The 66,298-nt window shown below is 57.6% G+C and overlaps 6 protein-coding genes across 27 annotated transcripts; 4 read left to right on the top strand and 2 right to left on the bottom strand.

The window, feature by feature from the left end:
* Positions 1–8,559: 8,559 nt before the first annotated feature.
* On the top strand, positions 8,560–11,460 carry Use1 (unconventional SNARE in the ER 1). Of its 3 annotated transcripts, none has more exons than XM_040742149.1 (8): positions 8,560–8,708; positions 9,105–9,154; positions 9,225–9,300; positions 9,538–9,690; positions 10,102–10,114; positions 10,481–10,508; positions 10,724–10,895; positions 11,061–11,460. In XM_040742149.1, exons 1-8 carry the CDS (start codon positions 8,574–8,576, stop codon positions 11,241–11,243), a joined length of 810 nt encoding a protein of 269 aa, XP_040598083.1. In that variant the 5' UTR covers positions 8,560–8,573; the 3' UTR covers positions 11,244–11,460. The 3 variants fall into 3 exon arrangements, with proteins under 3 accessions (XP_040598083.1, XP_040598084.1, XP_040598082.1); XM_040742150.1 differs by having other exon boundaries at positions 9,222–9,300; positions 10,739–10,895; XM_040742148.1 differs by having other exon boundaries at positions 9,222–9,300.
* Positions 11,461–12,182: 722 nt separating this feature from the next.
* Ocel1 (occludin/ELL domain containing 1) lies at positions 12,183–13,945 on the top strand. The gene is made up of 5 exons (XM_040742151.1): positions 12,183–12,771; positions 12,848–13,035; positions 13,279–13,444; positions 13,565–13,618; positions 13,747–13,945. The coding sequence occupies exons 1-5, from the start codon at positions 12,574–12,576 to the stop codon at positions 13,873–13,875; spliced, it is 735 nt and encodes a 244-aa protein (XP_040598085.1). The 5' UTR covers positions 12,183–12,573; the 3' UTR covers positions 13,876–13,945.
* A 2,671-nt stretch (positions 13,946–16,616) lies between these two features.
* Nr2f6 (nuclear receptor subfamily 2 group F member 6) lies at positions 16,617–24,073 on the bottom strand. The gene is made up of 4 exons (XM_040742147.1): positions 23,303–24,073; positions 20,488–20,582; positions 18,040–18,564; positions 16,617–17,200 (listed from the first exon to the last, which is right to left on the bottom strand). Exons 1-4 carry the CDS (start codon positions 23,581–23,583, stop codon positions 16,929–16,931), a joined length of 1,173 nt encoding a protein of 390 aa, XP_040598081.1. The 5' UTR covers positions 23,584–24,073; the 3' UTR covers positions 16,617–16,928.
* Positions 24,074–27,461: 3,388 nt separating this feature from the next.
* Ushbp1 (USH1 protein network component harmonin binding protein 1) lies at positions 27,462–37,297 on the bottom strand. Of its 10 annotated transcripts, none has more exons than XM_021223594.2 (13): positions 37,180–37,297; positions 36,841–36,976; positions 36,626–36,747; positions 36,021–36,525; positions 33,831–33,956; positions 32,494–32,588; positions 32,223–32,363; positions 31,754–31,912; positions 30,616–30,865; positions 29,220–29,442; positions 28,200–28,285; positions 27,969–28,091; positions 27,462–27,885 (listed from the first exon to the last, which is right to left on the bottom strand). In XM_021223594.2, exons 2-13 carry the CDS (start codon positions 36,892–36,894, stop codon positions 27,685–27,687), a joined length of 2,085 nt encoding a protein of 694 aa, XP_021079253.1. In that variant the 5' UTR covers positions 36,895–36,976; positions 37,180–37,297; the 3' UTR covers positions 27,462–27,684. The 10 variants fall into 10 exon arrangements, with proteins under 10 accessions (XP_021079253.1, XP_021079256.1, XP_021079255.1 ...); XM_021223597.2 differs by having other exon boundaries at positions 37,160–37,289; XM_021223596.2 differs by having other exon boundaries at positions 37,140–37,255.
* A 1,152-nt stretch (positions 37,298–38,449) lies between these two features.
* Positions 38,450–46,863, top strand: Babam1 (BRISC and BRCA1 A complex member 1). 3 transcript variants are annotated; one of them, XM_040742144.1, is made up of 9 exons: positions 38,450–38,807; positions 39,786–40,104; positions 40,616–40,674; positions 42,202–42,322; positions 42,397–42,475; positions 43,628–43,652; positions 44,121–44,232; positions 44,338–44,421; positions 46,542–46,863. In XM_040742144.1, exons 2-9 carry the CDS (start codon positions 39,832–39,834, stop codon positions 46,740–46,742), a joined length of 954 nt encoding a protein of 317 aa, XP_040598078.1. In that variant the 5' UTR covers positions 38,450–38,807; positions 39,786–39,831; the 3' UTR covers positions 46,743–46,863. The 3 variants fall into 3 exon arrangements, with proteins under 3 accessions (XP_040598078.1, XP_040598077.1, XP_040598076.1); XM_040742143.1 differs by having other exon boundaries at positions 38,455–38,807; positions 39,783–40,104; positions 44,121–44,250; XM_040742142.1 differs by having other exon boundaries at positions 38,456–38,807; positions 44,121–44,250.
* A 1,484-nt stretch (positions 46,864–48,347) lies between these two features.
* Ankle1 (ankyrin repeat and LEM domain containing 1) lies at positions 48,348–54,735 on the top strand. Of its 9 annotated transcripts, none has more exons than XM_040742133.1 (10): positions 48,353–49,029; positions 49,110–49,262; positions 49,505–49,610; positions 49,684–49,786; positions 49,978–50,787; positions 50,900–51,062; positions 51,615–51,991; positions 52,288–52,469; positions 52,719–52,824; positions 52,979–54,735. In XM_040742133.1, the coding sequence occupies exons 1-8, from the start codon at positions 48,908–48,910 to the stop codon at positions 52,458–52,460; spliced, it is 2,007 nt and encodes a 668-aa protein (XP_040598067.1). In that variant the 5' UTR covers positions 48,353–48,907; the 3' UTR covers positions 52,461–52,469; positions 52,719–52,824; positions 52,979–54,735. The 9 variants fall into 9 exon arrangements, with proteins under 9 accessions (XP_040598075.1, XP_040598073.1, XP_040598074.1 ...); XM_040742134.1 differs by having other exon boundaries at positions 52,288–52,494; XM_040742138.1 differs by having other exon boundaries at positions 48,355–49,029; positions 51,615–51,774; positions 51,862–51,991; positions 52,288–52,824.
* Positions 54,736–66,298: the final 11,563 nt, after the last annotated feature.

The raw sequence follows: 66,298 nt of genomic DNA, 5'->3' as shown, positions 1-66,298 counted from the left end.
CCTACACCTAGAGGAACAATCACCAGAGCTGTGTTCGCACCTTCACCTTGAGAAACGATCAACCGAGCCTTGGGTCCACTTCCACCAGGAGAAGCAATCAGCCGAGACTCTGCTCTGCTTGCACCTGAAGGAGTGGTCAATGGAGCTGGAGGCCCCAGCTACACCAATTAAAGAAAGACCCCCTGAAACACACTCCACCTATCCTGGTTGGAGGAAGAGATACATAGACAACAAGGTAAGAGCACACTCAGCATATAAAGAGTATTGCGGCACCACTAGAAATGTGCTTCAGCAGCAAGACCTGAACATCCCAACACAGATGAAGCAGAAGTAAGCAACAGTAAAAATAATTTTATGAGGATGATTGAGACCCTTAAAGAGGAAATAAAAAATTCCCTTAAAAAGTGGAGAAGACAAAAAAATTGGAAGATATCAACAAATCCCTTAAAGAAAAATTTTTTAAAAAGCAATCTAACAAGTGAAGGAAAAGATTCAAGATTTGAAATCTGAAATAGAGGCAATAAAACACAAACTGAGGGAATTTTGGGAATGGAAAATCTGGGATCAGGAACCACAAATGCAAACATAAACAACAAGAGATGGAAGAATGAGTTTCAGGCATTGAAGATACGATAGAGGAAATAGTCACAGAAAATGTTAAATCCAAGAAATTCTTCACACAGCACTCAGGAAATCTGGGACACCATGAAAAGACCGAACCTAAGAATAATAGGTATAGAAGAAGGAGAAGTCCAACTCAAAGGCACAGAAAATACATTCAACAAAATCATAGAGGAAAACTGCCCATCTAAAAGAGGATATGCCTATGAAAGTACAAGAAGCTTATAGAACACCAAATAGTCTGGAAAAAAAAAAGTCCCCTCACCACATAAAATCAATACAATAAACATAGAATACAGAAAGAATATTAAGAACTGCAAAGGAAAAAGGTCAGGTAACATATAAAGGAGACCTATTAGAATTCCACCTGACTTTTCAATGGAAACAATGAAAGTAAAAAGGTCCTGGTCAGAGGTTACGCAGACACTAAGGGAACAGAGACGTCAGACCAGACTACTATACCCAACAATGCCTTCAGCAACCATAAATGGGGAAAACAAGATATTCCATGATAAAACCAAATTGAAACAATACCTATCCACAAACCCAGCCCTACAGGAAGTACTAGAAGGCAAACGCCAGCACAAGGAAATCAATTACGTCAACAAAAACAAAGGAAATAGATGAGCTTACAGCAACAAACCCCAAAAAAGGGAATTGAACATGCAATGCCATCACCAACAACAAAAATAACAGGAACTAGCAATCTCTGGTCATTAATATAAAAGGATTCAACTAAACTATAATAAGTCAGAGGCTAATAGATTGGATACAAAAACATTACCTTAGAGTAAAGGGTTGAGAAAATTTTTCCAATCAAGGTGGACCTAAGAAACAAGCTGGTGAAACCCCGTCTCGTAAAAACCAAAAAAAGAAACAAGCTGGTGTAGCTATCCTAATATCTAGCAACGTAGATTTCAAACTAAAATCAATCAAAAAAGATTAAAACATTTCATGTTCATCACAGGAAAAAATCCATCAAGAGGAAATCTGAATTCTGAACATCTGTGCCACAAACACAAGGGCTCTTGTATTTGCAAGAGAAATGTTACTAAAGCTTACATCAAAAATCAGGCCCCACACACTAACAGTGGGGGACTTAAACACCCTACTGTCACCACTGAACAGGTCTTCCAGACAGAGGTTTAACAGAGAAATAAGGGAACTAACAGAGGTTATGACTCAGATGGACTTGACAGACATCTATAGAACATTCCACCGAAATAAGAGAATACACCTTCTTCTCAGCACTTCATGGATCCTTCTCTAAAATAGACCACATACTCGGGAACAAAGCAAGCCTAAAACAGATATGAAAGAATTGTAATAAACCCCTGTACCCTATTGGATCACCACAGCTTAAAGTTACAATTCAACACAAACATTAATCTCAGAAAGCACACAAACACATGGAAATTGAGCAATGATTAACTGAACCACCCCTGGATAAAGGAAGAAATAAAGGAAGAAATTAAAGACTTCCTAAGATTTAATGAAAATGACTTCACAACATACCCACATTTATGGAACACTTATGGAAAAATCCCACACCAGTGAATTAACAGAACAACTGAAAGCACTAGAACAAAAAGAAGCAAACTCACTCAGAAGGGTAGACGGCAAGAAATAGTCAAATTGTGGGCTGAGATCAATAAAATAGAAACAGAAAAGAATGCAAAGAATCAATGAGAGACAAAGAATTGGTTCTTTGAGAAATTCAACAGAATAGACAATCCTTTATCCAAACTAACCAAAAGACAGAGAGAGAATATCCAAATTAACAAAATCAGAAATGAAAAGGGGGAGGGGGCTGGAGAGAGGGCTCAGCGGTTAAGAGCACTGACTGTTCTTCCAGAGGTCCTGAGTTCAATTCCTGGCAACCACATGGTAGCTCACAACCACCTTGGATGAGATCTGGTGCCCTCTGCTGGCCCGCAGGCAGAAAGCTGTATACACAATAAATAAACTATTAAAAAAAAAGGGGGGGCATAACAACAGACACTGAGGAAATTCAGGACATTCTTCAAAAACCTGTACTCCACAAAACTGGAAAACTTATTATTATTTTTTTTTTTTTGGTTTTTCGAGACAGGGTTTCTCTGTATTGTTTTGGAGCCTGCCCTGGAACCCTGGAACTCACTCGGTAGACCAGGCTGGTCTCAAACTCACAGTGATCCGCCTGTCTCTGCCTCCCGAGTGCTGGGATTAAAGGCATGCGCCACCAACGCCCGGCAAAACTGGAAAACTTTAAGGAGATGAACAATTTTCTAGATAAGTACCATATACCAAAAGTCAATCAATAGCAGATAACTTAAATGCACCTGTAACCCCTAGGAAATAGAAACAGTTATCAATAGTCTCCTAACCAAAAAAAGCCCAGAACCAGATGGTTTTGGTGCAGAATTCTATCAGATGATCAAAGAAGAACTAATACCTATATTCCTCAAATTACTCCACACAGTAGAAATAGAAGGAACATTGCCAAACTCTTTTTTATGAGGCTACAGTTACCCTGATACCCAAACCACACAAAGACACAATTAAGAAAGAGAATTACAAACCAATTTCCCTCATGAACAAAAATACTCAATAAGATACTGGCAGCCCCAATCCAACACATCAGAAAAGTCATCCACCATGACCAAGTAGAATTCATTCCAGAGATGCAGAGATGGTTCAACACATGAAAATCTGTCAGTGTAACCCACCAAAGAAAAAAAAACACATGATCACCTCATTAGATGCTGAAAGAGCCTTCTACAAAATTCAATACCCTTTCATGATACAGGTCTTGGAGAGATCAAGGGCAAGAGGGACATATCTAAACATAATAAAAGCAATATGCAGTAAGCCAATAGCCAATATCAAACTAAATGAAGAGAAACTCAAATCGATCCCACTGAAATCAGGAATAAGACAAGGCTGTCCACTCTCCCCATATCTATTCAACACAGTACTCGAAGTTCTAGCTAGAGCAGTAAGAAACACTAGGAGATCAAGGGGATACAAATCAGAAGTGAAACTCGCACTATTAGCTGATGATGTGATAGCTTAAATAAGTGACCCCAAAAATTCTACCAGAGAACGTGTACAGCTAAAAAAAAGCATATTCAGTAATGTGGCAGGATAATGGGCTACGAAAGAAACCAGACAGACACCACCCTTTACCATAGCCACAGACAACATAAAATAAAGAAATCAAACACCACCCTTTACCATAGCCACAGACAACATAAAATAAATCAGAAAAGCACTACCCTTTACCATAGCCACAAACAACATAAAATACCTTGGGGTAACTAAACCAAACAGGTGGAAGACCTGTATGACAAGAACTTTAAGTCTTTAAAGAAAGAAACTGAAGAAGATACCAGAAAATGGAAAGATCTCCCATGCTCTTGGATAGGTAGGACCAACATAGTAAAAATGGCAATCTTGCCCACAGCAGTCTACAGATTCAATGCAATCCCCATCAAAATACCAGCACAATTCTTCACAGACCTTGAAAGAACAATAATCAACTTCATATGGAAAAACAAAAAAACCCAGGATAGTCAAAACAACACTGTACAATATAGGAACTTCCGGAGGCATCACCATCCCTGACTTCAAGCTATATTATGAAAACAGATTGGTATTGGCATAAAAACAGACAGGTGGACCAATGGAATCGAATTGAAGACCCTGATATCAATCCAAACACCTATGAACACCTATTTTTGACAAAGAAGCTAAAAATACAAAATAGAAAAAAAAAGAAAGTATATTCAACAAATGATGTTGATCTAACTGGATGTCAATATGTAGAGGAATGCAAATAAATTCATATCTATTGCCATACACAAAACTCAAATCCAAATGGATCAAAGACCTCAATATAAATCCATCCACACTTAACCTCATAGAAGAGAAAGTGGGAAATACATTTAAACTCATAGGCACAGGAGACCACTTCCTAAACATCAGTAGCACAGACACTGAGAACAACAATGAACAAATGGGACCTCCTGAAACTGAGAAGCTTCTGTAAAGCAAAGGACACAGTCAACAAGACAAAACAGCTGCCTATAGAATGTGAAAAGATCTTCACCAACCCCACATCTGACAGAGGGATGATCTCCAAAATATGCAAAGAACTCAAGAAACTGGCTATCAAACTACCAAATAATCCAATTAAAAAATAGGGTACAGATCTAAACAGAGAATTCTCAACAGAACAATCCCAAATCTTGAAAAGACACTTAAGAAAATGCTCAACATCCTTAGTCATCAGGGAAATGCAAATCAAAACTAACTCTGAGATTCCATCTTGCACTGATCAGAACGGCTAAGATCAAAAACACCAATGACAGCTTATGCTGGAAAGGATGTGGAGTAAGGATAACACTCCTCTATTGCTGGTGGGTGATGGGGGAAGTCCTTCTGTGTATATGTTGTTTTATTGGTTGATTAAATAAAGCACTGTTGACCAATATGGAAGCAAGATAGGTGGGACTAGGAGTCAAGGAGGATTCTGGGAAACAGGCATGGTCAGTCACGATGTAGGATGCCAGAGGAGTAAGAGGTCCTGACTCTTTCCGGTAAGAGAATACCACGTGGAAATATTCAGATTAGCAGTTATGGGTTAATAATTAAGTCAGCGCTAGCTGATAAGAAACCAAGCAAATGGCTAACAGCTTCATAATTAATATAGTGTCCTGTGTGTTATTTGGGGGCTGAGACATTACAGGTGGGAGTGCAAACTTGTACAGCTGCTGTGGAAATCACTATGGTGATTTCTCAAAATTGGGAACCAACCCACCTCAAGACCCTGCAATACCACTTTTGGGCATATACCCAAAGGAGGCACACTCACACCACAAGGACATTTGCTCAACTATGTTCATAGCAACAATATTCATAATAGCCAGAACTTGGAAACAGCCTAGATGCCCCTCAACCGAAGAATGGATAAAGAAAATGTGGTACATTTACACAATGGAGTACTACTCACTGGTGAGAAACAATGACATCCTGAAATTTCAAGCAAATAGATGGAACACACACACACACACACACACACACACACACACACACCATCCTGAGTGAGGTAACCCAGACCCAGAAAGACAGATATAGTGTGTTCTCACTCATAAGTGGATAACAGACATAAAGATACCCAGCCTACAATCCACGACCCCAGAGAAGCTAGAACCCTCTTCCAGAAACAGATGGAAGCAGATGCAGAAATTCACAACTAACCATTGGGCCAACCTCCTGGAATATAATCAGAGTGAGGGAGGAGCAATAATAAGAACAAAGGAGTCAAGATGGTGATGGGGAAACCCACAGAATCAGGTGACCCGAGCTAGTGAGAGATCACTGACCCAGGTCTGACAAATGGGGAAGCTGTTAAGCTGGAACTAGACTCTCTGAATACAGGTGACATTGGCGCAGATGGGGCAATTTGTGAGGCCACTGGCAGTGGGTCCAAGATCTAAGTCTAATTCACAAACTGACTTAGTGGAGCCCATTCTCTATGGAGAGATACCTTGCTTAGCCTAAGCACAAGGGATGGGAGGGGAGTCTTGGTCCTGCCTCAAGGAGATGATGGGACAGACTTTGTAGACTTCCTAGGGGAGGCCTCACCCTCTCCAAGAAGCAGATGGCAGGTGCAGGAGGGGGAAGTGGGGGGAGAACTGGGATTGCAATGTAATAGACACATAGACAGACAGAGAGACAGACAGATAAATAGAGCTCGGCATACAAATACCAACACTCCTGAGGCAGAGGTAGGAGAACACAACACTTGAGTTTGAGGCCAGCCCAGTCTAGGTAACAAGTTCCAGGGCTATACAATGTGCTCTATCACAGGAACTGGCTGCTTCAGTCTTGTATGGAACCCCATGCCATTACATCATAGGGAGGCAAAGGAGGGCATCGCCAAGCCGTCTGTGAAAAGTGGGCAGAGGACAGGCTTATCTTGCCAGGAAGGTTTGGCCAGGGTGTTGTGCGGTCACAGCCCTCCACGCACATGAGGGCTGTGTGTGTTCCGGGAGAGCCTGCTGTGCCCGCTCTGCTGGTGTGGCATGGCTGCTGCACTTTTGCTTCTCAGGCCTGCTGGTGCTCATACAACAAGTCTTCCTGCTTCAGCTTTTGAGGCTGGGGACTGGGGGTGTCTGCTGGGAGCAGTACAGCAGTCAGCCATAGCTGCTTGCCTTCTGGTTTTGTGTTGGATGGCTAATGTTAGCTTGCTCTTGGTAGTTTAAAATTGCCTTAATTTATCTCTGTGTTCCTGTGTGGAGCAGAGGTCAATGTGGTGTCTTCCTCTGGGGCTCTCCACCTCATCTTTTTGAGACAGCTCTGACCTGAGCTGTCTGGCTTGGCTCCATTCAATGTTGAGATTGTAGGACCAGGCCACTTGCTACACCTGCCTTTTTTTTTTTTTTGATAAAGATTTTAATACTGTAAGATAGTCTTTATTAAAAACCAAAGGGTACACATGGTGACACACACTTGTAGTCACAAAACTTGGAAGGCAGAGGCAGATGGATCTCTGGCTGAGGCCAGCCTGCTCAACATAGTGAGTTTCAATCCAGCCAAGGCTACACAGCAAAACCTCGCCCACCCCTAAAAGCCAAGGACCCCTGAGGAAACCGCACAGGAGTCTTCTCAGGGTTAGGTGCATCTGACCCCAGTGGGGTCAGCCCCAAAGCCATGCAGATAAATGGGAGTGACATGTGCTGCATCAGGCCTTTAGCCCCAGAGAGGGTCTGTGAGTTTGAGACCAGTCAGGACTCAGGAATGAGCGCTGTATCCAAGTAAACTTCGAGAGCTGGGGAGGGACTCCCAGCACTCAGGAGGCAGAGGCCGGCATCTCCAAGAGTTCGAGGCCGGGCTGGACCGACAGTCTCCAAAACAATACAAAGAAACCCTGTCTCGTAAAACAAAAAAACAAGTTAAGTGTGCTCACTGTTCTTTCAGAGGATGCAGGCTCAGGTCCCAGAACCACGTGAACCTCACAGCCAGGGGATCCGATATTTTTAAGATTTAAATATATACTTATTCATATTTAAAAATAAATATATACATTTTTTGAGACAGGGCTTTCTGTGTGGTCCTGGCTGTCCTGGCACTCACTTTGTAGACTAAGTTGGATGAGGCTAGGGAGATGGTTCAGCAGTTAAGAGCTCTGGGTTCAGTTCCCAGCTCCCACATGGTGGGTCACAAGCATCCGTAATGAGATCTGGTCCCTCCTCTGGCCTGCAGGCATATGTGCAGGCAGAACACTGTATACATAATAATTTTAAAAAGAAAAAAGGAGGCAGAAATACCTGCCATGTTTTGTAACCTACATGACGGTCCCTGTCCCCTGGATTGCCTATTGGCTAAGTTCTTCAGGGAGGTACAATCTTCTGCTATCCAGCACAGGCTCCACTCCAGATTCTCCACCCTCCGCCGCAAAATCACGTAGCAGACTAAGTTCAACCCGAGATGAACTGGTGTTGCCGTCAGGCCCGATTCCTCGTGCAGCCTGTGAGTCGCTGGCGAGCTCCATCTCCACAAAACGGGCCGCGATTTACTCCAGAAGGGCTGGGAACCAGCCGGCCTGCCCGACGGAAGCGCGCACCCGACGCGTCGGTAGGCGAGGGCCGGGAGTGCTGGCCGAGGCCCCCGACGGCGGAGGCGGTGACGGACTGTGGAGCCCAGGGGAGCGCAAGCGGAACGCAGGGACCCGGGAGCGCCCTTCCGGCCCACAGGCGTGATCGGCGCCCGGCCTCGGAAGCCGGCAAAAGACCAAACAGCAAAACCACAGGTAAAAAAGACGCTCTCCTGGGCGACAGGTGACGACTCCCGTTGGAGAAGCACGCACGGCACAAACTACTTCCGCCCGAGCCTAGCAGGGCGGACCTCCAAGGGGGGGACCACCGCCCAAAGGAAACACCCCGCAGGCACTTCCGCCCTTTCCTAAGATGGCGCAGGCGGAAGGGGCCGCTCACCGCTCGCTGGCGACGTCGCGGCTGGAGTTGAACCTGGTGCGGTTGCTGTGTCGCTGCGAATCGATGGCGGCAGAAAAGCGGGGACCGAACGAGTGGCGTCTGGAGAAGGTGAGGAACTCCCACGCCGCCGCAGAGGCCTCGAGCCCCGGAGGCCGACGACCCACCCGCTGGCCACGCCCCTTCCGGCTGGCGCCGTGCTGTCCAGTGCGGCTCCGCCCCCTGGCGCTCAGGCCCGGGACGTCCGGGCTCCTGTCCCAGGGTCGTTCCCTCTGTAGCCCGTGTCCTCACTGCGTCCGTTAGCGCCCGCTCCCCGCCCCGGCCCCGCCTCCTCGGGCCCCGCCCCCGGCCGTCACTCCCCGCCCCCCTCGGCCACGCCCCCGCCCCGCCCCCGGCCCCCAGTCCCCGCCCCGCCCCCTCGGCCACGCCCCACCCGTCACTCCCCGCCCGGCCCCGCCTCCTCGGCCACGCCCCCGGCCGCGCTGACAGCGGTCTCCCGCCCCGCAGTACGTGGGAGCCCTGGAGGACATGCTGCAGGCCCTGAAGGTGCAGGCCAGGTGAGAGTGGGCACGGGACGCGCCCAGGCCGCCGCAGCGGCGGGCTGACCCCCTCGCTGCCTCCCAGCAGGCCCGCCTCCGAGGTCATCGGCGAGTACTCCCGCAAGGTGGACTTCCTGAAGGGTCTGCTGCGGGCCGAGCGGCTGGTGAGCCTGCCCCCTGCCCCCTGCCCCGCCTGCCCCCTGCCCCCTGCCCCGGCTGCCCCCTGCCCCCTGCCCCGCCTGCCCCCTGCCCCCTGCCCCGCCTGCCCCCTGCCCCGGCTGCCCCCTGCCCCGGCTGCCCCTGCCCCCGCCTGCCCCCTGCCCCAGCTGCCCCGGCTGCCCCGGCTGCCCCGCTGCAGGGCGCGGACGCGGCCCTCGGTGACGCCTCCCCCGTGTCCCCAGCCCTCCTCCTCTGAGAAGGCCCTGGCTAACCAGTTCCTGGCCCCCGGCCGCGTGCCCACCACAGCTGCGGAGCGCGTGCCCGCCACCAAGACCGTCCATTTGCAGTCCCGGGCGCGCTACACCAGTGAGATGCGGAGCGAGCTGCTGGGCACGGTAGGCGCCTCCCTGTCCCCGGGACGGCCCTGGGGACGGCAGCAGCATTCTGTGAGGGACGGCAAGGCGTCCCCAGACGGGTCGAGCTCAACACATGGCTAAAGGGATAGGATCCGGCTCGTGGAAGGTGTGCGCCCAGGGCTGGCCACGCCTTCAGTCCCAGCACTCGGGAGGCAGAGGCGGGTTTATCCATGTGGGTTCAGCCCAGCCTGGCCTAGAGCGAGTTCCAGGACAGCCAGGGCTGCGTAAGGGACCCCGTCTCAGACGCCAAAGAGAAAAAGGGGACGATGTTTGCTAAGCCCCAGAGTTACCCCAGCAGAGCACGGTGCGTGGGTCGGCCCCGAGCAGAGAGCCAGGTAGGGAGGGCACCCGAGTTCATCGCCTCACGCCCGCCCTCCCCTCTCTCCACAGGACTCGTCTGGAGGTGAGTCTCGCCGGCTGCCCCTCCCTGTCCCTGCCGCCCTGCCGTCCCCATGAAGCTGCCTCCCAGGACCACCCGGGTCAGCTGAGTCACGCTTGAGGGAGGCTGAGACAGGTGTCCCCGGAGACACAGCAACAAGCTCCGAGCTAGGCCACTGACAGGGACCTGGGGGTAGGAAAGATGCCCTTCGGGGACACCCTGCAAGGGCTCTGAAGTGTGACGAGTCCAGCGCACGGCAGCCCATGGGCAGGGCAGCACACTGGTTAGCGCAGCACACTGGTTAGCGCACGGCAGCCCACGGGCAGGGCAGCACACTGGCTACTTGGGAACAGAAAAGCACACTTTGTCCTTGGCCTCTTGTGCTTCCAGAGCTAGAGATGGACGTGAGGAAGCGCACGTGAGTATGTTAGCCACCGAGTGGTAGGGAGGCTGGGCTGGGTGGCGCTGGGGCCCCCGGGTGCTGCCACAAGGGCCCACTGCCCAATGGGAGACTCTGGGGCTGCGGAGCCGAGCAGAGCAGAACATGCAGTGATTGCACGGGCCCTGGGCGTCTGCGTGTGGTGTCTGCGTGTCTGCCGTCACCCCTGGCACCGCTCCATGTGGCGTCAGCAGAGCAAATGGGTCCAGACCCGCAGATGAGAAGCACTCGGCGTCCGAGCTCGACCTCGTGCTCCAGAGGCACCAGGGCCTCCAGGAGAAGCTGGCGGAGGAGATGCTGGGCCTGGCGCGCAGCCTCAAGACCCACACACTGGCCGCCCAGAGCGTCATCAAGAAGGACAACCAGGTAGGGAGACAGACGGCTGACAGCTCTGCGGAACAGGGCTGTGGTCGGTGTTTGTAGGGTTAGCAGGAGCTTGGTGCAGCCCAAGGAGGGGATGGCTGAGGCAGGCCCAGCAGAGGGAGGCCAAGCTTGGTCTCGTCCTGCTGACACCGTCCGCGTCTCCCACAGACCCTGTCACACTCCCTCAAGATGGCTGACCAGAACCTGGAGAAGCTGAAGGTGGAGTCGGAGCGGCTGGAGCAGCACGCGCAGAAGTCGGTGAACTGGCTGCTGTGGGCCATGCTCATCGTCGTCTGCTTCGTGTTCATCAGCATGATCCTGTTCATCAGAATCGTGCCCAGGCTGAAGTAAAGTCACCGCCCTCGCGCCCTCAGCGCTGCTGGAGTGGCGTCGCCAGCACAGTGCGGCCCCAACCCTGTCCTCCAAAACGGCAAAGAAAGGCTTGTGCGACAGTTCACCCAGTGAAGGCGCTGCCGCAGCCCGAGTGCCCTCGGGAACACACTGGAAGGAGCTCACACAAACGAAATACATAATAATAAATACGAAACTCAAGTTCCAGGGAATCAGACACCGGCCTCTGAGCAGCTGCCCTCACTGCAAGCACACACACCCCTAATTAACACAGTAAGTCTAAACGTTGTTTTTCCAGACAGGGTTTCTCTGTCCTGGAACTCACTCTGTAGACCAGGCTGGCCTTGAACTCACAGAGATCCGCTGCCTCTGCCTCCCGAGCGCTGGGACTAAAGGCGTGCGCCGCCACCGCCCGGCTTTAATTTTTTTTCTTTTTTAGAGGCTAGGGCAACGACTCGTAAAAGTGCTTGTTGCGGGGTGGTGGGCTGTGGGTTTGAGCCCCATGTTGGGTGCCAAGTGAAGGCAGGGCAGGGAAATCCACGGACGCCCAGATAAAGGGTGACAGATATCTCACATAATGGAGGTAAACAGACGCTGGAGACGCAGGGTGCCCGGACCGCAACCCAAAGGGATCATGTCCCCACCCCGCATCTATCGGTGGAGCAAGCGTCCGCATGCAGACCTGGGTTCAGATCCTCAGTGTGCCGGGTGGGGTGTACGAGCCTGTGATCCCGGCCTCGTCAAACAAGACGCGGAAGCAGAGGAAGAGCCAGAGGCCTGAGCTGGCCCAGTGGGTGAAACTCCATTTTCCCCACCAAACAGATCTGGGGAGGTGACAGCGGCCCTGGAGGCCTAACTCAGACCCGGCATCGGCATCCCGCAGCCCCGCCCCGGCGGTCTCAGCCCCGCCCGGCGGCCGCAGCCCCGCCCCGGCGGTCTCAGCCCCGCCCCGGCCAGCGGATCGGCACGCAGTTCCTGCGCAGCCGCGTCCCGGCCTCACAGCCCGGCGCGGGTCCGCGACTCTGGAGCGGTGACGCCGAGGGAGGCCCGGAAGGCCGGCAGGCGGACGGACGGAGCTGGGAACCGGCGGGGCCGGGGCCGCGGCGGTAGGCGCGGGGGTCGCGTGGACCCGCCCGGGGCCCGAGGCGTCAGGATCCGCTCGCGCCCTTCCGGCTCGGGGCGGGGGCGGGGCCGGGCCGCGGGCAGCCAACCGCGGGCCTTCACGCAAATGAGGGCGTGGTGACCCTTGGCGCCTCCTCAGCGCCCCCTTCCGGGGTCCGCGGCTAAGGGGCGGAGTCTGGGGTGCGCGGCCAGCCAACGGCGCCCGTGTATGCAAATACCTGCAGGCCCCGCCTCCAGGCGCGGCCCGCGCCGCCCTCCGGCCGCCTGCAGACCCAGCGCCCGGGGCGCAGCCCGCAACACTGCTTGCAGCCCGCGCCCCGCCGCCGGGGGGCGCCCGAACGCCGCGGCCCCGCGCATGCCCACCCGGGAGCGCCCGCAGCCGCACCCGGCCGGCCCCGAGCCCCGGGTGAGTGGCACACTTGGAGCCCCCGGGTAGGGCACCCCGCTGTTGACACCTCTTAACCATCCACGCTGCCTCGCAGACGCTGGTGTCTCGAGGCCCGGCGTCCGGTGCTCGTGGGCCGCAGTGCCAGCCCGGGCTTGGGGAGCTCCGCACGAGGCCCCGGAAGATCGTGTTTGCGGATGAGCTACGCCCCCGGGCCGCCGTGCACACGGAGGAGCCTCCCAAAGCTCTGGGGCCCTGCCCCGCCCCAGTGCCTGACTATGAGCTGTGAGTGCCCCACTGTGGCTTTTTGTTGTAAAGCCGGGGTTTGCCTTTGTAGCCCAGGCTAGCCTCTGAAAGTCTCGAACCTTGTGCTTCTTGGTGCCTGGGGACTAGGGCGGGTCGGTGCCAAGTTAGGGAATGAGGGCGTGTGAGTTGGGGTCCCCGCATGCGCAAAGAAAGGCCAGTAGCCTCGACGGAGAGGAAAGGCGCGCGCCCTTCCACCCACACACTGACCCCCTCCATCCGTAGTAAGTACCCGCCAGTGAGCAGCGCCAGGGACCGGAGTCGCTATGCCGCAGTGTTCCGGGACCAGCACGGAGAGCTCTCGGAGCTCCAGCACGACGTGGGGGCCACGCAGGCCAAGCTGCGGCAGCTGGAGGCCCTACTGGTGTCGCTGCCCCCGCCGCGAAGCCGGGTCAGTCCCGGGCCTCTGGAGTCCCCAGCTCCCGCGTCTGTGCTGCCTCTGCCGGGTGGGGGGCACTGCTGTCACAGCCACGTCCTCCCTCCTGAGCCCCTCCACACCCTGCCCTTTCAGAAGGAGGCTCTCGTGGCAGCTCGTGTCCGGGAAGAGCTCGAGAAGAAGCGGGCGGTGAGTGCACTTGGTCTGGTGGCCCCTGGTCCTGTCCTGAGGCTGGGGCCCTGTAATGAAAAGAGCTGAACATCTTGAGGGCCTCCGGTTAGAGTGCCAAGAGGACTCCCTCAGCTCTTTCCCCCCAGGATCCTGGCTTCCTGGATAAGCAGGCTCGCTGTCACTACCTGAAGGGTAAACTGAGGCACCTCAAGGCCCAGATCCGAAAATTCGATGAGCAAGGGGTCATCGATAGTGAGGACTCGGTGTACTTCTGAGTGTCCTGGAGACGTGGTGGCTCCTCCCAAGTCCTGCTGAGAATCCCAGAGAATAAACATGGATTAGGCACCTGCTGTGTGCCGTTGTCTATTCTGTTGAATTTCTCAAAGAACCAATTCTTTGTCTCTCATTGATTCTTTGCATTCTTTTGTTTCTATTTTATTGATCTCAGCCCACAATTTGACTATTTCTTGCCGTCTACCCTTCTGAGTGAGTTTGCTTCTTTTTGTTCTAGTGCTTTCAGTTGTTCTGTTAATTCACTGGTGTGGGATTTTTCCAGGATCTTTGTGTGGGCATTTAGTGCTATGAACTTTCCTCTCAGCACTGCTTTCACTGTGTTCCACAAGTGTGGGTATGTTGTGAGGTCATTTTCATTAAATCTTAGGAAGTCTTTAATTTCTTCCTTTATTTCTTCCTTTATCCAGGGGTGGTTCAGTTAATCATTGCTCAATTTCCATGTGTTTGTGTGCTTTCTGAGATTAATGTTTGTGTTGAATTGTAACTTTAAGCTGTGGTGATCCAATAGGGTACAGGGGTTTATTACAATTCTTTCATATCTGTTTTAGGCTTGCTTTGTTCCCGAGTATGTGGTCTATTTTAGAGAAGGATCCATGAGGTGCTGAGAAGAAGGTGTATTCTCTTATTTCGGTGGAATGTTCTATAGATGTCTGTCAAGTCCATCTGAGTGTTCAGCTGTCTAAAAGCATCCCTTCCTTTTACTGAGGGGGAAATGAGGTTCAGAGGCAGAACCTGTCCTGGGGATATAGACAGAAGGCATAAGTTGGGGACAGCCTGGGCTACATGGCAACTGTCCCAAACCAATCATTTCCGTAAGCCTTATGAATGGAGACATACCAGGAGGGTTAGACCCAAGCCCTGTGCCTGAGGCTTCCTGGGCAGTGCTTGGGAGCTGTCTCCAGGGGTCCACCCTGGCCTCCACATCAGGCTTCCCTTTACCTGGCCTTGGTGGGGTAAGAGGGTCAGAGGGGTGCTGCACAGAAGCTAGGCTGCACAGTGGGACCCTAACCCCGCCATAGAGGACAGCAGCAACGGCAGGCCAGGGCCAGGACAGCAGCAGCAGGAGGCCAGGGCCAGGACAGCAGCAGCAGCAGGCCAGGGCCAGGACAGCAGCAGCAGCAGGCCAGGGCCAGGACAGCAGCAGCAGCAGCAGCAGGCCAGGGCCAGGACAGCAGCAGCAGCAGGCCAGGGCCAGGGCCAGGGCCAGGGCCAGGACAGCAGCAGCAGCAGGCCAGGGCCAGGGCCAGGGCCAGGGCCAGGGCCAGGATAGCAGCAGCAGCAGCAGGCCAGGGCCAGAGCCAGAGCCAGGGCCAGAGCCAGAGCCAGGGCAGCAGCAGCAGCAGCAGGCCAGGGCCAGGGCCAGGATAGCAGCAGCAGCAGCAGGCCAGGGCCAGAGCCAGAGCCAGGGCCAGAGCCAGAGCCAGGGCAGCAGCAGCAGCAGCAGGCCAGGGCCAGAGCCAGAGCCAGGGCCAGGGCCAGGGCAGCAGCAGCAGCAGCAGCAGCAGCAGGCCAGAGCCAGAGCCAGGGCCAGGGCCAGGGCCAGGGCAGCAGCAGCAGCAGCAGCAGCAGGCCAGGGCCAGGGCAGCAGCAGCAGCAGCAGCAGGCCAGGGCCAGGGCCAGGGCCAGGGCAGCAGCAGCAGTAGCGGCAGCAGCAGCAGCAGCAGGCCAGGGCCAGGGCCAGGGCAGCAGCAGCAGTAGCGGCAGGCCAGGTCTGGTCCTGGCCACCAGGGTAGTCAGTCACCCCTGGCCCTGGAATGCCGGTAAGCCCCAAGCCAGCGAGCCCCAGATGTCTTCCAGCAGAAAGGGCAACATGCGTGGGTTTGTAGGAAAAGCAGGTCAGCTGGAGACTGAACACGCGGCCGCCAAGCATAGACCTGGTGCCCAATCCCACTCTCAAGTTGGACCCCTAACTCCCGGATACTTCTCTCTTGTTGTGCTTTCTGTGTAGCTCTGGCTGCCTAGGAACTCACTCTGTAGACCAGGCTGGCCTCGAACTCCCAGAGACCCATGTGCCTCTGCCTCCCGAGTGCTGGGATTTAAAGTGTGCACCACTACTCCCCAGTTCGACACTACATCACCACAGCTAAGTTTACATTTCAAGGCCGGTCCCCACCTTCTTTGTGGCCAGTTTAGAAACAGTGATTTGTGACTTGAGAGAAGAAACTGAACTCAAATTGACCCTGCCATAAAAGGGTAGGTTGAAGCCGGGCGGTGGTGGCGCACGCCTTTAATCCCAGCACTTGGGAGGCAGAGGCAGGCGGATCTCTGTGAGTTCGAGGCCGGGCTGGACCGATAGCCTCCAAAACAATACAGAGAAACCCTGTCTCGTAAAAACCAAAAAAAAAAAAAAAAAAAAAAAAAAAAAAGGGTAGGTTGAAGCCAGACACGGTGGTGCACACCTTTAATTCGGAGGCAGAGGCAGGTGGATCTGTGAGTTCGCGGCCAGCCTGGTCTACGGAGCAAGTTCCAGGACAGCCAGGGCTACAGAGAGAAACCCTGTCTCAAAAAAACCCAAAAAATAAAAAGGCAGGTTGATATTTGAAACACCCAAGGCTGTGGCGTGACTCGATTCAGCAGGTGCAAAGATGTCTTGGGAAAGCCTCTACCACGGGCTTTGACTTCTCCATGGGATGAGGCTTCTACCCCACTGGAGCCTGCTGAGCACAGGTTAGACGCGGGGGTTGCTTCCCGGCACAGCAGAAGAAAAGGTAGGCCGAGCAAGTAAGGGAATATCTTTATTATTGGCCGTGATTGGTCACAGTGCCCATCATGGGCCACGTATCCAGGGACTCTCCCGGCACACAGTGGTCCTTCCCCACCACACGGGCTCCTCGGCCCCACTGAGCAGCAGCTGCTGGGAGGACAGGGCTGGGGCCTGTGAGAGTAAATTCTTTTTGGTTTCATGATTATTATAAAAACAAAACAGACAAACATTTCAGTCTTTATAAAAGAAGCAGTCTCGGGAGAGAAGCTGGGGCCCTGGCCCAGGGTCTCACAAGGTCCTAGCATCCGTGTGTCCTGGAGGTGGCCATCACTAGCCCGAGCCGTAGGGCCAGTTGAAGGTGCTCCCCGACAGCAGCATGTCCCGGATGAGCGTCTCTATGGGCGTCTTGCCAACCAGGCGCATGAAGAAAAGCTGGGAGATGAGGGACGCCGGCACAGCACGCAGGGCGGGCAGCCGCAGCAGCAGGCGCCCGAAGCGCTGAGGCTGCGACGGGTACTGGGCGCGCACGTACTCGGTGAGGGCCACCTGCGCCTTCTCCTGCAGGCTCTCCACGTGGGCGGGGTCAGAGAGGCCGCAGGCATCTGCAGAGGCAGCGACCACAAGTCACGTTAGGGGAGAGGCAGGGACGCCCCCGAGGAGGGGCGAGCAGAGGCGGGTCCCCAGGCACAGGGGAACATCTACGCCAGGGCCCGCCAGGCAACCACGCAGAACCGAGGGCACAGGCTGGGGCGCCCGAGCGCAGCACCTCTGCACCTCCTCATGGGTGGGCCCCAACAGTGCCAGCCCCGCCCCGTGGGAGGGGCCTCTCCTAAGCCACGCCCCGAGGAGCAGGCTCGGGCGGGCCCCAGACTCTACCGTCCTGCCCTGGCAGCCACCAAAGGGCTGAGGCGACTTGTAGAGCCCTGGGGGCAGCCACGGTCCCTCCCAAGGACGGGAAAGGCATGCCACGAGCTGCGGCCTCGGGGACGCGGCAGTAGAGGCAGAGGGGCCCTGTGGGGCGTGGCCGGGGCAGAGGCGGGAGCCCAAGGGCTGCCCCATGGGTGTGGCCTGGAGTTTGGCTGCACTGTAGCTTCCAGAATGCCCGAGTCCAGCAGGGTAGTCTGGATAAGCTGGGGCGCGATGGGGCCACAGGAGGAGGACAAGCAGCAAGGTCTGGGGCAGCTGGGGCGAGGCCGGTGGCAGGTGCAGGGATGTCACCTGTGTCACCTGTCTCTCGGCCTGCTTGGGGACTGCCTGGCCCGGACCGGCCGGGGTTACCTAGGGGGAGGGCGTGCGGTGTGTTCCCTGCCGGCGGGGCGGGGCGGGGCCTGGGTCAGCGCCGGGGCGATATCCGCGAGGGGGCGTGGCCTGTCGGAGGGGCAGCCTGGGGGCGGGGCCCTGGCCGGGATCGGGTCGCCGCGAGCAGGCGGGGCGGGCTCACCAGGCGTGAAGAGCGCGATGGCCTTGAGGCAGCCGTACTCGGCGGCGTCCACCTGCAGGCGGCCCAGCTTGTCCACCTGCTCCTGGAAGGCGCGCACCTGGTCCATGAAGGCCACGGCGCGCTCGGCGGCCATGGGCGCGGCGTGCAGCCCCGCGGCGGCCAGCAGCGGCGCCGTGTGCAGCGGCAGCGCCGCCTGCGCCGCGTTCAGCACGAACAGCTCACTCCAGCTGAGCCGCAGCAGCGCCACCTGGTCGGCGGCCGGCAGCTCGGGGAAGAAGGGCGCGTGGCGGGCCCACTCGACCGTGCTGAACAGCAGGCGCGCCGCCAGCTCGCACACGTTGTCGATGCCCAGCACGGCGCCGCCGCCGCCGAAGCGCCCGGCCGCGGGGTAGGGCTCGGCGCGCAGCAGTTGCACGATCAGCTCGGACACCGGTGGCCCCGCGAACGGCTCGACGCCCGCCGCGCCCGGGGGACTGCAGGCCGCGGGGCCCGGGAGCGCGTGCGGGATGCGGCCTCGCTGCACGGCTGCGAAGACAGGGCGGCATCAGGCATCGGCGCGGGAGGGACCCCCCCCGTGTGGCCGCGCAGGGGACCGGGCACGTGCTGGCCACTAGGGCCCTGCCTGCTCGCGTCCCGGGCCCACCCCAGGATCTCCGCCAGCGGGACCCCCTCCTGCACTGTGGAGCCCGCAGCTGTCAGTCACCGGGGACTGGATGTGTCTGGCCTCTCCCACCACTCACAGCTCCCCCGTGGTCCCCGAGGGCAGGGGCTGCCATCGCTACCTTTGCCCAGAGAGGTGCATACTAGTCATCCCAGCCCTGGAGCATGGAAACGGGAAGGTCAGGAGTTCAAGGCCAGCCCCAGTACAAAATGAGTTTGAGGCCAGCCTGGGCTACATAAGACCCTGTTTCAGAAAATAACTGAAAAGAGAAGACAATACTTATCTGAATTCTCGTCATGGATGGCGTGAAAGGGAAACTGAGGCACTGAGGAGCACAGGTTTTAGCTTGGGGAAGGCAGTCTGGGCATGGAGCCAGGAGGCCGCTAATGAGTATGCTTTAACGACCCGACAGCTGTCTCGCTGGTGGGTGAACTCCAGGTCAACCCAGACGGAGCCCAAATGTCAGACACACGGGGAGTGTCCGCCACCTGTAGCTGGACACCGTCCCAAGTGGTCCCCAGTCCTTGGGAGCCTTTGGCTCACAGGATGTGAACCCACCCGCACCATTGCTCCCTCATCCTGCCTACCCCGGGGCCTTTGCACAGGGTGTTCCAAGGCTCCAGACCCCACTCTTCCCTCTTTCTCTAGACTGCTGGAATTCAAACCCAGCGCCCATCTGCTCTCTGTGCCTCAGTTTCTCCCCATGTCAAATGCAGCACATGGCCACTAAGCTATGTGAGAATCTACATAACTTTGTTTCTAACAGTGCCTGTCTGGCCTGAAGGGTGTGGGATGGTAAATCCAGCCAACAGCCATTTACTGATCACCTACTGTGTACCAGACCCTGGAGCAGGAGGTGTCCGTTTCTGAGCAAGGCAGACACAATGGGTGACCTCAGGGCCTAACCCTAGGGTGAGGGAGGAAACAGCTGGCAAAGGCCCTGGAGCAGGAGTCCCGGGACAGAAGAGAGATCCGGGGTCTGATTAGAGACCTATCGGGCCTCTCCATCTAACAGACAAGTTGAGACAGAAATCCAGGCTGAGCAAAGACAGGGCAGAAGTCACCTTCAAACTTAAAGGGACCAAGAGTCACCAAGGAAGGCTGACGGTTTCAACTGTGTGAATGTGTGCGTCGTTTTTTCCTCACCAGGCTTTGCTATGGAGCCCAAGTTGACTTCAAACTAGAGATCCTCCTGCCTCAGCTCTAAGTACTGGGATAACAAGCCTGCCCCACTACGCCTGACTACGCAGTGGCCATTCTCGGGTCCACAAAGCCCCCACAAAAGTGACCAGTATCAAGCAAGCAGCAGTTAGGGGACCAACCCCAGAACCTCCCCTCCCCCACCAGCCCAGGCTCTCAACCCTCAGGGCTCCAGGTGGCTGCCCCTGAATTCTAAGGTGACGATAGAATGAGGCCCAGGTGACCAGCGTGTCTGTCCACCCAAGTCCCCGGGGCATCGACAGGCAGCTGGGCCTCCCTCCCCCTGGCAGCCTTTGGCTATAATCTGGCTGAGTCCTGCCTCCAGCAAACACACAGAGCAGAGAGTAAACACATTAAAAAAGTAATAATAATCCCAGCCGGGAAAGGGAGGTCTCCAAGGGAAAGGGCATGACCCCTGAAGACAGATCAGGCAGGGTCTGAGGAGGAGCTCACAGGGCCGCACCCCACAACCAGGCATCCAGTATCCTATCTCCAGCCCCACAGCCTGGGGCCCCAGAGGCAGCCACCTAGCTCACTCTCAGACTCCAGCGGGAGCCCAGCTGCGGCCACACCCCGTGGCTACTCACCCTCCTTGCGCATGCCCACCCGGAAGCACTTCTTGAGGCGACAGTATTGACACTGGTTCCGGTGGTGCTGGTCAATCTGGCAGTCCCGGTTAGACCTGGAGACAGAGGCCAGGGTTCCCCGTGACACCACATCCTCTGCCTGTGAACCCTTGAGAAACACCCCACCGGGGCTCCCTGGACTTGGATGGTAGCCCCAAGGCATGGTGTAGGAATTCAGACCCCCAGCTTGGAAAGGGCAATCCCATGGCAGTGGGTGAAGGCCAGCACACAGGGAGAGCACTTTAGAGACGGGTTTTGACGTCTGAATATAAGTTCTAAGGGGGGCAGACATGGAGGAGCCTTTTCTGGCAGAGGTTAAGGTGAAACAGATCTGAAACTCAAAAGGATGAAGAAGGAGCCAGCTGTGGGAGTACTGTGCAGCCAGCATCGCAGCCTGGATAAGCACGAATGTGGTGACTGCGCTTTCCCTCTGCGAACCCCACCCCAGTCTCTCCATAAGCCCAGGACTCTTCCCCTGGTCAGTCCCTGGAGAATGCCTCGACATGCCCAACCTGGGCACCAAGGAGCATCCAGCCGGACAGAGCAGAATGCGCCGGCATCTTCCCCGGCCTGTTCCTGCAACGGGCTCCAGGATAGCCCCAGCCCCAGGTCGGGCTCTCAGGCCAGGGTTAGTGGAGCCCAGACCCTGTGGCTTCTAAAGGCCCCAGGAAGGGGCCCAGTTGGGGTGGAGGGAACTCAGGCACTGCCAGAACAAAGCCAGCACGCAGGCGGGTGGTGGGGGCTCAGGGCAGCCAGGCAGAACCGGCCAGGCCCGGGTGGGGGCGCAGATCTGCTCAGGGAAGGCGGCTGCCCTCCCGACTGTACGGCTGGGACAGGAGGAAACTCACGAAACACAGCTACCTCACCTAAGGATACGGCCTAATTCCAAACGCTCCCGCCTGGCATTTTTGTTGTTTGGGGATGGAGGGAGGTCTGTGTCCTCACTGTGCTATCCTGGCTGCCTTCAGAGCCCCGGGCTCATGTCATCCTCCTGCTTCAGCCTCCTGCGTGGCACACAGGGCCAACCTCCCAACCTAATCTGAGCGGCCCCTGCTCACACCCTGCTCACACCCTGCTCTGGCTCCCTGCTCGCACACTGCTCACACCCTGCTCACACCCTGCTCTGGCTCCCTGCTCGCACACTGCTCACACCCTGCTCTGGCTCCCTGCTCGCACACTGCTCACACCCTGCTCACACCCTGCTCTGGCTCCCTGCTCGCACACTGCTCGCACACTGCTCTGGCTCCCTGCTCTGGCTCCCTGCTCACACACTGCTCTGGCTCCCTGCTCGCACACTGCTCGCACACTGCTCGCACACTGCTCTGGCTCCCTGCTCCTGCTGCTCCCAGTCCAGCACATGGGGGCCCGCTTGCCTCGCCTGGGCCTGGGTGAGCTCACCTGACAGTGCAGTCAACTAAACCTTCATCTGGGGTTTCCTCTTCTGCCTGCCAGGGCTTTTGAGGCCACTTCCTGATGGCCCCCTCCAGATAGCAGCTGACCCACTCCGGGTCAGAGAGGGACGCTGTCCCTCTGACCACACGAGGTCACAACATAGGTCCTAAGGAGCCCAGAGAGCAGGTGGGACCCGGAACCTGCCCCAGCCCCCTCCACGCTCCCCAAAGACCCAGCCAGACCCGGCAACTGCTTCCAGACGCAAGAATGAGGCCAAAGTCTGGTGGCCCAGTTACAGCTGGAGGAGGGAAGCAAGGCAGGTCCCCTCAAGTCCAAACTCCAGCGTGGTGGCAGCCCCCACCTAACCGACTGATGACCACTAACTTCCAGGGGAAAACGGCCCAAGCACACATCCCACCAACGCTTCACCCCACCGACTCCGCACCCCAGCCCCCAGCTCTGCTGAGCCCACAGGGCCAGGACCCTTCCGGCCCAACTTCTCTGGGGCTCAGCTCTGGGCACCCGAGAGCCGAGGCTGTCTGCCCTGCTCTGAGACCCCGCAGGCCCCTGGGGGTTCAGGGCCCGGCTTCTGCATGCCTAGACAGAACGTGGTCTGCAGCCCCTGGCTTGAGCACCCAGGGTCTTCTCCAAGGGACTTTCTGTGCCCAGCGGCTGCCAGTAATCAAGGCCACGCCCTGCCGGACCCGCGGAGGGGTCTGCATCCCACGGGTCCCTCACTCCTACAGCGGCCCCTAAAGTTTAAAGGATCATCCCGGATCCCCAAGGCTGCACCAGCCCCGGAGTGGGGGGTGCGGTCAATTCCGGTGGCCTTGCTGGTCCTTCGGCGTCGGCTTCCGGTGACCCGGAGCCCATGGGGTGCCCCTCTGATGGACAGGCCCGGGCCCCCCCCAGCACAGCAGCCCCTGCCGCCTGCGAGGGCAGCCATCCCGATCCACCCGGGCGTCCCTCCAGCTGCCCGTGCTGGAGCGACTTTGGAAGTGATATTTGACCCAAGGGCGCGCCGGATCGATCCGCGCGGCCGCAGACAATGGCCCCTGGACGCCGCCAGCCCCGCGGTGCGACTTGCACTTCTGATTCCCGCGGGGTATCGCGCGCGAGGGCACCCACGAGAAAGGGGGCCCTGGGGGTTGGAAAGGGTGTCCCCACTCCTGACATCACCCACGAGCCCTCCCCGCGCGGCAGAACCAGCTCTCCAGGGCAGGAGAGAAGCAAAGACCACCTGCGGGGGGGTCTGCACGCATGCATCGCCAACTGTATACCGGATCGCAGCCGGGGCCGGGAAGCGGGTGCGGGGAAGGTCAGCGCCAGGCCCAAGGTGACCGGGCAGGTCCGGGCCGGCCCAGTGGCCGCGCGTGGGGCTCACCGGCAGGTGTAGCTGAGGTTGCGGCGGATGCTGCGCTTGAAGAAACTCTTGCAGCCCTCGCAGGTGAACACGCCGTAGTGCTTGCCGCTGGACTTGTCCCCGCACACCACGCAGTCCACCTGCAGCCCCGGGCGCTCCTCGTCGCCCGGCTCCGCGTCGCTGGCCACCCCGGGAGGCGACGCCGAGTCGTCCTCGGTCGCGCGTGGGTAGCTCCCTCCGGCCTTGTCCACGCCATTCGTGTCGCCTCCGGGGTCGCCCCAGCCACTGGTCACCATGGCCATAGCCCCCGGGACGGCGGGGCTGGGGCGCCCCGGGGCGAGTCCGTCCCCTCCGGGCTCACCTGGCGACCCGAGGGGGACCCGGCTACCCCGTGCGCATGCAGCCCGCGCGCTCGGGGGGCTCGGGTCGCACCCCCCGGAAAAAGTTTTGCGGCAACTTCCTGCGGTCGGTCCGCGCGCCCGGCAGGAACTGGTCGGGCCGGTTCCAGGCCAACTTTCCCACGCGTGCCCGCGGCCGACGGGGGCGCGCTAGAGGCGCGGGTCTGGGGCACCCGGGTCCCGTGGTCCAGAGTCCTGGGGACCCGGTGGGGACGCGCGGGCCATGGCCCGGCCCCGCCGCCCAGGCCAACTTAGTGGCTCGCCATCCGAGGGCGCACGCGCGCCCCCGAGTCCGGGGGGGAAACTTTGGCCGCAAGTTGCGCGGCGAGGGGGAGGGGCGGCGGGAGCGCGCGCCGGAGCCCCGGAGTCCCGGACGCCGCGCGACGCCGGCCGCAATCGCGGAGGTCCGGGCGACGGAGCCGAGCCGGGAGCACGGCCCGCGGCCTCCTCCGACTCCTGTCCCCGCCGAGCGCGCGCGTGGCCGGACTGGGCCTGCGCCTGGGCCCGAGCCTCGGCCTCGCCCTGGCGCTCGCCGCCGGCCCCGCGCTGCGGCCGGCCTGACACCCGCGTTCCATCGGCGCCGGCGGGGGCGGGGCGGGGGCGCGCGGCGCGGCCGGGGGCGGGCGCTCGTTGCCCCGGCGACGGCCGTCCTTATAAGGGCATGGGGTAGCCGCGCGCCACCCGGAGCCGTGGGCCGGCGAGAGGGCGGGGCGGGGCGCGCGGCTGACCCTCCCCCACGCGGCCGCGCAGCCTTAACCCCTGCGCGCCCTGCCCGGGGCCTCTGCCCGCTCCGCGCCGCTCCTCGCAGCCGCGCCCCCGGGGACAGCTGCACCCGGCACGCCCCCGCCGCACACGCGCGCGCCCCGCATGGCTCCGCACGGCTGCCGCCTGGAACCGGCCGCCCCCGCTCCCCACAGTCTCCGGGGCCGGTCCGCCCCCGCCCCGCGCGCCCCGCGCCGGTGAACACCTGGTGCCCCGAGTCTGGGGCGGGGGCGCGCGGCCTCCCGAGGCCGCGGGCGGGGACAGAGAGGCCGGACCCCGACGCCCGCCGGCGTGGCTCCAGGCGGCCGGCCGGAAGGCGTGCCAGCCCCTGGCCGTTGTCCCCGTCCCCCTTCATTTCCTTTTCTTTCTCTGCTTCACAGAAAGGGCTCGGCCTGGTGACCGGCTGGGCCACAGATGTCTCCCCCCACTCCCGGGAGCCTCCCAGCTGCCGCCACGCCCCTGAGTCTCCCGCCCCCTCTCCAGACCCAAGTTCTACTGGAGCCAGCGTTTATTAAGCACCCTTTGTATGCAGCACACATCCAGGGCAAGCATTTACTGAGGCTTAGGTGGGGAGCTGAGGCCTGACTCCAGGTCTGTTAACGTTTAACCCGTTAGCCGGCTGGAAAAGCCACTCCCGGGTGACCTTTCACCCCTGAGTCACGGTTCTGCCTCCTGCGCCGGCCTGGGTCGGTGTGGACACTAGGGCATGTGGCCTATGGGGACTTCCTGTGCCCTCTCCAGCTCCATTCTGCCCCTGAGGGGCCTTGTGAAGATCATCCCACAAGATGTGACCATACATGGGGGGGCTTTAAAGGAAAAGTGAGCTTCAGGCTCCTGCCTGCCAGCGGCACCCGCCCTGCACCGAGAATAATGCCAGGGTACCATGTGAGATCCAAATACAGAAAGCAGGAAGGACCAGGGCTAGACTCAAGCGAGGACTTCCCAGAAATCTGATTGGAACAAGGTCTGCTTTAGTGGGAACTGAAGCCTGGCTGCGCGCAGGAGATTCACTAGTTCTGTGGTCATAGTTGGTTATTTGGGGGTGAGGACGGGTCCTAGACTGGACTGTTCTAGAATCTTTGGTGACAGTATCAGATTAAGGGGGGGAGCTCAGGAGGAAAAGTAGGGTTCTGAAGGACTGGGTGACAGAGTACCCGGATTTGGGGAGACGACGGAAGGGAGAGTTCGGGGAGAAGTGAGTTCAGCATCCCGCCCCTGCCTGATATCCCCACCACTCCCACTCCTGGGGCCCCACTAAGGGTGGGCAGGGCCTCGCCACGCCCCCATAACCCCTGCCCGTGGCCCCGAGGTGACATTTGACCTTGTGGCTGCTAAGGACCTGAGGACAAAGACGCAGGGCCCATCTGCCGCTGGGCCGCCCGTGGGAACAGCCAGACACTATTCGAGCAGCCTGGGAACCTGCCCCCCCCCCTCCTGACATGCGACCTTGGCTGGCCACTGGCGATCCGGTGGCTAAAGGCCAAACTCAAACTCGTAGCCGATTCAGCGGGCAAAGGTGCTTGCAGCCAAGCCTGGATTCGATTCCAGGGACCGGCACGGTGGCATGGTAGACCCAGAGACTTGTAGGAAGGCAGGGTAGTGAAAGAGGAAGCTGCCCCCCAACACACCCCACACCGGCAAGGAGAGCTGCCTCCCAGCCCACAGAGAGCGGGGACACACGGGTCCCAGCCCCCTGACCGCCTCAGCTTTGGCTCGAGCTGCTTTGGGCCACTGTGGCTGCCCCTGCAGGCAGGCACTGTTTCAGCACATCTGCACAGGTGTGGCCTGCAGGGCCCCCCTCCAGGCTAATCCTGCTCTAGGGTTTCAGCCTGGAGGGGACAGCTGGACCCCTTCCCAGCCCCCACTGCGAGGGGTGTGGCCCATACACTATTACACACAGGAGACACTCCCGGAGGAGCCCCTGTTGGAAGCCCCGACCTCCTCTCCCCACAAGAACAGAGTGGCAATGTCGGTTGTGACAGCTAACCCCACTCAGAGGAACTCCACCATAGCTACACTAAATTTTTTACTTTTACTATTTTAACTATGTGTATGTGTGTGGATGCCCTAGGAGGCCCCAGGCGCCACCAGACCCGGGTTTGGGAACCTAAGTCGGGTCTTCCGCTAGAGCAGTAAATGCTCTAAACTGCTGAGCCATCTCTCCACGTGCCCAAATAAAAAGGACACACAGTGCTTTTGTGTGGAGGCCAGAAGACAGCTCTGTGGAGTTCATGCTGCCCACCTTTGTGGGGGTTCTGGGAACTGATCTCAAATCGCCACACTCAGCAGCAAGCACCTTTACCCAAGAAGCCACCTCTCGGCCCATTTTAGTTTTATTGCTTATTTATTCACCTATAATTTTCTGTTTTTTATGGGTGTGTGTGTGTGTGTGTGTGTGGCTTGCTTGCATTGGTGTCTGTGCACCACGTGCACGCCTGATGCCCACAGAGGCCGGAAAGGGGCGTGGGATCCCGAGACCTGCAGGTCCAGACAGTTGTGAGACATCGTGGAGCCCACGTCAGGTCCTCGGCGAGAGCAGCCAGGGCTCTTAAACACTTTGCCCTCTCTCCAGCCCCTCATTCACTCGGTTTTTAGACGCTGTGTCATGTAGCCCAGGTTGGCTTAAATTCACTACGTAGTCAAGGATGGCCTAGAACCCTGGGCGCCGGCAGTGCAGGCAGGCGCAGACTTCCTGTGTGCGGTGCCGGGGAAGGAACTCGGGGCCTTGCGCATGCTTGGCAGGCCCCTTTCCCACGGGGCCCAGCCTCTGCGCTCTGCGAAGCTCCCCCATGCTGGGCGAGGGCTGCAGACAGGAGCCCAGGCCCCCTCAGCACGGGCTGGCGGGCAGAGACAGAATGTGACCTCCGCTGAGTCTGGGGTCCCCTCCCCGGCACTCCTGGGGAGCAGGCCGCCACCCACACCTCCAGCTTGAGCCGGCCCCGTCCGTCCCTTTGAGGAAGACACTGGCCAAACCCGGCGCCTCCTCAGGAGGTCCGGACACGAGGGACAAAGCACGGTGGTTCGACGTCACGACAGCGCACTTCTGTTTAATCACGAGTGTGCGCATGTGTGCATTGCTGCAGAGGCCGGGGGAGGGCGACAGGTCCTCCTGGCTGGAGTTACAGCGCCTGTGGCTGCTGGGGCTGGGAACTGAACCCGGGTCCTCTGCAGGAGCCACGGCGGCCCTTTCGCTGAGGCATCGGTGTCTCAGGACGGTTCGTCATGACGCCTGCCACCCCTGTGTTACACATCAGCTTGGTCTGCTCCTACAGCAAGGTCTGGCCAGGCTGGAGAGCCCCGAGGCTCCCCAGGGCTCTGGCCGTGGCTGCCAACTCTGAGAGCTCCTCTGCCTGTTGGGCCTGCATCCGAGCCACCTGCTGCTCCAACTTCCGGCGTTGCTCTTCCTGCTTCCGGTGGGCTCCTCGGAAGGCCAAGACCAGGGAGCTGAAGGGGAGGGGAGAAGCCTGGCTGAGGCGTCTGGCGGCAGCCGGGGCGGCGGTTCTCGGGGGCGGGAGCCCGCGACGCACCTGTGAGCCCGGCACAGCTCTCGGCCCAGCTCCGCGCTCTGCGCGCGCCGGCTGCGTCCCTTCTGAGCCGTCTGTTCCAGCCGCCGCCGCAGCGACCGCAGCTGTGCGCGCAGCTCCGCCGCGCTGCAGGGGCGAGAGAGCAGCCCAGCCGCTCCCACCCGACCCTCCCGCACGCCTGCGGACGGCCGAGTCCGCCGTGTGCCCTCCCCGCCCGCCCGGGGGCGCACTCACCGCGCCAGGGATGCGGACAGCTCCTGGGACAAGGTCTCCGAGTCCCACGCTCTGCCCGGCTGGCCACCAGGGAGGACACGAGGGCCCTAAGGGGGGCGGGCGGGAGAGAAGAGACCGTTTGTTTTTCCAGGTCGGGTTTCCCTGTGCGGCCCTGGCACTCGCTCTGTAGACCAGGCTGGCCTCGAACTCACGGAGATCCACTTGTCTTTGCCTCCCAAGAGCTGGGATTAAAGGCGTGCGCCACCACACCTGGCCAGATTTGTGTGTTATGTTTACAGTGTGTATTACACGCATTAATGTCGTGCGCACGCACACCTGCCCACAGTGTACGTGCGGGGGTCGGTTCTCTTCCCAGGATGTGGACCCACGTGTAAAGAAAGAATGGTGCCTGCGTCCCCGTGAGGTCTGGGGTTCTCCCCCTTCCTGAGGCCCGACTCAGGCAGGCCCCAATGTTTTCCTCTTCCTTTGGGTGCTGCCAGAACCTCACTGCGCTTTAAGCCCCTAAGTGACCCGGCTTCCTCAAGTTAGCGCCCCCCCCAGGCCGACCCCCTTCTCCCGATCGCCCTCCTCCCTTCAGGGGAAAGACAGTCCCGGCTTGCCCGTCCTTGGGCTTTCCTTTCAAATTCTAATAAATTGAGCTTCGGTTGGCTACATTCTTGAATTATTTAGTTAATGAGACTAAGAACCCCCAAAGGGACCCTGATTCCCCAGCTCTGCTGAGGCACCCCAAGATTTCCAGCAGCCCTTCGCTCCTGGTTTCTATTTGTTTTGATGTTTTAAAGGATGTGTTTTCATTTTTCCGTGTACGGGCGTTTGCAGTCCAGAGCTAGCGTTACAGGCGGCTGTGAACACCGTGCGGGGGTGGGAACCGAGCCTGGGTCCTGGCCAGGGCGGCCACCGCTCCCCACGCCCCTTAAAAAACTCTTTGGCTAGGAGACTTGCTCTGGGGGCTGAGCTGGGGTGGCAGCAGGCGCCTTTACCGCAGCGCGCTCTTTGGCGGGAGGGTGCTCGGCGCGGTACCTGGCAGAGCTGCTGGCCCTCGTCCTCGCCCTCGTCCTCGCTGCTCGGGTCCTCGCTGCTGCCGCCGCTGCTGCCGTCGCCCGCCAGCTGAGCCCGCTCCCAGCGAAGCTGCTGCAGGAGCAGCAGGTGGGCGGGGCCCTGGGCCCGCAGCGCCGCCTCCCGCAGCTCCAGCCCCCGCTTCTCCCGCCGCGCCAGCTGCAGCCGCAGCACCAGGTCCGCCAGACTGTCCTGCGGGCGGGGGTCAGTTCCGGGGGTGCCCACGGAGGACAGGGACGCACCCCGACCTGCTCACGGCCTTCCTCTCGTAAAAGCCACCGCCGGGAAATGGCATTGTGGACGCCGTTAGGATTTCTCAGACCTCACATCTTTGTATTTGCTGTTTGAAAATTACTTTGTGACTGGCGGAACAGTGCAGGCCTCAGTCCCAGCACTTGAGACAGAGCTCTGTGAGTTCAAGGCCAGCCTGGTCTACATAGAGTGCCTGTGTAAGGGGGTTTGCACGCGAGTGTCGTGCTGGGAGAGGCCAGGAAAGGGCGTCAGAGCCCTGGGAGCGGGAGTTGAAAGGCTGTGAGCCGCCATGGGTTGCTGGGGTCTGAGCCCCGGTCCTCGAGTACAGCCTGGTGCACTTGTAACTACTGAGCCGTCTCCCCAGTCTGGTTCTCCTGTCTTTCAGATTTCTGTTGTACGTTTCTGAGCCCCGCTGTCACTCCGGAGCTCAGGCCAAGAGCTGTGCTGTGCAGTCCTGATGCTCTGGTCTCGGCTCCGGTGCTGGGACTACGGTGTGCACCAGCATCGGTCTACTTTACAGAAGGGCGGGGGAGCAGTGCTGGGTCGGTGCTGTACTGAAGAACCACCCTGGCCCAAGCCCCAGGAACTCACCGTCCTGCCTGAAACCCTGCATCTCCCGTGGGAAGGCAGTTTGCAATGGTCAGTTTTGGTTGTCGGCTGGATGGGATGTAAAATCACCCCAACCCTGTATTTAAATGAGAGTAACGGGGGGGGGGGCCTACTGTCCCCGGGCTGGGGTCCTGGGTTGCATGCATCTCTCTGTTTTCTAAATGCTGGTGCAATGTGACCAACTGCCTCAGCCTCTGACAGTCATGGCTTGATGACTGCCACGACATACTGCACCCTGGAACTGTCAGACAAGTCGGAACATATCTTCCTTCCTGAAATTGTTCCTGCCAGGGACTTCATCATAGCGATACAAAGGCAACTTATAGGATCTTATGGAAAACCCAGTCGGGAGAAGAAACTCCTATGCATCCCTCAAAACCTCAACTCCAACCCCCTTTCATATAAGATGCCAGCTGCCCATCCAAGGGAAACCCTGCTTGCCTCTGGCCTCGAGTGACATCATCAAGGGTATGTTGTGACAGTGTCAGCACATTCCTACCCGAAGAGCCACCAGGTTCTGCTGGATCTGAGACTTCTCTAGCCGGGGCAGGGCTGGACCAGGCTGTATCTCCAGGATGGCCTGCACTGTTGCTTCTGCATGGGGCATAGTGGGCCTGGGTGCAGCGGCAGGGCCCATCGGTGGGGGGATCTTCACCAGAGCCCAGCGTTCCCGGAGATGCTGGACATAGCCCTGGAGCCGAGCAGCCAGTTCCTGTGGTGTAGGCTTGTCCACACTGCTGCCCTCTGGGCTACAGGAGACAGGTGGAGAGCAGTGTTGTACAGCTGTTCCCAAGACACAGACCGAGGAGCGCCCAGTCCTCTGCCAGCTGGGCATGTGCCGGGCTCCGTCCGTAGAGAGCTTGCATGCCTGAGGCACCATGTAAGCATCCTAGCTCTCAGGAGATGGGGGCTCGAGGGTCACCCTCAGTTACATAGCGAGGTGGTGGGGCCTAGACGGACCCGGCCGCCAGGGGTATGGCGTGTGCAGCTCACTGGACACTGAGCTGCACTGGCAGCTGAGACTCTGCGGCGCAGAGCCAGGAGCTCACGGGCCTTGTGATGGACCTAGAGCTGCATTGCTAACACACACACACACACACACACACATATATACACACACATATATATACACACACATATATATACACACATATATTCACACATACATATATGTATACACACATATACTACACATGTATGTATATACACATATACATGTACACACATGTATGTATACACACATATATATACACACATGTATATGTACACATATATACACATAGATATACATGTACACACATATGCATACACACACATATATATAATATATATAAATATATATGAGGCAAGGTCTCTTTATGTAGACGAAGCTGGCCTAGAACTTGCTATGTAGACCAGGCTGGCCTTGAACTCCTCAAACTACCTCCTGAGTGCTGGGATCAAAGGAGTGTTGTCAGGCAAACTTAAGCACCACTGAGTGACTAAGGTACTCCAGACAGGCCTTGTGCCAGCCAACCATGATGAACTTAGCACCTCCCTGGGCAGTGACAGCGACAATGACATTGAAATCCTATATGTAGCAGGCTCTGGGACATGCCCCCCATGGACCCCATAGCTCTCATGCTTCCTGTAAGTACCTGGGCTGGGGTGCCTTTCCATCCAGAGCTGCTTCCTTCTGCACCAGCAGCCGGGCTGCCTCCTCCTCAGTGGCCTGCAGGTCACTCTTGGGGACTCCAGCTCCTGAGCCAGCCGTCTTCAGAGCAAGCAGCACCCCACATGCCTCCTCACAATCCTCACTGTGGGATGGGATCTGAGTGTTTCAGCCCCAGCCCAGTAAGAGTCAGGCAGAGCTCTGTGAGTTCAGAGCCAGCCTAAGCTGCATAGCAAGTTCCAGGCCAGCTGGGGCTACACAACGAGACCTGTCTCAAATAAATATATAACAACAAACCACAAAAGACAGCTCCCAGCCTCCATAGTTTATGGGTCAGCACAAGGTCTCACGGTGAGGCAGGGTGCTTTCTGGAGTTCCCATGCCCCTGTGCAAGGGCCATCCTGGGATGCAGCCCCACCCCGCCCCAGCCACCACCACTGGGAGCAGACACAGACCTATACTGCAGGGCCAGGCGCAGGGCTGTGGCCTCAGCCTCCCGCTGGCCCAACTGCATGCTGAGGCTCTCACAGCGGCCCTTGTAGCCCTGGAGCACAGCCAGCAGGAGGTGATTGAAGCACTTCAACTTCTCAATGCTCCTATCTCCAAAGGCAGGCAAGAGGGAAGATGAGTGAGGCTACACCCCAGTTTCTTCCCCACCCCCTCACAACCCAGTGGCAGGAAGCATGATGCCCTTAAAAGCTCAGCAGCTGCGACTCAGCCACTCACCCCTGGAGCTGCTCCATCTGGTCTTCCATGAGGTGCCTCTTGGGGGCTGAACGCTGTGTGGAAATGCACCCAAAGGTCTGGGTGTTAGAGTCACTCTGGAGGGGTTGGAAAAGAGGATGAGCCAAGGGAGAGTCCTTCCGGGAGTACATGACTTGATTTACCCATCATCCTCCCTTTTTGTAGGGCTGGAGGGGGGTGGAACCAGGGCTCTGAAACACATTATGTATCTGCTGCGCCACTGCAGGCACAACTGCAGCTTTGGCTCGTGTTTTTGGCGAGTGTGTGTGCACATGTGTGGGATGTATGCCCATGACACATGATGGGATGTCAGAGGACAACTTATGGGACTCGGTTCTGTTTCCACTCTGGGAGTTCCAGGGATTGAACACAGATCACAGGCTTGGCAGCAGGTGCCCTTTCCAACAGAGTTACCTTGCCAGTGCTTATTGTTTTAACCTGGAGATAGGGTCTTGATAAATTTATTTGTCGTGATCCTTCTGTCTCAGACCCCTAAGCAGCTGGCGTGACTGAGGGGTGACAACCAAGCTGGTGTTTTATGTTTTAAGTTTAATTTTTTGTGTATGAGTGTGTTGCCTGCAAGTCTGTCTGTGCGCCATGTGCATGTCTGATGCCTGTGGAGCCCTGAAGGTGGCGTCAGGTCCCCTGAACTAGAATTACGGATGATAGTGAGCTGCCATTTGGGTGCCACTAGACCTGGTCCTCCGAGAGAGAGCAGCCAGCACCCCTAACCAATGAGCCATCTCTCCAGGCTCTGTTTAGGATCTCTTCACACTATGTGTTGTATTAGCAGTTTCCTCTGAGATAGAAACATTTCACCTGCTCCTTAGGCAGGACGGTAAGCAACTCCAAACAGCTTCAGGAAGTCCCTGAAACTGAGCAGACTCACTAGGCCCCTCCTGCCAGAGTAAGGAAAGTCCCTCAGAGACCAGCTGATTGGCTGCAAAGAAGACTAGAGAGCAGACCAACTGTCCTGAAGAGGTGTAGAGCAGTCACTAGCCGGGGGCACTCCAGTGCGCAGGCTGGGCAGTTCTGTGAGCTGTCACCTGTGCTGGGGGCTTTGGTGACGCAGCTCTCTGCGAGTCATTTCTGCTCCTGTAGGTGACCCCAATAAACTCACTGGGTCACCAAGCTGGACTTTGGCGGTGTCTGTGTTTTTGTGTGCTGTGGGCTCCCTGTATGGGATGAGTTGCCCTGTGCAGCGTCTCCCCAGGAAAAGCCTGTCACACAGCACTGTGGGATCCCATCAAGCACAAGCTGAAGCTTACACTGGAACAGCAGAGGACATCACAGCACGGGCTCTAAAGACGCTGGCTTACCTGAGGCACCCAGGGCTCCCCTTCTGCTGTAGAGCTGCTGGAGCTGCTGTTGGTATGCCCTGCTCTGAGGAGGGGAGCAGCCTGGGAGGCCTCCAGCTGCCTCAGGGAGTCCTCCAGCTCCTGCGCCTGCAGGTGACGGGGGTCAGGCTGTGACTTCACACGCAGACAGCTCTCACCAGCAGAAGGAACCCAACCAAACCCTGTCCATGTGGCCTGGGACCACCCAGCACCCAGCCTGAGGTGTGCAGCTGCTGGTGGGGGACTTAGGATCTATTTATTTTTATTATTGCATGTGTATCTGTGTATCGGTATTTTGCCTGCATGTTTGTTGTGTGAGGTGTTGGGTGGCTGGGAACTGGAATTACAGGAAGTTGTGAGCCTCTGGAAAAGCAGCCAGAGCTCTTAACGGCTGAGCCATCTATCTCTTCACCCCCCGACTTTTTTTGTTTGTTTGTTTGTTTTGCTTTGCTTTGTTTTTTCGAGACAGGGTTTCTCTGTGGCTTTGGAGGCTGTCCTGGAACTCGCTCTGTAGACCAGGCTGGCCTCGAACTTACAGAGATCCGCCTGCCTCTGCCTCCCGAGTGCTGGACTAAAGGCGTGCGCCACCACCGCCCGGCCAGCCCCCGACTTTTAAACTTTTTCCTTTTTAAATTTGTAGGAGACTCGGTGTTTCCTTGGGTTATCTGGGTCTCCCCAACTCAAGCCATCCTCCTGCCTCAGCCTCCCGTGTAGCTGGGATTTCAAGTGTGCACCACCACTCTCAGGAAGGAGAGTTTCATTTTTATGTTTCAGACTCTCCAAGCTGAGTCTGCTGGCCCCACCCCGGCGCTGGGGGTTCTAGGCAGGGCTCTGTCCGCGCCCCGGCCCAGTCTGACTTCTATTTGAGACGACGTTTGCCTGTCTTGCCTAAGCTTTTGCTAAACTGTGATCCTCCTGTCTCAGCCTCCAGAGCTCTTAGCATGGCAGGCTTGTCCCACCACACCTGGGTTTGCCATCACACATAATCTGCCCGTTTCTGGTCACTGTTCACCCCTCACCCCCCACCAGGGTCTCGGTCACCACCAGGCTGTTCCTCGCTCGGTCAGCAGGTGGCACAAGGGAACACCTGCAGCAGGTCCATTCCCTGTGAACCCAGAACCCAGACACAGGGGCGGGTCCTGCTCAGCTCCACACCCTGCACACTGTGGCACCCCCCTTGCCTGGGAGTTTAAAGATGGAAAGAACCTCTTCCTCTTAAAGAGGAAGGCGCTTTTTAATCTTTTTTTTTTCCAAGACAGGATTTCTCTGTGGCTTTGGAGGCTAGGAAGGCACTTTTTAGTTGTGGTGTTTTTTTTTTTTTTGTTTTTTTTTTTGTTTTTTGAGACAGGGTTTCTCTGTGGCTTTGGAGGCTGTCCTGGAACTCGCTCTGTTGACCAGGCTGGCCTCGAACTCACAGAGATCCGCCTGCCTCTGCCTCCCAAGTGCTGGGATTAAAGGTGTGCGCCACCAACGCCTGGCTAGTTGCGGTGTTTTATCACAGCAATAGAAACCCTAAGACAGGATTATTCAGGGCACGTGCGTGCGTGCGAGTGTGCGTGCATGTATGTGTATGTGTGTGCGTGTGTGCGCGTGCATGCGTGTGCGCGTGCATGCGTGTGCGTGTACGCACGCCCAGGGCCTCACACACTCTAGGCAAAGCCTCTATCACAGAGGTACTCTGAAACTTAAAAAACAGACAAATTGACGCAGGTCTTTAACCCAGGCTGGCCTTGAACTCAATCTACGTCTGGGAATGACCTTTGTCTTGACCAAGTGGCTTCTGCTTGACATCGGTCTCTCTTCAGCTTTTGGGGTGCGAGGCCATGGGGTGCACCCTGCCTGGCTGCCTTCTGACCCTCTTTCTCTTGGTCACTTCTGGCTTTTCTGTCACCCCCACATGGTTTGCTGAGTGAATACGTGTGAGTGCGAGAGTGTGTGCGTGCGTGTGCATGCGTGTGAACGCGTGTGTGAATGCGCGTGTGTGAGTGTGTGCATGTGTGTACATGTGTGTGCGCGTGTGTGAGTGTGTGCACGCGTGTGAGTGTGTGCACGCGTGTGAGTGTGTGCATGTGTGTACATGTGTGCATGTGTGTGCGTGTGTGAGTGTGTGCACGCGTGATTGTGTGTGTGCTCCTGAGGCAGGATCTGCCCCTTCCCCAGGCACTAGCTCACCTGTCTCTGCAGAATCTCCTTCTCCGCCTGGGCTTCCTGCAGCGAAGCCTGCGTGCAAAGCAGCTCGTCCTCGCGGCTGCCCAGGGCCAAGCGCAGCCAAGCGTTCCTCTCTCTGAGGCGAGCTGCCTCGTGCTGTCCAGGCCTGCCTTCTTCCTGATCACCAAAGGGCTCCAAGGCCACCTGGTCTCCGTCTTCTCTTTCCGATGGCCTTGGAAAGCTTAGGGAGCGCCGGCGCCAGGCGGCCACAGTGGCCTCAAGGGAGCTCAGCCTGCTTTGCAGGGTCTCAAACACACTGGGTGCCGATGTCGCAACAGGGCTGGTATCCAGGGGGGCTGCCTGCAGGCAGCGGCCTTCCGCCTTTGACTTCAAGGCGAGGGCCCCACGGGATCCCACGCCACAATCATCCTCGGGGCTGGAAAGACAACCCAGGACCCGCAGCCGCCTGAGTCTGAGCGGAGGCTTCAGGGCTGCCCCAGGCCCCTGGGAAGGGTGAGCCGGCAGTGAGCTGAAGGAAGGGAAGGGAAGGGAGAGATGGAGGATGGGGGAGGCGGTGGGGGCAGCTCTGTGAAGGGCTCCTGCTGGAGTAGGAAGTAAATCCGTCCTACCGGCTCCCTGGGCTCCGCAGGGCAGGACCACGCTGCTCCTGAAGTAGCCCAGGTTTGGCCTCGCAGCTCCCACCGGTGGCCTCCACCTCCTCTGAGCTCTCGGCCACTGGGTCCAGCTCCCCCTGACGGTGACACCCCACCGCAGGTTCTGAGCCGAGCAGGCCTGCGCTCCAGCAGCCGTGGGGCTGGGTGCATGGGGAGACGGGCACACTTACGGGCTGAGGGTGCCTCCCCCGACGGCTTCGGGGCCGTGTGGCCCGGGCACTCATTGCCTCTGTCACCGCTGGCCGCGGCCTGCGCTCAGGTCTTTCCTTCGCCTCCCTCCGTTTTCCCCCAGGAGTTTTAGGTCAGCTGCGCAGATAGAACATCTGAATACCCGACGGCGCCCACTGCCTGGGCCTTTGGCCCCAACCTCTCTCTCTACCTGACTCTCCCCTACGGAGGCGTGGGAGAGGGACCCCAAGAATCTGCCCCCCGCCCAGCACCAAACTCCCTCCCCGGGGGCCCCACCCACCCCCGTCTGCTCCAGGGCACCTCTGGAAAGGCCTGAGCACCTGGACATCTCGGGTCACCCTGGCCTCCGAGGCTGCGCTGGCCCGGGCTGGCCTGGGAGGGGCTGAGAAGCAGGAAGCCCCCGCCCTGGTCACATGGACAGTCATTGTCTTGTTTCCTTCTTCAGGGGTGTCGGCTTCCTCCAGAGTGTGGACAGGACGCCAGGCTCACAGCCCTCCCCGCGCCCGCCCGACCTGTGGTCAGTCCGTTTCCATTGCAGGGCTTCTCAGCGTCCCCATGTTCACCAGGGCTCACTCTGATGTAAGGTGTGTGAAGGTGTGTGCGTGCGTGTGCATGCATGTGTGTATGCGTGTGTGCGCGTGTGTGCACGCGTGCGTGTGCCTGTGTGTGCGTGTGTGCATGCGTGTGCGCGCGCGTGCATGCGTGTGTGTATGCGTGTGCATGTGCCTGTGTGAGCGTGTGAGCGTGTGTGCGTGTGTGTGTGCATGTGTGCGTGTGCATGCATGTGTGGATGCGTGTGTGCGCATGCGTGCGTGTGGTGTGTGCGTGCGTGTGCATGCGTGTGCGTGCGTGCGTGTGCATGCGTGCGTGCGTGCGTGCATGCGTGTGTGGTGCGTGTGCGTGCGTGTGTGCGTGTGTGTTTCTAAAACAAAAACCCTGCAGGAGTGGGCTCCACATCGGAATAAAATTGTACTTTCCACTATTCTGCCCTGTTTATCTGTGTCTGTGGTGGGCCAGCCCCACGCACTGGGTCCCGGTCCTCTCCTCCCACCCGGCGGGGCGGTGCCTGCACCGTTCACCGGCCCTCATGCTTTCCTTCCAGGAGACTGGCGCTTTCTCGGCGGCCAAGGCTCCCGCGGGACAATGAGCCTGTCCACGGTGTGTCTGCCCGCTTCCCCTTTTTGTTTTGTCTTTCCATTTTGGTTATAGAAGGGTCTCGAATAGCCCAGGCTAGCCTAAACAGCTGATTTAATCTTCTGACCCCTCGGGCGCGGAGATGACGAGCGTGCACCACCGGCCCGCCTCGCGGTAGTACTGGACGAATGCCAACATACGTCAAGTGCGAAGCAGAGATAAATAACTCAGAGGGCCCTTGGCAAACCCACGTCAGGCCCTACCCGTCAATCATCAATCAGCCCCGCCCTATCACGGCAGAAGCCTCGACAATCGTAGTCTACTTAAGCATAACTACAAGCCCCGCCCCATCAGTCCCTTTCCTAATGCTACCCTACTTCAGCCCTACTCCTGCCCTACTGTGGGCACCCCGCCAGGGGCCTGTTAGCGTCCCTGTCCCGGGCCACTGCACTACATTTCCCAGAAGGCGTCACGGCCGCGCCGTGCAAACTTCCGGTCAGGAAGATGGCGGCTTCCTAGACCCCTGTGATTGACTGGCCGCGGTTCCTAGGCTGCAGAGTGGAGCCGGGCGGTGTGACCTCGTGCGAGCTCTTCTGTGGCTGTGGTGTAACATCGACGCGGCTTGCTGGCAGCTCCAGGCTCGTTGTGCCCCGGAGTCGCCGCCCCGAGAAGCGCACACCTTTGCACGGCCGGCGCCTTGCGGTCCCTGCTGCCCCGGGGACCTGGCCGCCCGCTCTCGTGCACGCGCCAGCCACCCGCGCGCTGTGGCCTCGCGTGGCAGACACCCAGACACAAGCTCGCCAAGGCCAGCCAGGCAAGTGGGGCGCCAGCAAAGGCTTCAGGGGCAGCGGGCGCGGGCTTCGGCCGGGGTGGCGCGGGCGCTGCCGCGGGGAAGGAGCCTCGAGGAGCTCTCCGCGGTGTCTTCTCAGCCCGGCAGCCCATTGATCTCTGTCCCATGTCTGTCCCCTGGGACGGCCAGGTGCGGGAGCCACCGAAGGCCTTGCCGGGCCAAATGCCACCTCGGCGTACTCCCGGGGACCAGGCTGCTGTGTCCATTGGCTGTGAAGGGCAGTGACGGTGTTTGCCCTGCTGCAGACTTGGGCGGCCACGAGTGGACCGCAGCGCAGTGGGGAGGGTGTGCAGCTCAGTGGGTAGTGTGGTAGCTCAGTGGGTAGGGTGTGCAGCTCAGTGGGTAGGGTGTGGCAGCTCAGTGCGTAGTGTGGCAGCTCAGTGGGTAGTGTGGCAGCTCAGTGGGTAGGGTGTGGCAGCTCAGTGGGTAGGGTGTGGCAGCTCAGTGGGTAGGGTGTGCAGCTCAGTGGGGAGGGTGTGTAGCTGAGTGGGTAGTGTGGTAGCTCAGTGGGGAGGGTGTGGTAGCTCAGTGGGTAGGGTGTGCAGCTCAGTGGGTAGGGTGTGGCAGCTCAGTGGGGAGGGTGTGCAGCTCAGTGGGGAGGGTGTGCAGCTCAGTGGGGAGGGTGTGTAGCTGAGTGGGGAGGGTGTGTAGCTCAGTGGGGAGGGTGGGTAGCTCAGTGGGGAGGGTGTGTAGCTCAGTGGGTAGGGTGCTCGCCTAGCACGCCTGGGGCCCTGGGCCCCCATCTGCAGCGCACAGAAGCTGGGTGCAGAGGGTCACACTGAGTTGGAGGCCGGTGCGGGTTCCGTGCAGCTGCTGTTGCTGATTTGGTTCCCGGCCTCCGTCTTAAGGGAGCCGCTCTGCAGCCGCCGGAGCCTCCTGAGAGGCAGGGCGCTCGCGGCTCAGCTCCTGGCCTCTCACTGCTTTCTAAAACTCTTGAAGCAGGGTCCTGGCTTCCGCAGCCCCCTCTCCATCCCAGCACCCCGGGGCCATGGAGGCGGCCGAGGCCCGCAGCCCCCCTGAGGACGAGGAGGAGCAGGAGGAGGAGGACGGGGAGGAGCCGACACCTGAGCCCCGGCCTCACACTCGCTCCAACCCCGAGGGCGCCGAGGACCGGGCCCTGGGAGCTCAGACCCACGTGGGCAGCCGCAGCGAGGGCGAGGGTGAGGCAGCCAGTGTCGCAGGGGCCGGGCCCAAGCCCTGGCAGGTACCGGCACCTGAGGTCCAGATTCGAACACCACGGGTCAACTGTCCAGAGAAGGTGGTACGTGGCTGTCCTGACTGGGGATGCAGGCCGTGGGGTCGCCCCGCAGGCCACTCTGGCCCTGTGAGAGTCTGATGTTGCCACCTGCTTCCATGCATGAGTCCACACTTGGTGACTTAAACTTCACTGAATTAGATTCTTTTTTTTTTTTTTTTTTTGGTTTTTCGAGACAGGGTTTCTCTGTAGCTTTGGAGGCTGTCCTGGAACTCACTCTGTAGACCAGGCTGGCCTCGAACTCACAGATATCCGCCTGCCTCTGCCTCCCGAGTGCTGGGATTAAAGGCGTGCGCCACCAACGCCCGGCCTGAATTAGATTCTTGGTTTTTTGTTTTGTTTGTGGCACCTGGACCTACACATAGACCCCCAGCCCCTCCCTGGGAGATTCTAGGCAGGGGCTCCATTCCTGAGCCACGCCCCCAGCCCCTGGAGGACTGCAGGCTGGGTCCCACCCTAGGTGTCCTAGCTCTGTCTGCTTTGGTCCTATACTCTCTGTCTTCTGCTTATGTTTCAGATCATCTGTCTGGATCTTTCGGAGGAGATGTCCGTGCCCAAACTGGAGTCTTTTAATGGGTAATGGTGGCATTGGGTGTGGCCATGGGCAGCTCAGAGTGCAGAGGGTCCTTGTTCTACCCGGGAGGACCCAGGCATCCATGACACAGCATCAGGGCTCTGTCCGTGTGTGTGTGTGTGTGTGTGTGTGTGTGTGTGTGTGTGACACGCTCGTAGGAGCCAAGGACCCCGGTGGGTGTGGTGCGCTCAGTTTGATGGGGCAGAACTGTTGAGCTCCGTGTGCTCCCAGGGGGTGGGGCATGCGGTGTCACTCTGGAGTGGCTTCAGGGCCCTGTGACGATAGAGCAAGTCCACAGGAGCGATGGCACACACCTGCCGTCAGCACTGGGGATGGGGATGGAAGAGCCAGGAGTTCAAGGTTCACCTGGGCAATACAGTGATTTGGGCGCCAGTTTGGATCCCACAGCAGGTTGAGGCTAGCCTGCACTACATGGTGAGTTTGAGCTCACTTGGTATATTAGGATTCTTTTAGAGGAACGAAACTGAGAGAATGAATCTGTGTGCATATGTATGTACACACCCACACACCCACACGCATGCACACACACTCACACACATACACACACTCACACACTCTCACACACACTCACACACGCACACACACTCTCATACACATACACACTCACACACTCTCACACACACTCACACACCCTCACACACCACACACTCACACACTCACACACACACTCACACACATGCGCACACTCACACACACATACACTCTCACACACACTCACACACGCACACACACTCTCATACACATACACACACACTCACACACACACTCACACACCCTCACACACCACACACTCACACACTCACACACTCACACACATGCACACACTCACACACATACACACTCACACACTCTCACACACTCTCACACACGCACACACACTCTCATACACATACACACTCACACACTCACACACACCCTCACACACCACACACTCACACACTCAGTCTCACCTCACACTCACACACCCACACACATGCGCACACACTCACACACATACACACACACACACTCTCACACACATACACACACTCACACAACACACACTCACACACTCTCACACATATGCACACACACTCTCACACACACACACACTCACACACTCTCACACACATGCACACACTCTCACACACATACACACACTCACACAACACACACTCACACATTCTCACACACACACACACACACACAGGTTTATTGGAGTGGCTTACAGGCTGTGGTCCAGCTAATCCCAATGGCTGTCTGTCAGCGGAAGGTCCCAGAACCCAGTGGTCGCTGTCTCAGGAATGGGCTGCGAGTGAGGCCAGATCCCTTCCTCCCTGCCCTTTACCTAGACCGCCATTGGAGGGCGTGGCCTCCATTGAAGGTGGCTCTTCCCACCTCGGAAGACTGGATAGAAGTGGGTCTTCCGCCTTCACAGGATTTAATTAGGAGTCCCTCACGGCCACGCCCAGTAGTTAATTCCAGCTGTGGTCAGGTGACAGCCCTGCCCCTGTCGCCCGCCTCTCCAGCTCCAGGACGAACGCCCTCAATGTGTCTCAGAAGATGGTTGAGATGTTCGTGCGTACAAAGCACAAGATTGACAAGAGCCACGAGTTTGCGCTGGTCGTGGTGAACGACGACTCCGCTTGGGTAAGGCTGGGGTGGGTGGGGCTCTGGGGACTCAGGACTGGTTGCCCAGCACTGAGGCCCCGCCTTCCCCACAGCTGTCTGGCCTGACCTCCGACCCACGCGAGCTCTGCAGCTGCCTGTACGACCTGGAGACGGCGTCCTGTTCCACGTTCAGTATCCTTATCACTTTACAGATCGGCAAAGCTGGAACGGGCCAGTAGTATTGTGGAGTCCTGGAACACAGAGCCCAGGTTGAATGTTCAGAATCAAAGCAATCCAGAACCTGACACCAGGACCTTTCTGTAGCTGCTGGATTGTTTTTCTTGTAGACCAGGCTGGTCTCGAACTCACAGAGATCCGCCTGCCTCTGCCTCCCGAGTGCTGGGATTAAGGGTATATATCATCACCTCACATCAAATATATAAATATATTTTTGAGACTATTTCTCTTGTAGCCCAGGCTAGCCTTGAATTCATAATGTAGCTAAAGATGGCCTTGAACTCCTGGTTCACCTGCCTCCTCCTGTGCTGGGATGACAGTGTGCTGGACCCACAGCTGCATGAACGCTAAGCATCTGCCCTAGCCCCGCAACCCCAGCCCCAGCGAGACTCGGGTTTGTCCAGTGAGATCACAGGAGAATATTCCGTGTATGGGAGTCACATTCAAGACCCAGCAGTTTACAGGCCAGGCTTACCTACAAATCTAGACTCCGCTTCAAAACCATAAAACCAGCAAAACGGGAACCTGGCTATTAATCCACCATGATGCCAAGCCCCAAAGCCACCTAGCACCCAGGAGTCCCTGACGCCCACCCTGAGCAGTGGAGGGGTGGGTGTCGAGTGTCAGGCGCACCCAGGGAGCCTGCCACCCAAGCAGGGCTGGCATACAGCCCGTGCCTCCTTTTTTTTTTTTTTTTTTTTCGAGACAGGGTTTCTCTGTAGCTTTGGAGGCTGTCCTGGAACTCGCTCTGTAGACCAGGCTGGCCTTGAACTCACAGAGATCCACCTGCCTCTGCCTCCCGAGTGCTGGGATTAAAGGCATGTGCCACCAACGCCCGGCCAGCCGGTGCCTCTTAATGCTGATATTTACCTGAAAAGCCACAGCCATGCCTTTCAACCTGCAGCCTCTAACATGGAGGGTGCTCCCCCAGAATTAAGGTAGCATTGAGGACGTGGCAGGAGGGTCCTGGGGGGGGGTCTGCAGGGCTTCAGGCAGCACCCACTCTACGATGTGTGAAAGGAAGCAGGTGTGGGACACACAGCCTGTCCCGGGGTGCCGTCATCCCCCGGGCCCCAAGCTGGCACCTTGTCCTTAGCGACCCTCCAGATCTGGAAGGCCTCTTCAGTCTCATGTGAGTGCACCTCCAAAGTGAGGCGTGGCCTTGGGTTCCCTCCCCAGCAAGGTGCAGACAGACAGACAGCCTCTCAAGGCCGTCCAGTGGGTGGGGCCGCGGGTCAAGACCCTTTGTCCAGCGGCGGAGCTTGCATTTGAGAATGCTTTTAAAGAAGTCTTGGACATTTTTTCCTTACGTATTTATTTTTGTGCAAGTGTGTGGGCGGCCGTGCTTGTGTGGGGGTCAGGGGTGACTTGTGAAAAGCCCTTCTGTGCTTCTGCCTCGTGGGGCCCGCACATCAAATCGGATGTGCGGACTTGGCTGCAGACGCCTGGAGCCTCTTGGCCCCAGAGCCGTCTCTCTGTCCCTGGCTTTGCATTAATTCAGGGCCACCAGGAGCGGGGCCTGTGGGGTTCAGCCGTGGGGGAAGGGTTTGGCCCAGGCCTGGCAGGCAGCGGGTATCGAGCCCCCCTCTCCCCTCTGTAGCCAGCAGAAGACCGAGCTGCCAGTCACAGAGAGCGTGCAAACCATCCCTCCCCCCTACGTGGTGCGCACCATCCTGGTCTACAGCCGCCCGCCCTGCCAGCCCCCGTTCTCCGTGAGTGAGCCCATGAAGGTGAGCCTGGAGGGTGGGGGCTGATCGGACTCCCAGGACCGCGGCGCTGTGGCGGCACCCACCCACCCTGCCTCTCACCCGCTGCAGAAGATGCTCCAGTGCCCCTACTTCTTCTTCGACGTCATTTACATCCACAACGGCTCGGAGGAGAAGGAGGAAGAGGGGTGGAAGGTGAGAGTCTGGGGGGGGGCGCCCTTCCTGCCATGTCAGTCACTTAGCGGCGTTTCCTACCTCTCCCGTTCGTTCGCTGCTGTGACTCGAGTGGGAGCCTGTGGTCTTAGCAGCGGAGCTCACACCGTGCCTACCCCCAGCTCTTTCCTGACCTCACCCGTGCACCCTCGGCCCGGGCACCCTCCCTCCCGTTTCAGCCTCTCCAGACCTCACTGCTTCACCTCTGACTTGCTGTGGCTGAGTGCGCTTCTGACGTCTGTGAACCTAAGTTTCCAGACTGAGAGGTGGGAGTTCAGTCCCTGAACCTACACAGCGGGAGCGCTGACTCCCAAAGATTGTACTCTGACCCCTACACACCTGTACTCAGTGCACACACACACTCACACCTGCACTTAGTGCATACACACTCACATACACACCTGTACTCTGCACACAGACACACACACCTGCACTCAGCACACACACCTGCACTCAGCGCACACACCTGCACTCAGCGCACACAGACACACCTGCACTCAAGAGCACACACACACCTGCACTCAGTGCACACACACACACCTGCACTCAGAGCACGCACACACACCTGCACTCAGAGCACACAGATACACACCTGCACTCAGAGCACACAGATACACACCTGCACTCAGCACACACACACACACCTGCACTCAGTGCACACAGACACACCTGCACTCAGAGCACACACACACACCTGCACTCAGTGCACACAGACACACCTGCACTCAGCGCACACACCTGCACTCAGCGCACACACCTGCACTCAGAGCACACACACACACCTGCACTCAGTGCACACAGACACACCTGCACTCAGCACACACACCTGCACTCAGCACACACACCTGCACTCAGCGCACACACACACACCTGCACTCAGCGCACACACACACACCTGCACTCAGCACACACACCTGCACTCAGCACACACACCTGCACTCAGTGCACACACACCTGCACTCAGCACACACACCTGCACTCAGTGCACACACACACCTGCACTCAGCACACACACCTGCACTCAGTGCACACACACCTGCACTCAGCACACACACCTGCACTCAGTGCACACACACACCTGCACTCAGCACACACACCTGCACTCAGCACACACACCTGCACTCAGTGCACACACACACCTGCACTCAGTGCACACACACACCTGCACTCAGTGCACACACACACACCTGCACTCAGTGCACACACACACCTGCACTCAGCACACACACACACACCTGCACTCAGCACACACACACACACCTGCACTCAGCACACACCAAAGCCCCCCCAGCACAGGTGACAGCTCACAGAACTGCACAGCCTGCGCACTGGAGAGTGTCCCATGCTAGTGACTCTGGCCTAAGCCTCTTCCAGACAGCTGGTCCCTGACAGAGAGGGGCCTAGTGAGTCTGCTCAGTTTCAGGGACTTCCTGAAGTTCTATGTCAGAGGACGCTGACACAGGAGGCTGGCCTGGGCTGCAGGATGAGGCAGGATGAGGAAAGAGAAAACATGAGTGAAAACTCCTCCCGTGGGGGCCGTCTCTTGTTGCCACTGTGGCCACTCCTGGCTGGCCCCTGAGTTCTGGATCCTCCCTGCAGGGGAAGTGGACTGGGACTAAGGGTGTGCCTTTCTGCCAGGCGTTGGTGGCGCACGTCTTTAATCCCAGCACTCGGGAGGCAGAGGCAGGCGGATCTCTGTGAGTTCAAGGCTAGCCTGGTCTACAGAGCAAGTTCCATGACAGCCTCCAAAGTCACAGAGAAACCCTGTCTCGAAAACAAACAAACAAACAAAAAAAAGGATGTACCCTTCTGCATCTAGCTTTCCATAGGTCCACGGGATTTGAACTCAGGTCCAAGTGCTCGCATAGCAGACACTACTCACTGAGCCACCTCCCGGCCCCACACTGTGGGTGCTCAGGTCCTGGGTGCTGGGGGGATGTTAGGGATGTTTGCTGACTGCAGTAACAGTTTCTGACCCAAACAACTCCTCTTCACCCCTTAGAGCCCGCTGTAGATACCCCTTCCTCTAGGAAGGCCTCCAGGGGCAGGGAGGGCTTTTGGGGCTAATCCCAATACCAACAGCCTCTCGCTGGCCCCCACAGGACATGTTCTCCTTCATGGGAAGCCTGGACACCAAGGGCACCAGCTACAAGTATGAGGTAACCCTGGCTGGGCCCGCCCTAGAGCTGCACAACTGCATGGCCAAGCTGTTGGCCCACCCGCTGCAGAGGCCCTGCCAGACCCACGCGAGTTACAGCCTGCTGGAGGACGAGGAGGCTGCTGAGGGCGGAGCCACCGTGTGAGCTGCGTGCGAGCTGCTTGCGAGCTCCGACGGCTCTGCACAGCCTGCTCCTGCCGTGTCTGCTGTAAATTCTCTCTTCCTGGGACCACTCTGTCTCCAGAATAAAATCTGAGGCTTCTGGACCTGTCCTCGGGTCGTTTTGGGTTCACCAAGGCACTGAGCCTAGCGGCCGTGTTCGGCCTCGGTGCTGGCTGCATGCACCCGGCGTCCTGACACCACAGCCATCGTGACCTGGGCTGTGCACTCCCTCAGGCGGTGTCAGCTGTGTTTGCAGACTCCTCGTTACCCTACAGAACCCACCCCAGATGTCCTTTCCTTCAGGAAGTCCTCCGAGACAAGGAGCATCTATTGCAGGTGACGCTGGTGTGGCTTCCGCAGAAAGCGTACTTTTGGGGTCCTCCAGGACACCCAGGAGTGCCAGCTCCAAGTGGGAAGTGGGGTCCTCCCGGACACCCAGGAGTGCCAGCTCCAAGTGGGAAGTGGGGTCCTCCAGGACACCCAGGAGTGCCAGCTCCAAGTGGGAAGTGGTCGGGGTGACACTTCCCACCGCCATCCCAAACTGTGCTGCAGTGCGCTGTCTCAGACCCCGACCTGACTGCACCTGTGTAGCCGGTGGCTCACCAAGAGCGACCACCCAGAGTCCCAGAGTCCAGAGTCCCAGAGTGCGCCCTGTGATGCGTGCCCAGAAGAGCAAGGCAAGCCTGGCCCCTCCCATCCACTCCACCTCCATTCACAGGAAACCAAGTGGCGGTGAGCGGGAGGCGGGCTCTGCTGTAGGACTTAGCAGAGTCACTTTCTGGGGTGGAATGAACAGCTGTTTCCTAGAAGTCCTTGAAGAGTCCTTGTGGAAAACAGGGATTGCTTTGCTGAAGGGGCATCGCTGCCGCCCCATGGCTTTGGTCACAGACACCTCAGGCACAGCTGAGGATCCTGTATTATTGTGACTGCAAACGGATACGAGTCACGGGCGCACGGACGCTCCCCATCAGTGACGCATGCACGTTAGCCCAGGGACCTTGGTGTGAGGGATTTTTTGTGTAATGGCCATTAATGTGGCTTTGCACAGCTGTCTGCGCTCATCCCGTCAGAGCGATTGGACCTTCCTGCAGCCGCTTAGGCCGTCAAATTTCAAGCTGTTGGGCTTGTTCTGAGCCGAGCTGCATGGTGCACCCCAGCAGGGCTACACAGTGCACCAGACTCACGCGGAGACGGGGGGCTGAGGCAGGGGGGTGGCCAGGTCCAGGGCAGCAGGGGCCACATGGGGAAACGGTGGCTCAAAAGGAGTATGAACAAAGCTAGATCCGGGTTCGATTTCCGTGTGCAGGCTCACGACTTCGGTTCCGGAGGATCCACTGCCCCTTCTGTCTCCATGGGCCCCAGGCACACATGGCACACAGACCGCCGTGCAGGCGAAACACCCATGTGATTAACTTAAAAGCAGGTTAGCCGGGCGGTGGTGGCGCACGCCTTTAATCCCAGCACTCGGGAGGCAGAGGCAGGAGGATCTCTGTGAGTTCGAGACCAGCCTGGTCTACAAGACCTAGTTCCAGGACAGCCTCCAAAGCCACAGAGAAACCCTGTCTCAAAAAAACCAAAAAAAAAAAAAAAAAAAAAAAAAGCGGGCCAGCCTGACTGTTTTCTGGCCCCGCGTTTACACTTAGTGCTGAGCTCTGTCCACCCATTTGCAAGTAAGGAACTCTTCAGGAAATTTTGTTTAATTTTGTTTAATTAGTTGGCCCGCGGCCAAGGCACACGTGTGCACGTCCGTCTGCCCTCTTTCCAGCCTGTGGGTCCTGAGGCTCGAACCGGGCTCGTCAGACTTGGCAGCAAGCACCTCTACCTACAGAGCCGTCTCGCTTGCCCTCGCAGAGCAACAGTGACAGCCAGCTCGGCTGGACTGAAAATGCGCGGCGCGGGCACTCGGGAGTGGGATCCCAGCTCTCGGCCTGCTGAGGCAGGAGAGTGGACAGCTTGGGCTAAGTCTACGGTGCCCAGTAGTTTGTCCTTTGTGCCCCGCTCTTTACCCCACGCCCCTGGAGTTCGCGGCAATCCTCCTGACTCCGCATCCCAGTGTGGGACCCCAGCTGCGGGCACCAGCGCCCCCCAGCCTTGGTCTGAGGCTCCGGGCTCTGCCGGTCCACCCAGGGCGTCGCCAGGGCGTGGCCGATGGGCGTGGCCGCGCGTGCGCAGAGGCCGCCGCGCGAATTTGAACGGCGGAGCGGTGCCATGGCGGATTCCGCGCGCTGGGCCCGGCAGCTGCAGGCGGCGCTGCGCGAGTGGGAGCCTCGGTGAGGGCGGGCGGGGTCCCCGGGCCTCCTGCTCCCCGGGCGGCCGGGAGGGCTGGGGCTACTCTCGCCGTCTGCCGCAGGGCTGTGGAGGAGCTGCTGCGCCGGGGCGCGGACCCCAGCCTGGTGCAGGAGGGCGGCGCGGCGGCGGTGCACCTGGCGGCCCGAGCGCGCCACCCGCGCGCCCTGCTCTGCCTCCGGATCCTGCTGCGCCGGGGCGCGGACCCCAACGCCCGGTAAGGCGCGCCCGGGGCGCCCTGGAGCGGTGGCTGCGGCCGGGGCGCCCGGCGGGGGTGGGGGTGGAGATGTCTACTCCGAGGAGGGTGAGGCAGGAGGGTGACGGTGAGTTAGGGTGTCAGCGCCCCCTGGTGCCCGAGGCGGTGGGCACGCGTCATCTCAGCACACGGGGCTGGGGCGGAAGGAGCAAAGAGGCCGAGGCTAGCCTGGGCTACACGAGCTGCTCTCCCCCGCGTGCCAGGTCCGCCGAGGCGCTGACGCCGGTGCACGTGGCCGCAGCGTGGGGCTGTCGTGGCGCCCTGGAGCTGCTGCTGAGCCGCGGGGGCGACCCCACGCTGAGAGACCAGGTCAGGACCCTGCGGGGCACAGGGCGGCGGGAGGGCGGACCGCGGGCGCCCCCTGCTGACCGTGTCTGCGCAGGACGGGCTCCGGCCCCTGGACTGGGCGCTTCGGCAGCGACACCACAGCTGCGCACGCGTGCTGCGGGAGCTGGACAGGCCCGCTCGAACCCCGGAACCCGCCGGTGAGCAGAGCTGAGGGGTGCGCGGGGCCTGGCACCGGGCTTCCTCGCTGCGGGGCCATCTGTCAGTCACTGCCCATGACCTGTCAGTCATCACCGGTCGTCAGTCACCTGCCTGTCACGTCGTGCCTGTTTATGTTTATCTGTCTGCTTAGTTGTCATCTGTCTTTACATTCATGTTTGTCTGTATTTAGAGAAGTTTCCGGTAGCCCCGGCTGACCTTGAACTCGCTATGTGCGGAGGGCGTGTCTCTGCGGGGTCTCCCGCTGTCTCTGCACCTCCTCGTGTGTCCCTGGCCTCGGAGCAGCGCACGTGCAGAGCCGAGCGGCCAGCTGCGCAGGAGGTGACAGTAGAACCCCCAGAGCCCCGGAGCTCAGAGACCACCAGGAGCCCGGACTGCAGCAGCGACACCTTTGTCACTGCCTTGGAGGATTCTCCACAGCCCCGGCACCCAGCGGGGACACCGGGGCCCGCAACGGGGACACCGGGGCCTGCAGCGGGGAGACCAGGGCACCCAGCGGGGTCGCCGAGGCCCGCAACGGGGACGCCGGGGCATCCAGCAGGGACACCGGGACACCCAGCGGGGACGCCGGGGCACCCAGCGGGGACGCCGGGGCACCCAGCGGGGACGCCGGGGCACCCAGCGGGGACGCCGGGGCACCCAGCGGGGAGACCGGGGCACCCAGCGGGGAGACCGGGGCACCCAGCGGGGACGCCGGGGCCCGCAGCTGCCCCGCGGCCGCCCCGTGGGGCCATGGCGGCTGGGGACGAGGCACTGAGCTGCCAGCTGCAGGCCCTGACGTTGACCGCAGAGGCCCCCATCGTCGCCTCCCTGCCGGGTGACGGCGACCCAGGGGCCTCGCACCCACAGGGCCCAGTGCCCCCCATGTCCGACCTACAGTTGCTCCAGGCCCTCCGGGCCCTGGGCCACAGTCCTGGCCCGGTCACGCCTTTCACCCGTGGACACTACCTGCGGCGGCTGCAGGAAGCCCAGGCTAGCCTGGGTGAGTACCGCGGCGCTACTCCTGGAATCCAGGGACCTGGCTCTCAGCCCCACCACCATCACCAGCCGCTCTCCTGGGTCCTGACTCGGTTTCCCCTCCGCAACTGTTGCAGGGCACAGCCCAGAGCTGGCTGAGGCGCTCAGGACAGGCCACATCCCCGACTGCCAGGCGCATGAGGCTGCCCTGACGCAGCACTTCCAGCGGCTGGATCCCGCCAAGAGGTGGAGGGGAGGTGTTACAAAATCCAGCTTTACATACCTCCTCCTCGACCCCAGGTACGAGGGTAACAGGAAAGTTGGGGTTGGGCTTACACAGAGCCCTGCAGAGCAGGAGCCCAGCTGGCTCCGTCCCGGAGCTTGAGGCCTGGGTTCTAACAGGGAGATTCTGCTTCCAAACACCAAACGCTGCAGAAGCTGGGGATTCGGTTTTGATTTGCTGTGTGTCCCTAGGGAAGGGGCTAGCCCTCTCTGTTAACTGGCCCGAGTCGATTCCAGCTGTGAGTACCTATCACATGGCTTATAAAATAGGGGCCCCGGTGTGGGTTCAGATGCCCATGGCTCTGAAGACCGAGCTCATTTTTCCGTCTGAGCCGTCCCCACCCCCGCCCTGTCTGTTTTCTGTGCAAGCGTCTGTATGTGCATGGGTGCACACGCATACAAACACACACAGACACACACGCGTGCACACACAGACACACAGAGACACGCACTCTCTCTGGTGCATGTGTGGAGGTCAGAGGGCGGCTTGTGGGACATCATCTCCTTCCATCGTGCGGGTCCCAGGGATGGAACTCTGGCGCCTTTACGCTCTGAGCCTCTGTGTCCCAGGCAGACGCGGGGCCTGCCTGCCCGAGCCTCCTCCCTCACCCTGGCCGAGTGTCTGCAATGCTTTGTGGGAGCCATCTTCTACGTGGGCAAGGGGACCCGTGCCCGGCCGGATGCCCACCTCTGGGAAGCCCTTGGCTACCGTGAGCGGCCAGGCAAGAAGGTGGGGACAAAGGGCGGGGCTGGGCAGCTGTGCCTCCGGAAGCCAGGGCAGAGGGCTTCGGGTCCAGCCTCTGCCTCCACGCCCCAGGCTTGTCCCAAGGTACGCCGGATCCTGGACATCTGGGCCAGCGGCCGCGGGGTCATCTCCCTACACTGCTTCCAGCACGCCGTGGCTGTGGAGGCGTTCACGCGGGAGGCCTGTCTGTTGGATGCCCTAGGTAGGGTCCCGGGGAAGGAATTTGGCTGAATCCCTGTCTCTCCCTCCCTCGCCGCCCATGCTCTCACGCACAGTGGGGGTCACTGAGCCCTGAAGTCTGGCGCGCACGCGCGTGTGTGCACGTGCTCTCCGCGGGTCGTGGGGGGTGGAGCCCAAAGCCTGGCGCGGGTGTGTGCTCGTGCTCTCCGCGGGTTGTGGGGGTCACTGAACCCCGAAGCCTGGCGCACCTGTGTGCACGCGCTCTCCGCGGGTTGTGGGGGTGGAGCCCACTCCTGTGATCCTTCTCCAATCTTTCAGGGATCCAGACACTGACCAACCAGAAACAGGGGCACTACTACGGAGAGGCTGCCTGCTGGCCGCCCACACAGCGCCGGCGTTTGGGGGTGTACCTGCTGCATCGGGCTCTGCTCGTCTTCCTGGCTGAGGGGGAGCGAGAGCTGAGACCTCAGGACATCCAGGCCCGAGGCTGAGCGCCGACGGTGTGACTGAGCATCCCGGGGACAGGTCCCTGGCTGTGGGGTCTGTGTGTGTGTGTGTGTGTGTGTGGTGTCCCCTGCCCCTCTGCATCCCTGTGTGTGCTGTGTGTGTGTGCTGTGTGTGTGTGCTGTGTGTCTGTGTCTACCCCTTTGGTCTGCAAGCGTCCTGGTGGCAGCATGAAGATGTGGCCTGTCCACCCGGTTCTCGCCCTTCTCCATTACCAAGTAGCTGCTCTCCTCTGTGGGCTCCAGGAAAGCCTGCAGCAGGACCTGTGGGTGTACCAGGAAGTCCCTCCTGCTGTCTACTCTTCAGCCCCACCCAGGAGGAGCCCCAGAATGGCTGCTGGAACCTCACCAGGTACTCCTTCACTCAGTGAGCACCCATTAAGCACCTGCAGTGTTCCCTTGGGGTCGGGTCGTTGCTGTGGGGACATGTGTGTGTTGTAGGGTCCTTGGCGGCCTCCTTGGACACGCCCTCAGGATGCCGGGGAAACTCTGCTCTCCTCCCCCAGAAGGCTGACACCTGGGCCACATCAGCTGGAGACCCCCCTGAGGAAGAACATTTCATCTCCAGAGCACCCAGATGACAGCAGTGCCCCTGCAAAAGCCACGCCTGGAAGAACATTCACTGTAGATGGTGCCCACCCAGCCTACCATGAGCCACACCCACTTAACGCAAGCCACATGAGAGCTTGGTGCCAGAAATCATACTCACCTGGAAGCTGTTAGCCTGGGGCGCCCTGCTCACTTGGGTTCACACATTGAGGGCCACGCCCCCAGAACCCACGCCCCCGGGCCCTCCATGCTCCTGGCTGCTGTTTCAACAGGGCAGCTTCAGAATGACAACCCTTCTGCTTCACTCACGTGCTAGCTGAGGTTTGCTTGTGGGTTCCCAGCTCAGAAAAAATTGTTTTTTGATTTTTTTTTTTTTTTTTGCTCACTTTGAGACAGGGTTTCTCTGTGTAGCCTTGGCTGTCCTGGAATTCACTCTGTAGACCAGGAACTCAGTTCCGCCTGCTCCTGCCTCCCAAGTGCTGTGATTAAAGGGGTGCACCATCATGCGTGGCTCTGTCTCAAATTCTTGATGTCACTGGAGCCAGCAAAGGAGAATCAGTCATCAGGTGTCTGAGTGCTGGCCTAGCAGGCAGCAGGCTTTGGGGGTGCAGCGGGTTGGGGGTAGTAGAGGGAAAGGAAAATGGGTATCGTGATATGTGCGTGCCCTTGCCAGCTGGAGTTGCTCAGTAGAACTCAGTCTCAATACAACAGAACACTGGGCTTGTGGTTCGGTGTCCTTAGAAAGGGGCTAGCCAGCCCTGCTGTCAGCTTCCTTAGACAGGTTTCGGGCTGAGTGGTGGTGGCGCACGCCTTTAATCCCAGCACTCTGGAGGCAGAGGCGGGCGGATCTCTGTTTGAGGCCAGCCTGGTCTACAGAGTGAGTTCCAGGACAGCTTCCAAAACAATACAGAGAAACCCTGTCTCAGAAAAAAAAAAAAAGACTTTGGGTAGCTTGCACTGGTGGAACAGGCCTGTGACCCTGGCAGGAAGGTCATGAAAACAAAAAGTCCCCAACTAGGGCTGGAGAGGTGGCTCAGCGGTTAAGAGCACTGACTGTTCTTCCAGAGGTCCTGAGTTCAATTCCCGGCAACCACATGGTGGCTCACAACCACCTTGAATGAAATCTGGTGCCCTGCGCTGGCACGCAGGCAGAAGGCTGTATACACAATAAATAAATAAATTATGGGGAAAAAAGTCCCCAACTGAGGTGACAGGAAGCTACAAGCAGTTTCCACAAGTAGGGAACTTTAAGAAACTGGGAACTGGGTGGCCTCCGGGCCTGCCTATTGGCCTGCCTATCGTAAATCCCACTGACCACAGATTATGTGATCAGAAGCTGGGACCCACGAGCAGCTGCAACATCTTCAGCTACTCCCTTGCCTCGAGAAGACTGGGCATCAGATGGTCTCTTGCCCCACCGTCGTAAAACTAGCCCCTAGCCCACAATGACAGGATGGAACCCCCAGACACCAATGTGCCAGTTAGTTCTACCTAACCAGTGACAGCTACCGCCTTCCTCACGATAACCCTGTGTGGAAACCCTGTGTGCTGAGGAATCTCTGTAACCATGGGAACCTTGCAGACTGAGACTTGCGGTCTCGGGACTCCCCTTCCCTTTCTCTCTTTAAAAGTGCCTTGCATTTGCGGTTGGGGCTTCAACTCTACCGACAGGGCTGAGCCCCAGCCAGCTGACTTTTCCTTCAAAATAAAAACCTTGTGCTTGTATTTGGGTGTCCTAAGCTCCTTGAAGCCTTGGGGTCCTCTCTTAGTGGGCACAATAGGTCAGAAGTTCAAAGCCAGGCTAGCTGTATAGTGTATTCACTGTCTGTCACCTTCAGTTATGACTCAGAGCAAAGAAGGCAAACTCAAGGCCAGGGAGTCGCTGCACTAACTCCATGCTGTGAGCGTGGGTCCCATCATTTCAGCCCCCTCTGTGTGCAGAGCTTCGGGTGAGCTCAGGGCTGCCCCGCAGGGCTTGTGGGATGCATCTGCTGCGGAGGGAGCCCTGCTTGTTTTCCTGGGTGGGGGCAGTGACAGCTGCAGCCTCAGGAGCTAGGATGGGAACCGCAGCAGGGCCCGGCGCCCCAGCTCTGCCTTCAGCGTGTGCACACGCGCGCGCGCCCAGGCCATTCTGTGTCTCCCTCTCCGGTGTGGTGGACTTCATCCGTCCAGCTGGACGGGTGGAGCTTCCAGGGGGGAAGGAAGAGTGTGGGAGGACAGAACATTCCACCGCATCACCAGGTCTTGTCCTGGGGAAGCAAGCAGAGAGGAGCGCCCTCATGTGCCTGCTGCTGTGGGGAGGTAGAGGTTACATCGGCTCGCAGCTGGCGGCTACAGTCTGCGGCTTCAGAGAAATCCAAGCAGAAGCCTTGCTGCCACACCACAGCAACACCGGGAAGGCGGGGTGGTCCGTGCTGCCGGCCGGCTTGTTCATCCTGGGCTAGTTGTTGATGTCCCGGCTTCTCCCTCTCCCCGGGTCCTGGACAACCTGGCCCTGTTCCTGCTCCCGACTCCCGACTCCTCTCCTCCCGCCCCGTCGTTTCTCCTCAGCACCCGCCTGTCACTCGGCACCACCCCTCTCCTGGGCCTGGGCCTCCTCCTTAGGGAACCTTTCCTGGTGGGGGGCCTCTCTAATCCTCGGGCTCTCTCTTCTCCTTGCCCCTGGGTCTATCTTTGACGGATGAGCTCTCCTCTCTGGCTGCATGGCTGTGTCGTGCATCCGTTGCTAAGTGGCTGCATAAGGGCTCTGCATGCACAGCGGGACCAACGGCAGCTCCCTCCGTGACTCCAGTTTCAATGGCCCCAGCTGCTGAGCCTCCTAAACTGCTCCTGTTCCCTTTGTAGTCAGGCGCCTCTCCTGTTCTCTCTTCCCAGTTCTGATTGGCTAACACCCACCCTCCTTCGCTCCCTTTCCCAATAAACTCCACGTGGGTTTGCTGAGTTTGCCCGAAACTGCAGCACAGAACAGGAGTGTGACCCCGGCGGTGGGACCAGGATCTGTGTCCCCAGCGCATGAGCTGGCTCTTTGAAGCTCATTCCAGGTGGTGGGATGCCTTGTTCAGCCTTGGCCCTGCCTCAGCCGAATGTGCCAGGCTTTGCTGACTCCCCGTGGGAGGCCTCACCCTTTCTGAGGAGTGATGGGGGTGTGTTGGGGGAGTGCAGACGGAAGTTCTGTCCAGTCCTGTCCTGCAGCCATTCAGTCCCAAATAAACACACAGAGGCGTACATTAGCTGTTTCCCCCGATTACTCGGGCTCATTACTATCTTACAACTTAAATCAACCCATTATTCTTATCTGTGTTTAGCTATATTGTCTTGGTAGCTTTTCTCATCTTGCATCCTCTGTGTCTGGCTGGAGACTCACTCTCTGCCTTCTTCCCAGAATTCTTATACTTCCTACCTGGCTACTGGCCAATCAGCATTTTATTAAACCAATATGAGTGACAAATCTTTACCGTGAACAAGAGCATTATCGCACATCGGGATGGAGAGGGGGAGGGAAGGGGGACTGTGGGGGTATGTGAAATGAATACAATAAAATATTAAAAAAACAAAACAAGAAAGAGTCTGCTCTGTTGAGCCAGGTGGTGGTGGCAAATACCTTAAGTCTCAGCACAGGCAGGAGGATCTCTGTGAATTCAAGGCCAGCCTGGTCTACAGAGTGAGGTCCAGGACAGCCAGGGCTAAACAGGAAACCCGTCTTCAAAAACCAAAAGGGGGAAAAATCTGTTCTGTGGGCTGGGGGAATGGCTCTGAGGTTAAGAGTACCAGCTGCTCTTGCGGAGGACCGGGTTTGGTTCTCTGTACACTGGTGGCTTGCAGTCATCAGTAACTCCAGTTCCAGAGGACCTGTCACCATCTTTGAACCTCCACAAGCAACTACAGTCATGTGCACATACAATTAAAAATAAAAATTGCTGGGTTTGGGACTGTCCTAGGGTTTTTATTGCCATGAAGGGACACCATGACCATGGCAACCCTTATAGGGAAAATGTTTGATTGAGGAGGCTGAGATTCAATCCATTGTCACCATGATGATGAGCAGGCAGATGAGGCTCTGGAGCTGAGAGCGCTACATTTGCAGGCAACAGGAAGTTGACTGAGACACTGAGCACAGGAAACCTCAAAGCCCGCCCCCACAGTGACACACTTCCTCCCACAAGGCCACATGTCCTAATAATGCCATTCCACATGGGATTATGGGGGTCAATTACATTCAAACTACCACAGTGGCACGCCTCTTTAATTTTAGCACTTGGAAGGTAAAGGCAGTCAGATCTCCAAGTTCGATCCAAGGTCAGCCTGGTTTACATAGTCCAGTCCTGTCTCAAATAAATGCTGGCCCCTTCTGGTCATTCTGGCCACTGGGTGGCTAAGGTACAAGGACCAATTTGGAGGCCACCTTGGGCTACTCAATGAGAGTCCAGTTGGCACCTTCACATTTGTTTTCCAAGATAGGGTTTCTGTGTGAAGCCTCGAACTCACAGAGATCCGCCTGCCTCTGCCTCCCGAGTGCTGGGATTAAAGGTGCGCCACCAACGCCAGCGGTCTTCTGTTGTTTGCTTTTAGTTTTGTGGGGGGGGGTTTGCCTGCAAGTCAGTCTGTACCTCGTGTATGCAGTGCCCATGGGGGCAAAAGAAGCTGTCAGGTGCCTGGAGCTGCAGTCACAGCACTGCTAGTCACTCAGCCGCCTCTGCAGGCACAGCATCTGTTTGTTTATTTATTTATTTTATTATTTTAATTTTTTTTGTTTTTCGAGACAGGGTTTCTCTGTGGCTTTGGAGGCTGTCCTGGAACTCGCTCTGTAGACCAGGCTGGCCTCGAACTCACAGAGATCCACCTGCCTCTGCCTCCCAAGTCTGGGGATTAAAGGCGTGCGCCACCAACGCCCGGCTTATTTTAATTTTAAATAGCTTGTTTTACATGTCAATCCCAGTTCCCTCTCTCTCCCCTCCTCCCCCACTCCCCCGCCACCCCCCCCCAGCCTCCCATCCTATCGCCAATTCCTTCCTCATAAGGGATATCTAGAGTCTGTCGTTTCACTCAGGGCAGGGTCCAGGCACTCCTCTAGAGTCCAGGCTGAGAGAGCATCCCTCTTTGTGTTATGGACACACAAAGTCCGTTTGTATGCCAGGGATAAACACTGATCCACTGCCCAGGGCCCCATAGGTTGCCCAGGCCTCCTCACTGACTCTCACACTCAGGGGGTCTGGATCAGTCCCATACTGGCCTCCCAGATGTCAGACTGGGGTCCAAGAGCAGTATCTGGTTTTTAAAAGCCAACTTGGGCTGGGCGGTGGTGGTGCACACCTTTAATCCCAGTACTGGGGAGACAGAGGCAGGGGATCTCTGTGAGTTCGAGGCCAGCCTGGTCTACAGAGTGAGTTCCAGGACAGTGCAAAACAATACAGAGAAACCCTGTCTTGAAAAACCAAATCAAAACAAAACAAAAGCCAACTTGGACTCTATTTGAGATTTTGGTAGGAAAATTGAATGGTCACCCAGCATCCTTTGGTGGCCTTCAGGTGTCTTAAAAGGCAATTATTACTGTGGCTTGTGTAAGAGTAAGAGATCTCCCATAGTGCCTCTCAGGGGCTTTTCTGACCCCCCACGGAGGTCACTGAGGCCATCCCACTCCTGACAGAAGGAACCCCGCCTGTGTAGGCCCTTCCAGCAAACACAATGCCTGGATTTTGTTTTCTTTCATTTTTCTTAAAGTCTGAGACAAGATTTCAGACACCACAGGCCAGCCAGCCTCAGAACTCACTGTTCTGATGACTGTGATCTTGTGACCCCCCTGCCTCCACCTTGAGCTATGGATGACGCACAGGCACCACCGGGCCCAGTTTCATTTATGGAACGCTAACGGTTGCAGCAGGGCTTTCTGCATGCTAGGATATAAGTACTGTGTCCATTGAGCTGCAAGCACCCTACCCACTGAGCTACCACACCCTACCCACTGAGCTACCACACCCTACCCACTGAGCTACCACACCCTACCTGTGACCCCCGGAGGGGACCCCCAACCCGCGGGGATGAAGTGATGAGGGTCGCTACTAATTCGGTGAGTCTTCACGAGCAGATCCGATCTTAAAAAGCAAACTTCAAGAGGTTAAGAGAAACAGGCTCAGGACAACTTTTGCTGATCAAGAGCGTTTATTCTTGGGGGTGAAATAGCTTTTATAGGTAGAGCAACTCAGGGGGCGGTACAAGCATGTCATTCAAGTCTCAACTCAAATATACACCAAATAAGGTAAAGATGAAGCTGTAATTTTCCGTCAATTGCATTCCACAAATGCTTGTCAGTGTAAGCCAGGTGCAGGAATTAGGGAGGGGTAAAAAGCATTCAAAGGAACACATTAACCTTTTGTTAACAAAGACAATTGCTCTATAAGGGTTACTTCCGCCTATCATTATGGTAAAAGCATCCAAAGGAACACATTAACCTTTTGCCAACAAAGGCAATTGTTCTATAAGGGTTACTTCCCCCTGACTAGGTGGTTGGGCTGCCCTGTGTCAATTTAACTTTCGTGGTTAGCTATTTCCTTTGTTTCAAGGGCATGTGTTCCTGCAGTCACATAAGCAGTAGGCCAAGAAATGGCTGACAGACTCCATTTTGTTCAAGGTTCTTAGCAGTCCCCAACACCTACCCACTGACAGATCCCTGACAAATGGTGTCAATAGATTTATTACTTCAAAATACTGAGTGGTGCTCTTCAGCTGTATCCGACAAGGTCCAGACAGTGGCCCAGGACTCAGGGCGGGACCCTCTCTCTGCTGCTATGAAAGGACGCCATCTCTCCCCAGGTGGGGTCTCTCTGAGAATTTGTTTCTGTCCACAGTTTCCTCTGAGATAGAATGTTCCACCCCGCAGGGATGTTTCTCCATAGGCAGGACGGTAAGCAACTCCAAACAGCTTCAGGAAGTCCCTGAAACTGAGCAGACTCACTAGGCCCCTCCGTGTCAGGGACCAGCTGTCCGGAAGAGGCTCAGGCCAGAGTCCCTAGCATGGGACACTCTCCAGTGCGCAGGCTGTGCAGTTCTGTGAGCTGTCACCTGTGCTGGGGGCTTTGGTGACGCAGCTCTCAGTGAGTCATTTCTGCTCCTGTAGGTGACCCCAATAAACTCACTGGTTCACTAAGGTGGACCCTGGTAGGTGTGCCACGGGCTCCGTGTGTCGGGTGAACAGCGTGTGTCACACCTCCAGGGGCAGTTTCGTCACACGAGTTCACTTGTTTTAGTTGTGCACGTACATACATGCAGTTGCACACACAGAGCACACGAAGGTCACAGGACAGCTGGGACCCCTGTCCCAGGGCCCTCCCGGAAGCCCCGCCCCGCCCTCCAGGAGGCCCCGCCCCAGCCCTGCCCCGCCCTCCAGGAGGCCCCGCCCCAGCCCTTCCCCGTCCTCCAGGAGGCCCCGCCCCACCCCAGCCCTGCCCCGCCCTCCAGGAGGCCCTGCCCCTGCCCAGGCTCCCGCTGAGTCGCCCGCATTGGTCCTGACTGGCGAGTCCAGGCCACGGTTGGTGCCTCCGTCCTCGCGTGCCTCGGCCCCTGGAGCGGCTGCACCGCCATGCTAGCTGAGACCCGGGCTTAGATTCCACCTTCATGTCTCAGAGCACCGACGGGACGAGTGCAGGTCCAGGCAGAGTGAAGGTCTGGGGAACTCTGCGCCTAGAACCTCACATCCCAGCTGGCCACAGCCCTGTCCGGCATCATGACCTCTTTTAAGTTCCCAGAGCACATAGTGCCCATCGAGGACAAGCGGCAGAGACGGGGATGCAGAAATGCAGGTCCCAGGCGAGCGGACCCACGGTGCAAATCAGGACTGAGCCCCATGAAAACCCAGAAGGCTTGGGGCTGTAGAATCCACCGTGGGCACAGGAGGCCATCCCTCTGCCCAAGCAGGGCGACTCCTGAGCCCGGGTGACAGCCCTCACCAGCCTGTCCTGCGCCCCTTCCCTGCACACAGAGCCGCCAGCCTTATTTCATGGGGGAAGCAGGAAGCACACAGAGCCGCCAGCCTTACTTCAGCGTCTGGCCTCAGCCCTAACTGTGGCTGCCCTCTAACTCCCCTCCCCGTCTACCCCAACCCTGAGGCTCTTTGACCTGTGCCCCAGGATTGGATTCTGAGTGTGTCTGGCTGGGTGCAGGGGCTCCCAGGGCAAACATGTCAAGTGTTGGTGTCACAGACATCAGCCCTGGGGTGCAGGTTCTGAACCCCAGCTCCACAGGAGGCAATGCTCGAGGCCTGAGAGACCGCTTGGTGCTTGAGAGCACTGCTACTCGTGCAAAGGACACAGTTACCACTTCCAGCGCCACATGGTGGCTCCCAGCCATCTGTAACTCCAGTTCAGGGGATCTGTTTTTTTTGTTTTGTTTTGTTTTTTTGTTTTTTGTTTTTCAAGACAGGGTTTCTCTGTGGCTTTGGAGGCTGTCCTGGAACTCGCTTGGTAGTCCAGGCTGGTCTCGAACTCACAGAGATCCGCCTGCCTCTGCCTCCCGAGTGCTGGGATTAAAGGCGTGCGCCACCAACGCCCGGCTCAGTTCAGGGGATCTGACACTCTTCTGCTCTCTGTGGGCACTGGGTATGTAGGGAAAAGGGGCCAGTCAAAGAAACACACCCTGACAGAACCAAAGAAACACACCCCTACAGAACCAAAGAAACACCCCAACAGAGCCAAAGACAAAGATACACCCCGACAGAGCCAAAGAAACACACCCCGACAGAACCAAAGAAACACACCCCTACAGAACCAAAGAAACACCCCAACAGAGCCAAAGACAAAGACACACCCCGACAGAGCCAAAGAAACACACTTTGGCCCTGCAACCAGAACTAAAGAAATGTACCCTGACCCTGAAACCAGTGCCTGGAATCTGAGTCAGTGAAAGAAATGCACCCTGGCCTTAAAATTAGCCAAAAGGCTAAAAAGGACCAGAGAAAGAAACACACTTTGGCCCTGAAACCAGAGCCAAATCTGACCCTAATCCTGTGCAGAAAACTAACCAATCCTTGAGCAGAGCTCTAGCCAATCTGAGCTCAGCACTAAAACCTGACCAATCCCCACCCTGGAAGCCCTATATAAACCCTGTGTCTGCTCAGCTGTGTCTGTTCACGCTACCTGGCAGAGGGCAGCTGCGGCTCCCACACCACAAGCAACTCCGAGGTATCAGGAAAAGAAAGACCACCTTCATTGTCAGGAGAGTGTGTGTGTGTGTGTGTGTGTGTGTGTGTGTGTGTGTGTGTGTCTTCATTACAAGTGCTAAGAGGTCTCTCTTGTAGGAGGGAGGAGCTTTATATACAGGTTTACAGCACAGTGGAAAAACCCCAGGTAGAAGAGATCATTGTTTTCCTCCTGCTGAATGTTGATGTCAGAGGGTCAAGGCCAGGGCAGTAAACCAGGACTAGAAAACAGAAAGCACTTGGACTGGAAAACAAGTTGCACTTGTAGGCTGACCAGCAACTCACAGAGACCCTGTGGGGCTGGGGCCCAACGGGCAGCCACTCTCCTGGATTCTTCCTTCCAATAAATCCTTTGGATGAGCTTTGGGTGAAGATCTTCTTTTGCTGTGGAGGCGACGGAGCAGAGGCGACCCTGGGCAGAGCAGAGCGAGCAGCCAGAGCAGAGAGCAGGGCTATAACACTCTTGCCAGGGAAACCTTCCCTTGGCAGAGCGGAGTTGTTACACTCAGCTCTCCACTCTCCAGGAGCAGAGCTCAACTGTAGCAACTTCCCCGGAGAAACCTCCTGCCGAGCAAAACTGCTACACTGGGGCGAACATCCCCAGCTGGAAGACCCTGTCCTGCCTTAGTGGAGTCGATACACAGGGAAGCCTTTCCCTGAGGCAGGGCTGTAAGCAGCTAAGCTTACTGCAACCTGTGGTGGTCCTTGGCTCCCGAGCTCCAGGATACCTGACCCATCCCAGTCCGCCCAAAATGCCTACATTTGGTGCCGTGACTCGGATAGGCTCTCCCTCTCCTGGTGCCTGTGCTCCCCTTCGTGGTCTGAGCCGCACTGGGACCCTATCTCATCTCCAGTTGGCCTGCAGCAGACCCGCCGTCCAGCTCACCAATCGCTCAGCACTCCATCCACCATCACCAACTGCGTAAGTTTCCCCTTCCGTCCCTGTAAACATTTCCCTGAGACCGAGGACGTGGCCACTGATTGTCTGGCACTCCTCTGGCACTCTTAGAGGCTCAGGTCCCCCAGTCACCATCCTTATGGCTATGGCTGACCTCTTCACCTGACCCCATCCCACCACCCCTGGGAATTGCAACCCTGCGGTTTCATTAGGTCCAATCGGGTCATTGCGCCCCCTCCAGACCCTCTTTCCTGTCTCCCCCATGGAGCTGGCAGTAATCCCACGGCTCCCCTAGGACCTTGTGGCTTCTGAGACTCCATTCCTGACCCTTTCCTGTGGATGAGACCCTCTTAGAGCTCGGTTTCCGTCTATGCCTTCTGTCCTCTACGAAAGCCCTGGTACCAGGCGCCGAGTCTCTTCTGGCTTAGCCGGGCTAAGCCTGACCTCCGTTGAGTTGGGTGACGACCCTCTGAACGGCTTGGTCCTCGTTCTGTGGTCCTCCCTGAGTCCTGGGGACACCCTTGACTACAGGCTGCAGTGACCTTTTCCTTCTCATCCATGGGAACGGTGTGGTCCATACCCTCATTCCCCTCGGGATGCCTCTTAGAAAACCTTCAGCCTCTACACCTGACACCTGAGCTGAAGGACCCTAAACAATTAAATTTGGTCTAAGTACTCCTTAGATAATCAGTCCAAATGGCCACATAATGCACCCTAGATCCCAATATCTGGGGCCTTTACAACCACTCAGAGCGATCGGGGAAATGGAAGGAGATTCTCCTTTCCTACATTCCAAACTTCTCTTTTCTCCATTCCAGGCCCAGTTTATGTCTGGTCTTTGCCCCCCACACACATACCGTGTAAATGTCCTGACTTTTAAGTGACATTGATAGATCTGTAAGTGTTTTTACAAAATGGGAGCTGGAAGCTGGATCTAGTAGGGGACAAAGCAAAGGATTCGGCCAGCTGTGGTAAACACTCCTTAGGCCAGCTGTGGTAAACACTCCTCAGGCCAGCTGTGGTAAACACTCCTCAGGCCAGCTGTGGTAAACACTCCTCAGGCCAGCTGTGGTAAACACTCCTCAGGCCAGCTGTGGTAAACACTCCTCAGGCCAGCTGTGGTAAACACTCCTCAGGCCAGCTGTGGTGTACACTCCTCAGGCCAGCTGTGGTGTACACTCCTCAGGCCAGCTGTGGTGTACACTCCTCAGGCCAGCTGTGGTGTACACTCCTCAGGCCAGCTGTGGTAAACACTCCTCCCTGGCTGTTGCATCTGTCAGCTCCTTCCTGCAGTGGCCTCTGTCTCTGTCTAGGGTTCAGAATCCCTATCTTAAGCCTTCTTTGTTAAGTTTACTGGAATTCAGTATCCTTTAGGTATGAATGGCATTGGACCATTGTTTAATGCTGTCCCACGTCAGTTAAAAGCTGGCTCTGGAGTTGGGGTATGGCTCCCCCTCCTCTGGACCCAAGCTTGCTTATTTAAAAGGTTTCCTCCAAAAATCTCTGTCCCATATCGGGAGAGCCACCTTCTATGTGACAGAAAGGAGAGGGAAACGAAAAAGGGACAAACTATTCCCAAGAGAAACTATTGCTACTCATCTCATACGCTTTTGTTCTTTGAACCTTTTGCTAGGGTATTTTAAAGGAACAACGTGGTATGTCATTTTACATTAACCTACTAAGGAGGAAACAACTCTTAGCTACGAAGCCCAAACCAGACGATTCCTCCACTGTTTTCTATCACACTAGTGAACGCCCCCCTTATCAACATCAACCAGCAGTTCCTTCTCTTTCTCTCCAGTCTCTCTGGTTTCCCTTCTCCTTCCTCAGCAACAGCTGCCCACTCAGTCAGGGCTGAGTCTATGACATTAAAGCAGAGTACTCCACTATCACCTATAAGGTCTTGTTCTATAAATGCCAATTGGGTACCCAATATATTTCCCAATTGTATAACCTCACCTTCCATGATGTTTATATGACTCTTGCCAACAATCTCCTCTCAGAGGAGAACAGACGAGCCTGGGAGCAAGCTAGGACCCATGCAGATAAATTCCACAAAACTGACAACACATATCCAGTTGGGGATATGACAGCCCTGACCAGAACCCTAAACGGATATTTAATACCCCAGGGGCATCTAAGCTAGGAAGAAATTTTTTTTTTCGAGACAGGGTTTCTCTGTGGCTTTGGATGCTGTCCTGGAACTCACTTTGTAGACCAGGCTGGCCTCGAACTCACAGAGATCCGCCTGCCTCTGCCTCCCGAGTGCTGGGATTAAAGGCGTGCGCCACCAATGCCCGGCCTAGGAAGCAATTTTTAACTCGCCTCCTGACTGGTATCTATAAGGCTGCCCTTAAGGTGGTAAATTATAAAAAAAGTCCCAGGGGTCATCCAGAAAAAGTACAAAAACCCATCTCAATTCCTAGACTGTCCTACAAAGGCCCTATTACAATAAGTCTTTATAACTTACTTTCTCCAAAAGTTACTCTGATATTAGGGCCAAACTTAACATGTCTACAAAAGGGCCTCCTGACTCCACAGACAGAAGTCTTAACTGTGGCCTTCAAGGTGTATCATGGGAGAGATAGAAACACCCCAAAACAAAAATACCTGATGATGGCTAAGGCCTCTCAACAAACTTCCCTGGTCTCCTAAAGCCCAGGAACTTCTGTGTCCCTGTTTCAAATGTGGTTGGGAGGGTCACTGAGTCCCGGCCTGTCAGAACCCTCATAAACCACCTAGACCAGGTCCAAGGTGCCATCAAGAAGGACACTGGAGTGTTGATTGTCCCCATGTCCCTTATGGCATGAGGAAATCAACCCCAGATGACCTTTCACCTGACCTCCTTGGTCTGGCCATGACTGACTGAGGGGGCCCGGGCTCCCTTGGCCTGGCCACCACCATCTGACAGGGAGCCTTGGGTAGTGATCACAGTATCAGGGCGATTCATCTCCTTCCTTCTGGACACCAGAGCCACTTTTTCAGGACTGGTGAAGCTCTGGGGACCCGCCACTCCTTGTCCCTCTATTGTCAGAATGGGGGGACAGCCTTATCAGGCTCACCAAACCCCACCACTTAGCTGTATCTTTAAGGGTACCCCTTACCCATTCCTTCCTAGAGACACCAACCTGTCCCATCCCATTGCTGGGAAGGGGCTTTTTGCCAAAACGGGAGCCTCTTTATTTTGCTCCC

This window comes from Mesocricetus auratus, unplaced genomic scaffold, assembly GCF_017639785.1.
Source record: "Mesocricetus auratus isolate SY011 unplaced genomic scaffold, BCM_Maur_2.0 Super-Scaffold_6731, whole genome shotgun sequence".
Lineage (NCBI taxonomy): Eukaryota > Metazoa > Chordata > Mammalia > Rodentia > Cricetidae > Mesocricetus > Mesocricetus auratus.
Note: the sequence above shows the minus strand (reverse complement) of the source record. Positions and strands in the feature narration are given on the sequence as shown.

Excerpts from the sequence above, each read along its gene's own strand:
- Ocel1 (XM_040742151.1), top strand. The coding sequence starts at position 12,574 with ATGCAAATACCTGCAGGCCCCGCCTCCAGGCGCGGCCCGCGCCGCCCT. Across the intron at positions 13,445-13,564 it reads TGCCCCCGCCGCGAAGCCGG|AAGGAGGCTCTCGTGGCAGC; the intron begins GTCAGTCCCGGG and ends CTGCCCTTTCAG. Across the intron at positions 13,619-13,746 it reads AGCTCGAGAAGAAGCGGGCG|GATCCTGGCTTCCTGGATAA; the intron begins GTGAGTGCACTT and ends CTTTCCCCCCAG.
- Babam1 (XM_040742143.1), top strand. The coding sequence starts at position 39,832 with ATGGAGGCGGCCGAGGCCCGCAGCCCCCCTGAGGACGAGGAGGAGCAG. Across the intron at positions 43,653-44,120 it reads GAAGGCCTCTTCAGTCTCAT|CCAGCAGAAGACCGAGCTGC; the intron begins GTGAGTGCACCT and ends TCCCCTCTGTAG. Across the intron at positions 44,422-46,541 it reads AGGAGGAAGAGGGGTGGAAG|GACATGTTCTCCTTCATGGG; the intron begins GTGAGAGTCTGG and ends TGGCCCCCACAG.
- Use1 (XM_040742148.1), top strand. The coding sequence starts at position 8,574 with ATGGCGCAGGCGGAAGGGGCCGCTCACCGCTCGCTGGCGACGTCGCGG. Across the intron at positions 10,509-10,723 it reads ATGGACGTGAGGAAGCGCAC|AGCAAATGGGTCCAGACCCG; the intron begins GTGAGTATGTTA and ends TGGCGTCAGCAG. Across the intron at positions 10,896-11,060 it reads TCATCAAGAAGGACAACCAG|ACCCTGTCACACTCCCTCAA; the intron begins GTAGGGAGACAG and ends CGTCTCCCACAG.
- Nr2f6 (XM_040742147.1), bottom strand. The coding sequence starts at position 23,583 with ATGGCCATGGTGACCAGTGGCTGGGGCGACCCCGGAGGCGACACGAAT. Across the intron at positions 20,583-23,302 it reads AACCTCAGCTACACCTGCCG|GTCTAACCGGGACTGCCAGA; the intron begins GTGAGCCCCACG and ends CTCTGTCTCCAG. Across the intron at positions 18,565-20,487 it reads GGTGGGCATGCGCAAGGAGG|CCGTGCAGCGAGGCCGCATC; the intron begins GTGAGTAGCCAC and ends CTGTCTTCGCAG.
- Ankle1 (XM_040742133.1), top strand. The coding sequence starts at position 48,908 with ATGGGCGTGGCCGCGCGTGCGCAGAGGCCGCCGCGCGAATTTGAACGG. Across the intron at positions 49,263-49,504 it reads GGCGCGGACCCCAACGCCCG|GTCCGCCGAGGCGCTGACGC; the intron begins GTAAGGCGCGCC and ends CCCGCGTGCCAG. Across the intron at positions 49,787-49,977 it reads TCGAACCCCGGAACCCGCCG|AGAAGTTTCCGGTAGCCCCG; the intron begins GTGAGCAGAGCT and ends GTCTGTATTTAG.
- Ushbp1 (XM_021223594.2), bottom strand. The coding sequence starts at position 36,894 with ATGAGTGCCCGGGCCACACGGCCCCGAAGCCGTCGGGGGAGGCACCCT. Across the intron at positions 36,748-36,840 it reads GGGGGAGGCACCCTCAGCCC|GGGGAGCTGGACCCAGTGGC; the intron begins GTAAGTGTGCCC and ends TGTCACCGTCAG. Across the intron at positions 33,957-36,020 it reads AGGAGATTCTGCAGAGACAG|GCGCAGGAGCTGGAGGACTC; the intron begins GTGAGCTAGTGC and ends CGTCACCTGCAG.